Source organism: Parasteatoda tepidariorum, chromosome 1 (assembly GCF_982258835.1).
Source record: "Parasteatoda tepidariorum strain Cologne lab strain chromosome 1, Ptep-v5.0, whole genome shotgun sequence".
NCBI lineage: Eukaryota > Metazoa > Arthropoda > Arachnida > Araneae > Theridiidae > Parasteatoda > Parasteatoda tepidariorum.
Window position 1 is genome coordinate 3053820 of NC_141755.1, and position 58649 is coordinate 3112468.

Consider the following 58649-nt stretch of genomic DNA (forward strand, 5'->3'; position numbering starts at 1 on the left):
TGAATCCATTTCAAGGTTTCGAAGAATTTTTGCAACCGGCGAAATGTTCTCCCAAATTTTTACTCCCCTATTTTATTAAAATCGTCCAAAATAAACGTGTGATGGATTTCTTAAAAAACATTTGATTTCTGCATCTCCTATTTACATTATTTACCTTTTATGCTCAAAATAGTATATCCCTTTTGGCGTTCAGAATGACAAAAATCAATAGCATCGCCTGGTTTAGCTAACAAATCTATATAATGATTTATACAAATAGAGAAAACGCATTTCATTATTCCAGTATTTTATCTGATTTGGCGGAATACATTACAAGATAACCACACACATACCCCTCCCCGGAAGAATAGAGAAGCAATCTAGACCATCAAACAGACATATGTCAGTGAAGCAATTTATGACAGGATTTTTATTTTTCCTATTCGAGATAATAAAGTTTAGTCACGCGAAACCTTACTAGACCTGAAAACATAAAGGGTATTAAAATAAAATAGAAAATTTTATTAAAATCTCCAAAAAATTTAGAAATAACGTGTATAATTCATTATATATATATATATATATATATATATATATATATATATATATATATATATATATATATATATATATATATATATATATATATATATATATATATATATATATATATATATGGGGGTTATTCATAATTCCCTCCGGGATTTCGAAGCGTTATAGTAAAAAAAAGATGACGAATATGAAAAAAAGAAACATATAAATTATTCCGAAACTATTCAAGTTTTACTTACATACATTACAGGTGTTCTATGTGTGAACCCTTGGTCACACGGCAAAGGATATTTGCGCTCCGCAGTTGAATTTTTGTGCTCCGTAGTTAACTTTTAATTTAAATGAGCTTTTAAAATTGTATTACAAAGTGGTTATGAAGGGAGGTTTAACCAATCGTAGTACCAATTCGAGGATTCTAACAGACATCCATGTCAAGGCGAAAATCAAGAACAACAATAACATTAAAAAATAAAGAATAAATATGAATGAGTTTTCCTCTTCTGCAATTTCTGTCCTTAACCTATGGATAAAGTTGAATTTTTGTGCTCCGTAGTTAACTTTTAATTTAAATGAGCTTTTAAAATTGTATTGCAAAGTGGTTATGAAGGGAGGTTTAACCAATCGTAGTACCAATTCGAAGATTCTATCAGACATCCATGTCAAGGCGAAAATCAAGAACAACAATAACATTAAAAAATAAAGAATAAATATGAATGAGTATTCCTCTTCTGCAATTTCTGTCCTTAACCTATGGATAAAGTTGAATTTTTGTGCTCCGTAGTTAACTTTTAATTTAAATGAGCTTTTACAATTGTATTGCAAAGTGGTTATGAAGGGAGGTTTAACCAATCGTAGTACCAAATCGAGGATTCTAACAGACATCCATGTCAAGGCGAAAATCAAGAACAACAATAACATTAAAAAATAAAGAATAAATATGAATGAGTTTTCCTCTTCTGCAATTTCTGTCCTTAACATATGGATAAAGTTGAATTTTTGTGCTCCGTAGTTAACTTTTAATTTAAATGAGCTTTTAAAATTGTATTGCAAAGTGGTTATGAAGGGATGTTGAACCAACCGTAGTACCAATTCGAGGATTCTAACAGACATCCATGTCAAGGCGAAAATCAAGAACAACAATAACATTAAAAAATAAAGAATAAATATGAATGAGTTTTCCTCTTCTGCAATTTCTGTCCTTAACCTATGGATAAAGTTGAATTTTTGTGCTCCGTAGTTAACTTTTAATTTAAATGAGCTTTTACAATTGTATTGCAAAGTGGTTATGAAGGGAGGTTTAACCAATCGTAGTACCAAATCGAGGATTCTAACAGACATCCATGTCAAGGCGAAAATCAAGAACAACAATAACATTAAAAAATAAAGAATAAATATGAATGAGTTTTCCTCTTCTGCAATTTCTGTCCTTAACCTATGGATAAAGTTGAATTTTTGTGCTCCGTAGTTAACTTTTAATTTAAATGAGCTTTTAAAATTGTATTGCAAAGGGGTTATGAAGGGATGTTGAACCAATCGTAGTACCAATTCGAGGATTCTAACAGACATCCATGTCAAGGCGAAAATCAAGAACAACAATAACATTAAAAAATAAAGAATAAATAAGAATGAGTTTTCCTCTTCTGCAATTTCTGTCCTTAGCATATGGATAAAGTTGAATTTTTGTGCTCCGTAGTTAACTTTTAATTTAAATGAGCTTCTAAAATTGTATTGCAAAGTGGTTATGAAGGGACGTTGAACCAATCGTAGTACCAATTCGAGGATTCTAACAGACATCCATGTCAAGGCGAAAATCAAGAACAACAATAACATTAAAAAATAAAGAATAAATATGAATGAGTTTTCCTCTTCTGCAATTTCTGTCCTTAACCTATGGATAAAGTTGAATTTTTGTGCTCCGTAGTTAACTCTTAATTTAAATGAGCTTCTAAAATTGTATTGCAAAGTGGTTATGAAGGGAGGTTTAACCAATCGTAGTACCAATTCGAGGATTCTAACAGACATCCATGTCAAGGCGAAAATCAAGAACAACAATAACATTAAAAAATAAAGAATAAATATGAATGAGTTTTCCTGTTCTGCAATTTCTGTCCTTAACCTATGGATAAAGTTGAATTTTTGTGCTCCGTAGTTAACTCTTAATTTAAATGAGCTTTTACAATTGTATTGCAAAGTGGTTATGAAGGGAGGTTTAACCAATCGTAGTACCAAATCGAGGATTCTAACAGACATCCATGTCAAGGCGAAAATCAAGAACAACAATAACATTAAAAAATAAAGAATAAATATGAATGAGTTTTCCTCTTCTGCAATTTCTGTCCTTAACATATGGATAAAGTTGAATTTTTGTGCTCCGTAGTTAACTTTTAATTTAAATGAGCTTTTAAAATTGTATTGCAAAGTGGTTATGAAGGGAGGTTTAACCAATCGTAGTACCAATTCGAGGATTCTATCAGACATCCATGTCAAGGCGAAAATCAAGAACAACAATAACATTAAAAAATAAAGAATAAATATGAATGAGTATTCCTCTTCTGCAATTTCTGTCCTTAACCTATGGATAAAGTTGAATTTTTGTGCTCCGTAGTTAACTTTTAATTTAAATGAGCTTTTACAATTGTATTGCAAAGTGGTTATGAAGGGAGGTTTAACCAATCGTAGTACCAAATCGAGGATTCTAACAGACATCCATGTCAAGGTGAAAATCAAGAACAACAATAACATTAAAAAATAAAGAATAAATATGAATGAGTTTTCCTCTTCTGCAATTTCTGTCCTTAACATATGGATAAAGTTGAATTTTTGTGCTCCGTAGTTAACTTTTAATTTAAATGAGCTTTTAAAATTGTATTGCAAAGTGGTTATGAAGGGAGGTTTAACCAATCGTAGTACCAATTCGAGGATTCTATCAGACATCCATGTCAAGGCGAAAATCAAGAACAACAATAACATTAAAAAATAAAGAATAAATATGAATGAGTATTCCTCTTCTGCAATTTCTGTCCTTAACCTATGGATAAAGTTGAATTTTTGTGCTCCGTAGTTAACTTTTAATTTAAATGAGCTTTTACAATTGTATTGCAAAGTGGTTATGAAGGGAGGTTTAACCAATCGTAGTACCAAATCGAGGATTCTAACAGACATCCATGTCAAGGCGAAAATCAAGAACAACAATAACATTAAAAAATAAAGAATAAATATGAATGAGTTTTCCTCTTCTGCAATTTCTGTCCTTAACATATGGATAAAGTTGAATTTTTGTGCTCCGTAGTTAACTTTTAATTTAAATGAGCTTTTAAAATTGTATTGCAAAGTGGTTATGAAGGGATGTTGAACCAATCGTAGTACCAATTCGAGGATTCTAACAGACATCCATGTCAAGGCGAAAATCAAGAACAACAATAACATTAAAAAATAAAGAATAAATAAGAATGAGTTTTCCTCTTCTGCAATTTCTGTCCTTAGCATATGGATAAAGTTGAATTTTTGTGCTCCGTAGTTAACTTTTAATTTAAATGAGCTTCTAAAATTGTATTGCAAAGTGGTTATGAAGGGACGTTGAACCAATCGTAGTACCAATTCGAGGATTCTAACAGACATCCATGTCAAGGCGAAAATCAAGAACAACAATAACATTAAAAAATAAAGAATAAATATGAATGAGTTTTCCTCTTCTGCAATTTCTGTCCTTAACCTATGGATAAAGTTGAATTTTTGTGCTCCGTAGTTAACTCTTAATTTAAATGAGCTTCTAAAATTGTATTGCAAAGTGGTTATGAAGGGAGGTTTAACCAATCGTAGTACCAATTCGAGGATTCTAACAGACATCCATGTCAAGGCGAAAATCAAGAACAACAATAACATTAAAAAATAAAGAATAAATATGAATGAGTTTTCCTCTTCTGCAATTTCTGTCCTTAACCTATGGATAAAGTTGAATTTTTGTGCTCCGTAGTTAACTCTTAATTTAAATGAGCTTTTACAATTGTATTGCAAAGTGGTTATGAAGGGAGGTTTAACCAATCGTAGTACCAAATCGAGGATTCTAACAGACATCCATGTCAAGGCGAAAATCAAGAACAACAATAACATTAAAAAATAAAGAATAAATATGAATGAGTTTTCCTCTTCTGCAATTTCTGTCCTTAACATATGGATAAAGTTGAATTTTTGTGCTCCGTAGTTAACTTTTAATTTAAATGAGCTTTTAAAATTGTATTGCAAAGTGGTTATGAAGGGAGGTTTAACCAATCGTAGTACCAATTCGAGGATTCTATCAGACATCCATGTCAAGGCGAAAATCAAGAACAACAATAACATTAAAAAATAAAGAATAAATATGAATGAGTATTCCTCTTCTGCAATTTCTGTCCTTAACCTATGGATAAAGTTGAATTTTTGTGCTCCGTAGTTAACTTTTAATTTAAATGAGCTTTTACAATTGTATTGCAAAGTGGTTATGAAGGGAGGTTTAACCAATCGTAGTACCAAATCGAGGATTCTAACAGACATCCATGTCAAGGCGAAAATCAAGAACAACAATAACATTAAAAAATAAAGAATAAATATGAATGAGTTTTCCTCTTCTGCAATTTCTGTCCTTAACATATGGATAAAGTTGAATTTTTGTGCTCCGTAGTTAACTTTTAATTTAAATGAGCTTTTAAAATTGTATTGCAAAGTGGTTATGAAGGGAGGTTTAACCAATCGTAGTACCAATTCGAGGATTCTATCAGACATCCATGTCAAGGCGAAAATCAAGAACAACAATAACATTAAAAAATAAAGAATAAATATGAATGAGTATTCCTCTTCTGTAATTTCTGTCCTTAACCTATGGATAAAGTTGAATTTTTGTGCTCCGTAGTTAACTTTTAATTTAAATGAGCTTTTACAATTGTATTGCAAAGTGGTTATGAAGGGAGGTTTAACCAATCGTAGTACCAAATCGAGGATTCTAACAGACATCCATGTCAAGGCGAAAATCAAGAACAACAATAACATTAAAAAATAAAGAATAAATATGAATGAGTTTTCCTCTTCTGCAATTTCTGTCCTTAACATATGGATAAAGTTGAATTTTTGTGCTCCGTAGTTAACTTTTAATTTAAATGAGCTTTTAAAATTGTATTGCAAAGTGGTTATGAAGGGATGTTGAACCAATCGTAGTACCAATTCGAGGATTCTAACAGACATCCATGTCAAGGCGAAAATCAAGAACAACAATAACATTAAAAAATACAGAATAAATATGAATGAGTTTTCCTCTTCTGCAATTTCTGTCCTTAACATATGGATAAAGTTGAATTTTTGTGCTCCGTAGTTAACTTTTAATTTAAATGAGCTTTTAAAATTGTATTGCAAAGTGGTTATGAAGGGACGTTGAACCAATCGTAGTACCAATTCGAGGATTCTAACAGACATCCATGTCAAGGCGAAAATCAAGAACAGCAATAACATTAAAAAATAAAGAATAAATATGAATGAGTTTTCCTCTTCTGCAATTTCTGTCCTTAACATATGGATAAAGTTGAATTTTTGTGCTCCGTAGTTAACTTTTAATTTAAATGAGCTTCTAAAATTGTATTGCAAAGTGGTTATGAAGGGACGTTGAACCAATCGTAGTACCAATTCGAGGATTCTAACAGACATCCATGTCAAGGCGAAAATCAAGAACAACAATAACATTAAAAAATAAAGAATAAATAAGAATGAGTTTTCCTCTTCTGCAATTTCTGTCCTTAGCATATGGATAAAGTTGAATTTTTGTGCTCCGTAGTTAACTTTTAATTTAAATGAGCTTTTAAAATTGTATTGCAAAGTGGTTATGAAGGGACGTTGAACCAATCGTAGTACCAATTCGAGGATTCTAACAGACATCCATGTCAAGGCGAAAATCAAGAACAACAATAACATTTAAAAATAAAGAATAAATAAGAATGAGTTTTCCTCTTCTGCAATTTCTGTCCTTAACATATGGATAAAGTTGAATTTTTGTGCTCCGTAGTTAATTTTTAATTTAAATGAGCTTTTAAAATTGTATTGCAAAGTGGCCATGAAGGGACGTTGAACCAATCGTAGTACCAATTCGAGGATTCTAACAGACATCCATGTCAAGGCGAAAATCAAGAACAACAATAACATTAAAAAATAAAGAATAAATAAGAATGAGTTTTCCTCTTCTGCAATTTCTGTCCTTAACATATGGATAAAGTTGAATTTTTGTGCTCCGTAGTTAACTTTTAATTTAAATGAGCTTTTAAAATTGTATTGCAAAGTGGTTATGAAGGGACGTTGAACCAATCGTAGTACCAATTCGAGGATTCTAACAGACATCCATGTCAAGGCGAAAATCAAGAACAACAATAACATTAAAAAATAAAGAATAAATAAGAATGAGTTTTCCTCTTCTGCAATTTCTGTCCTTAACATATGGATAAAGTTGAATTTTTGTGCTCCGTAGTTAACTTTTAATTTAAATGAGCTTTTAAAATTGTATTGCAAAGTGGTTATGAAGGGACGTTGAACCAATCGTAGTACCAATTCGAGGATTCTAACAGACATCCATGTCAAAGCGAAAATCAAGAACAACAATAACATTAAAAAATTAAGAATAAATATGAATGAGTTTTCCTCTTCTGCAATTTCTGTCCTTAACATATGGATAAAGTTGAATTCTTGTGCTCCGTGATTAACTTTTAATTTAAATGAGCTTTTAAAATTGCATTGCAAAGTGGTTATGAAGGGACGTTTAACCAAACGTAGTACCAATTCGATGATTCTAACCGACATCCATGTCAAAGCGAAAATCAAGAACAACAATAACATTAAAAAATTAAAAATAAATATGAATGAGTTTTCCTCTTCTGCAATTTCTGTCCTTAACATATGGATAAAGTTGAATTTTTGTGCTCCGTAGATAACTTTTAATTTAAATGAGCTTTTAAAATTATATTGCAAAGTGGTTATGAAGGGAGTTTTAACCAATCGTAGTACCAATTCGAGGATTCTAACAGACATCCATGTCAAGGCGAAAATCAAGAACAACAATAACATTAAAAAATAAAGAATAAATATGAATGAGTTTTCCTCTTCTGCAATTTCTGTCCTTAACATATGGATAAAGTTGAATTTTTGTGCTCCGTAGTTAACTTTTAATTTAAATGAGCTTTTAAAATTGTATTGCAAAGTGGTTATGAAGGGAGTTTTAACCAATCGTAGTACCAATTCGAGGATTCTAACAGACATCCATGTCAAGGCGAAAATCAAGAACAACAATAACATTAAAAAATAAAGAATAAATATGAATGAGTTTTCCTCTTCTGCAATTTCTGTCCTTAACAAATGGATAAAGTTGAATTTTTGTGCTCCGTAGATAACTTTTAATTTAAATGAGCTTTTAAAATTGTATTGCAAAGTGGTTATGAAGGGAGTTTTAACCAATCGTAGTACCAATTCGAGGATTCTAACAGACATCCATGTCAAGGCGAAAATCAAAAACAACAATAACATTAAAAAATAAAGAAAAAATAATTAAAAAGGATCTAGAAGACCAAAATATTAAGATTACCAAAAATAAACAAACAAATAAATAAAAAATTGAAAAAAGAAAACAAATACACTTTCAAATAGTTAAATTTACTGATTTGAGTTTTACTAATTTCAGAATTTAGTTCAGATTTTTTATTTCTCAGTATTAAATAAATATTTGATATTCTTTGAGACACAATTATTGCCTGTAAAATTTCTCCAAATTAATTACAGGTTTAAATAACTCTTTCAGGTCAAGAGAAAAGTTTCACTATCTCTCCAGAAATCATTAATAAAAATTGTAGTTCATAACTAAAATTAAAAGTAATATTGTAAACCCATGAAAAACATAATTAATCAAATAATTCTAACTTGGAAATTTTCGATCGATTATTATTATTATTGTTATTCATTTACTTATTTTATATATTTATTTATTTATTTACTTATTTTTGTAAAAAGTGGGTCAAATCTGGTCTGGGATAGCAGGGCTGAAAAGGACCGCAAACAGGACAATTAAAAAACATATTTCTTATTCTCCAATAAGCAAACCTGTGAATAATAAGAATAATCTGAACTGTAATAATAGCCGGTTGGATTTTATGAAAGCTTATATAGCTATAATGGTTTATATGTTTTTATAATAGTTATTACAAACTCGTTTAATATTATAAATATCAAGTATATCATATAAAAATAGCGATTTGTCACATGACTCATTCGACAAAAGATACAAACAGAGCACTCAAAATCTCTTTTCTCATTGAATTGGATTGTTTTTTCACGCATCCCGGCAATTCATGTTCTTCTACTAGATGGTATCGACCACGAGTTTGACGGAAAGTATTCCCATCGTTGATGCATCCTCTCTGCCGTAGAGCTAACGATGAGAGGTTTATGTGGATTTCTTACCTCTGCCGCGCAAATATTTCGCTGATACCTAATTCAAAAATTTTCTTGTCTGAGTTGGGTCCTACAATTACGAATTACCTACAATTATCCTATGCGAATCCATGAATTTTCTTGTTTTCTGAGTAGGGCCCAAAATAATGGGGCAGTGGTGTTGAACATGGATAGAGCAGTAAATTCGGCGTGGATCGGCTGTTCAATGATGGTGATAAAATTAACTACTAAAAAAAGTTAAAATTTGATTTAGTATAGTTTTTATAAGTAGAAATGACCCTATATACATTGGAAACACTGAGTATGCTGTTCTTGCCTGAATATTGTGAATAAACAAGAGTGCAGCGTTATTACGTCATGAAATCTACCAATCATAGCGATGGAATAATTTTACCGGTACTTAAAAAGTAATTCTGGCAACATTTCAGCGATCCGTTTTTAGGAAAATTGTTATCCGAAATCATAATTGTACAAGAACAAAACTCAAAACACCTATATCTTTTTGAATTTACATAATAATAATAATAACATCATTTATATAATTACGAGGGTTTGCTTTAGCTATACTGAAATATCTCCGATAAATTCGTCTTAGTAATAACAAATTCAAGCAAAGTGAATTTAAATTGTCACTGGAACTAACCCATATTTTAATTCCTACATGACTATTAACGTCACAGTGCTAAATCATAATACGCATATTTTATTGTATTCCGGAACAAAATTATTTGCTCCGAACTACATGAGATTAATGTCCCTCTCTTGTAGATATTTTTTTGACAAATGTTACAAATGTTTTTTACGACACAGTTCTAATTTTTATGTTGCGTACCGGAAGCCGTATTTACAAAGTTATTAAGTAACAAAGTTATTTAATAAAGTCATCGAGTACCGACTGGTATGTGCGGTGGCCAGAGGGCTGACCTTAGGTCAGAAAAGTCATGGGTTCGAGTACGCTTTCGGGTATTCTCCCTCTATAGTCAATCTGTCCTTATGGTTTCGGAATGACGTTGACCACTTACAGGGTGCATGCTGTTAAAAAAGAGTTAAAAACGCAGACCGTTGAGTACTTCGATGGCATATATTGCTAAATGTGGAGGATATCATAAATAAAATAAAGTTTTAAAAAAATGTTTAAAAAAAGCTATTAAGTAAAAGCGTAACTTACTTAAGTTTTTTAAAGTAATGTGTAAAAAGTAAATAAAATCGGTTATTTAAACGGAACAATTATAAACCGCTCTTTCATATGCGATATTATCCAAAATTATTTATATTTTTTCTGATCAAATTTGCAATTTCAGAAACTTTCATCTAAAAATTTAGATTAGCCATTGTTATAAAAACAATGCCAGTAAGAATTATATTTATTTCACATTTTACTATTCGCCCTTTTAAAAAAAAATTCTTTCGCCGGAAGAAACGTCACGCCGGTCATTCACAGACGCACCTTAAATAGCCCCCTACTTCCGAAAACACCCACTACGCAGACTCAGTAGTGGCTATATAATAACAGAAAGCACCTGCCAACCACGTCCAGGTAGTAAGCAAAAAATAAAAAAACATGCGAGTTGAGAAAACGCAACAACTTCCCAACCGGCAGACGATCAGCGAGTGCAGACAAGTGAGGACGAAGCGATAGAGTAGTGTTTGTGTTTGACAACTGAACTTGAAAAAGAACTTATTTTATAATTTTTCTAAATTCAAGTAAATTTTAATTAATTTTTGGAAGAGGAATCAATATCATTTATTTATGTGTGGTGCAACTTTCAACTATAAACTTACATTCATTTAAGAATAATAAATGAATGTCAAGAAAAAACAACTTTATTGTGTTTTACGGAGCTTGGATAAACTGAAAGAAAGAAATTTCAAAAGAAAGTTTTCGTTCCTGAAAAAAGATACTGAAAGGAAAATTTGGTAACTGATTTTCATTTGTTTTTGGAAAATTTAATTATAATATGTCTGATTTATTATTGATTTCCCCAAAAAATGACAAATACATAATAGCTTCATAAAAAGTAAAAATAAATAAATAAATAAAAATAATAATAATAATACAATCTGATCCAAAATAAAGAGTATACCAACTTGATTACACGAAATTTAGAAGAAATCTAATCTCTCTTTTAAATATTGCGGTTAAGGAATTACGTTTTATAACAGAATGTTAGTGAAAATTGAGTTTGTACTATTCATTTTATAAACAGTATATGTATTTATTTTTTAATATTCGCTTTGTTTTGTTTATTATCACCATTAATCATTTGTATTTAATGTACACGTTTAAGTTTTTGTTTATTTTTTTTTTAAAAAATCTTTCAATCGCAAATGTTTACAAAGATATTTTAACTAGTATGGTACTAACATTCCTATATGTGGTTTGTTTCAACTTGAATTTTTTGTGTGTCTAATACTTTTGTTTTAAAATGAATTAATACTCAAGCTAGAATCATTACACTTTAAAACTGAGATGTTCTTACCTGCGACATCACGACTTAATAATCTGAATTCTTGAACAATCGAGAGAAAAAAAAAAGAGTTCCCTGTTCATAGAAATTTTCTAATTGTTCATCGTCTAATATTTTTATACTTATTTTCAGCAAAATGTATGCCTTTAACAGTCTGCATCGAAAAATAATTTTCTGAAATATAACAAAAGTTCTTCTTAATTAAAAAAAAAATAATGATCAACCCATGTCACTGATCTGTGCTCATGAAGAATAGACATGAAACTTCATTTCTCTGGACTCATTAAAAAGTTTGTAGATAACAACATAGAAATACGATCAATGAAAATATAAACGAAAAATTCGTATATTAGTTTAAAGGTGTTTAAAGTCAAATTTTCTGGAAAACTTGTCTCGTGGTCTATATGTCATTCTAAGTTAACACGAATCTCTCGCTAGCAATTGAAAAAGTTGTATCTCTTTTAAACGTATAGATTAAATCTACATATAGTTAACATTACATATAGTTAACGCTACAACATATAGATAACACTACAACTAAGCAATTTTAAGTTATTATACAAATATAAAAACACTTGTCATAATTTATGTTAAATGCGTTTTTTTTTTCATGCTATGTGAAATACGATAAAAGCAACTCGACTTGTTGAAAATGGAATTTTATGATCTATATTACTTAAAGCTTCTAACAAAATCTGTTCCTAAATAGTCATAGACTGATCTTTTTAGCTTTTTAGATTCATTTCTTATTCAAATCTTAGCAAAGTATATTAATGTAGAAATCAATTGGATATCAAAAACTTAAAGGCCACCCTATTTATTTTATTTTATCGCCGATTAACAAGCGATCTGTGCATTGATTTGCGATTCCATTTCACTCCATAACCGTTTGTTTTAGTACTCAACTCAGAAGACAAGGGAATGAATTATAGAATCACAGGAAATTTGGAAGGGGCCAGGTTTGAATTATTCAGTTACCGTGGTTTTCTTCACCACGGTTCGCAGTGAACTGATTGTAAAGGCAAGGTTTTCAGAGCATCACTGGCCCCCTATCACTGTACGAGTGGGTAAACACTTTAATCTGCCTGCGTAAGGACTGAGGGAGCGCGGTATCGGTCCTCATTAAACTGTCCTACCGTGAGGTGCTCGATTTCGCTCGCAGGTCGTCGGGCTACCCCAGCGAAGGAGCCATCATCTCATCAAGGATTAAAATTGTGATGGCATATTTTCAAATCATCCTCCAGGACGTTCCCCAGACCGTCGCCAATAGCCCATTGTGTAGTTATAGGGCGGCGACGTATGTGCAGGGAAAGAAAGAAATTATAAACGAAGCATAAGAAATTATAAAGAAAATTGTGTACGAAGAAACATTCTTAAAAAGAGTGTGAGAGAGCCAGAGAAATTGTTTCAAAGCCTGGTAGATATTGTATCACAATCAAAGAATCTTTATAAGTCATACAAAATCATTAACCCAAACTAGATCTCCTTAACGGCTCAAAGGTCTTTTTTTTTTAAAATAAATAAAAATGCTTAAATATTTATTTTTAAGTAAAACGCTGTTAATTTTTTTTAAGTTTCAAAAGGAGGGGAGAAGCATTAAAGGTGCTCGCATAAAGAGTAGAATTTAATTAGAACACAGGAATAAGAGAAAAATGTTTTTTTTTTTTTTGAAACAGCTTCCTAAGATATTTATTATTTAAAATTAAAAACAATTATTTTAGCGCTTTTAAATGAAAGATTATTAATTGGTTTTTTATTTTAAGTTTCAAAATAAAGAATTATAGAACCTTAATTTTCATTTTTCGCTCCGCGTTGATGATTCATCGGTTAAGAACCCGACCTGTGATTATCTTTAGAGTGTTGGCTTTTCAATATTTATAAACCAGTTATACTCTTAAATTAGACATATTTAGATACAATTGTGTGATTTTTACTCTCTTACTTTACTAGTGATTTAAATTTTCATTTCAAATGTTGTTCTGGGCAACACAAAAGTAAAATTCACTATTATATAGTTTATAGCACCGTTTATTGACGAGCATGTAGAATTGCTCTCTTTTTTACTTTGAACTAGGTGCAGAACAACCGCATCCGGCGTTTGGTTTAGATTTTGCTAATAAACCAATTAACAAGGCAGCGACCTGAATTATATCTTTTTCAACGTGATTTTTGTGATTTTTATGAAAAAGACGAGACACTAACAAGATTCAATAACAGAAATGAAACTTGACTTCTATGAAATTTTAGGTCTTAGAAACTACTTGACTGATTTGGTTCAAACTTTGCACTTTGTCATTTTAAATTAAATTGTTTTAAATTATATAAATATTTGTAGGCCTTACATATTAAAATTTTCGTCAGCTATTTATTAGCTCAATTGTAGAAAATTACTATTTAATTATTAAATAAAATAATGATTATTAAAAATTATTTTTTCGAACGATGCGTTTGCTCGCTCTCCCAACTTAACTAAGGACACCACAATTTTTAGATATCTCCCATAGTTTGAATGTTACAAATCTAAATCTGAGAAGTACGTTTTTCCGCAACTTAACAAATAACGAGCACTTAATAATTAGAATATTCGAGTCAACCCCTTTTAACACTTTTATTGCCGATCACGCGATATCGCATGACGAAATTCTCCCCAACTGTTTGTGTCAATAAAACAGATCACAAGATGCATATTATTATCCAACTGCTTTTTCAGAAAATAATATGTTTTCTCATGACAATAACACATTACTTATTTAAAAAAAAAACGAAAAAATACTGTAAAATTTACTGTAAAACTTATTGTAAAATTTAAAAACTAAAATGGTTGCTAAATTACGAATATTTAACTTTGATTTTATCTTTATTCAGGGTTCGCATGCACCTGGAAAAAATTAATAAGTGGTATCAATTTTGTTATAAAGAAGCTGAAAATTTCTTCTTTTTTTTTTTCATTATTAAAATGAAATTTCCTGTCTGCCACCTTCAGAATCTTTTGATATTTACTTAGAGAAAATAACAATTTCTGATAGCTACAAGCATAATAGTGTTTAAATATTATTTCCACTTTTTAATCTTTCCCATGTGAGTATGAACCCTGTTATAGATTACCACTCTTCAATGATTAATGTAACACCTGCACCTGTCTGGTAGCTAACGTGTTAAACCATTAAGATTTGGTTCTTAGTTCGTGAAAATCCACTCAAAACAACAGAAGTTATTTTTCCTTCCGAATATGATTTGATTTTGTCCGATTTTGTGCTCAGCGATTTTCTGGTGAGTGTCTCGTTTTTTTTTATAGTAAAAAGAAAGAAATAACAATAATTAAAAAGACACGATGCAACACATTTATAAATGGGGTAGTTATTCAGTTATTTGTTTTATTTGCAGCATCTAACACAAAGCTGGATATGCCACGCCGAACTCTGTGTAAAAATGAACAATTCTATGAACTCGAAGTAATACCGTTTAACGGCGTTATAATCATATATTCTCAAAATTTCACTTTGTGTTAACCCAAATTTTAACTTTTGAATTGGAATTTGTAAAATATGACGGGAAAATGATTAACATTGAATCTAAGAACGTAACTAGATTTCTAATGAATTACATAAATCCGAAACATTTCACAAACATCCGAAACTCTATTAACTCTACATTTTAATCATTTTCCTTTTAAATATCAGCAGGATTAATATGAAGCGTGAAGTCATGGACAATCCGGGCTCTCCTGTGGCACATATTTAAGGAGTCCTTAACATAAAGCTTATCACTCACTTTCAAATGAATTAAAGTTAATTCATTAATATTTTTCTTAGCATATTCTGCCTCTAATCTCTTCAATAACTTTTAAATATTTTTTAAAAACACGTTCCAAAATTGAAAATATCGAACAGAAATGGGTGCGCCATTTCATGTTATTAAATATTTATTGCTATCGCACCTCAGTTGTATTTCGAACATTTTATAAATAAAAATTTCGAATGATTGAAGACTGAAAATGTTACGTCTAGAAAACAAACAAAAATGAAAGTGAAGTAATACAAATTCCGATCCCACACAAAATGAAATGAAAATTATTCATCCGTACTCTATATGTCATCATCTTTTTCCGACATATCTAGCAAAAATAACCATATGCCGCTGATGAATTTGTTTCATTTTTATTTTATTTTATTTATTTTTGATTACCGAAAAACTGTGTCGACAAAACAGTTGTGATTTTTCTAAGAAGCAACCATCTAAATCAATATTTTGTTCATCGTATTCTACCTGATTGACTGATGATCGTTTTTTGCAATGAATTGAATAAATAGATAAATTGTTTTCAATAAATGGAAAATATTTTTAATATTTTTTTTAATTTAAAGTTTTAAACCCACAAAAATTGACAATAGTGCATCAGCATGGTTTAATAAATAAAAAAAGGAAAAGAAAAAAAAATTACAATTCAATATCTGAAATTTTAGAGTTAAAACTTTAATAGAAATGCTTTTTATTTATTTTCTTTTAAACTATTAGTGTCGGTTAGTATTGACCATTTTATTTCAAATTTAATATTTCCAAACTTAATCGGATGACATTTAACTCGAATCTTTATTGTTTAATACGAAGATTATATTTATTATACAATTTTTAATTTAAAATTTTTTTGATCGCAATTAAAATTATGTAAAAAAGCTTATCAAAAATTTCTTTCAGGAGGAAACTAACTTTGGGTAGAACAGTTAAATGACTGAGAGCAAGAAATTTTTGGATTGGTATGAATTCTTTTTCCATTCGCGCAAACAGAAATATGACAAAATTCATTCAATCATTTTTAGAGGTCGTCCAAAATGTATGGAAAAAGTCAAATATCAAAAATCTAAAAATAAAAGTATGAAATATTTTATTACTTTTAAGAGATGCTTTCACTGATACCAAATTTGCATATCATAATTAATGCCCCAAGGTTTATAGTGGGGCTACTTCAAAATTTTAAGTAGGAACCCCTAATTTTTATTGCCAATTTGTATTTTCCAGAAAAATGTCTCACATTTGACAAGCGGATTGCTGAATTTTGGTATATAGGTGACGCTGTCATTGAAAAACAAAGATTAAAAGTTGTTTGAAATAGAAATATTTCGAAAATGACACTTCACATCGCAAATGTGAAAAGAAACCTGATAGATACTTTGTAAAACCTCTCTAACACCGGTTTTGACCCTTTTCCTCCACCCCCAGGTGCTTGGACGACACTCGAAATGATTTGGCGTGATTCGTAAGACCAAGTTTCATAGGTATTTTATGCATCTTTTCAAAATGCATCGTATCAAAATATTTTTGTAATGTATTTTTAGATTTTTTATCCACTATCTATTTTATTGAGATATTTGATTGTTTCCTCACATTTTGGGTGTTATTTTGAAAAACGAGCCATTTTTTCTGTCCACATTTCGAATGAGTAAGCAATATTTTAAAAGGCTTCGGATAAGAGTAGGAGATTATGCTAATTTTTAATTCAAGCCTTTTGGCGCTTATAGCAATCAGGAGTAACTCAATTACTCTAAAAAAAAAGTTCATGGATGGTCTTTCCTGTGAATAAATGATTGCCATTGTTACTTTAAAAAAGTTTGAACACCATCTAAACAAAAGTGGTAAACATTTTATTTCCTAATATTTTGCACCGTGAATAATATCAATTGTTCTCCAGAACGTTCTGAAATACGTTTCAGCAAGAACTAAATATGGGGAAATCTCACTGTACCGAAAATAGGTTTGCTATCTATTTTGCTTCAATTATTTTATGGCAATTTAGATAATTACTATTGACAAAATATTTCATGTATGAGAGACGTTTTTCATTTTCGAATTTCTTGATTATTAATATTCAAAATATTACAATAACAATAAAACCGTGGTTCGCGGTTTTCCGCTGCGTATGACGCAATGCTGGCTAGTTCTTCAAAAAGTCCTCCACAAAGGCTTGTTTGTTCCAAAGCTTGATAAAGGAGTTTCCTTGTCTTCTGGATTGGGTTCAGCATGACAAGGCTATGGAATTGAACATAAATAGTGGTAAGCTCAATAATGGGTCGGCTGTTCAACCCCGGTTATTAAATGAAAGAACAATTTAAATGACTAATAACTTATAGCATTACAAAGTAAAGTATGTTACAGTTATAATAATTTACCTATTGTATTTTTAAAAATACAAAAATTTCTCAACATACATTAAAAATTCTTCCGATTTTAAAATGTAGCAACTGATTATGACTCTTCTGATTTTTAAAAGTAAGCGAACTGAACATTTATTTGATTTATGATGCCCATCCATTTTATCATCCCTGGCTGCAGCCACTTTTCAATAGTGATCCAGATTGTCATTCTCTACCAATGACTTTCCTTTAAATATTGAATCCATAATTGTGTTTGATTATTTATTTGTTGCATTTTAAACAACATTCGATCATCCAAACTGTTAAACTAAGCGAGTTTACTAAGCGAATTATATATTTCTAGAAAGGAAATCCTATTCTAGAAATATATAATTTAAATGGCAGCCTTTCTAACCGAGCGGTGTTTCCGTTTCATCAAACGTTTTAAAGGCATGGAGATAACGGGCTCGAACCTCACCGTAACCCAGAATGTCTATTCCCGCTGCCCTTCTTTAAGTTGTTCTGTCTGTTCTTCAACTAGATAAACGCTCATAAGCTGTTCTCTGTATTGAACACACAAGACTGTGTAACAAATAATTATTCCTTACACAGCAATAATGCATTATTAATGCATCCATTATATAAATTTCAATTCATATTGAAGCTGAGAAGGAATGTTTGTATATTTAATTAATTTTTCTTTCTGATAAAATAGGCTGTTCCATGACCCCACATTTTTAATCTCATTTTTGCGTCGGAATTTATTTCAGCATTATATTTTTATTTATGTATAGTGCACACAAAAAAAAAAAAACTTGACAATTTCATGACTTTCATTTCTGGTTTTATAATCGCATTGTTACATAATAAGATCCAATCCTAATCGTTGAACAGACTAACCTGAAAGATGATTTTTTATTTTGATTTTGATTTTTTATTGTACAAAATCAAACTCAAGAAGATTTTCTCTGAATAAATGCTACTTTTTTTCGACGAGTTTGTATCTCTCCCCTCCCCATCCCTCAAAATGTTAGGGGTTGTCGCCATCTGAAAAAGGGGGTCATCATCATTCAGGATGATAGAGAAAGATGGAAGAAAAAAAAGTGTTTTTGTGAAAGTGAAATAGTTTTTCGCACCTATCAAAAGGGATTTTCATTTAAGTAAATGACATCTAAGTGTTAAAATATACTCACTTAAATACCTAAAGTTGAAAAAATAAAACATTTAAAATTTTCAGTATTATCATGTCACCACTTTTTCCCCGTTCCCACCCTGTAATGTATGATGGGAAAGCGATCGATAATCTCTGACACTATTTACAAAAATCTAAGCATTTTTGAACAAAAACATGACGTTTCTAAGCATTTTTTTCACTTAGGATAAGTGAACTTAAGAATTAAATGAAGTTCTCTTATCCAAAGATAATTCAATACAAAAAAAATTATTATATTTATTATTTTTATTTAAGAATTATTATTTATTTAATTTCATGAAGGTCAAAAATGTGTTGAAATGACAAAATATACAAATATCTACATAATTTTAAAATTTCATCCACTCCCCTGAATCATATTTTCAAGATTGTGGCTACATCATTTTTCGTTGTTGGAAAAACCACTTCTCTGTAGCCAAACATAAACAATTACATTTATGTATACATAACATTTTTTAGCCGCATTTCGAGATTCGAAATTGTCAGAAAAAATTATAAGAATGTCGATTAAAATGTCTCGAATGTCATTAAAATTGACATTTAATCCAATCTGTGCAATTTTATCGCAATTCCGCAGGTATTAGTTAAGGGAAACTATATATCTAAATGAATTTTGTATAGTTAAAGTGAATGAAATGTTTATCAGGACTGCAGTTGAACTTGAATTTTTTCATAATGGAGACAAGTTGATTTAAATGAATTTTAGAAATATTAAAATCGGACACCTGCAAGTGACGTAGTGTGGGTATCGATGCTATTGCGCATGCTCACGGAGCTCAAGTGAAAACAGAATATTCCCTAGCTGAGTTTGAGATATTATTAAATTCCCTACCTGCCTCGATTGTCAATAAATTTTCTTCCCTAGCAGTAAGGAATCATAAAATATCACAAACTGATTTCTTTAAAATTCCGTTTTCCCTTGAGCTCCGTGAACATGCGCAAAGCACCCGAGAGGTCACATATCTGGGTATCAATGATCTTCTTCAAACCAATTATTAATGTTAATATTGAGTGAAAAATTCAGTTTCTCTCTTCACTCATATACATATATAATATTTTGCAATCACCATTCTCTACGTCATGGTTACTCAGTCACCGGTCAACAGATCAGTGCTGGTGAGCGGAAGGATATTTGTATCAGAATTATTTTAAATTTTATTTATATTTAAATAGGTTTAGGCTCAAAGCATTTTTCAGTGTAAAGATTAAGTGTCTTTCGTAATTGTAAAAATTTTACCGATACTAAGTTTCCAGATTCGCGATGAAACACTTAAATATTTTTCTGATCGTTCGAGTTAATTGGGTTGAAAAACACAGCTCTACGTTAACTCTACGTAAAAGAATGAAGCTACAATTTGAATGAAACTACTGCTATTGTTACTATTGAAACCACTATTATATATTATTATATTACATTACACTTTTGAACCAGTTACAATAGTAAAGGAGGATTTGCTCGCAATTGTTAACGTTACTTTTTTGAAAAGCTGTGAAGCTATGGTTAATAAAGACAATCTTTATTATTAATGTCTTTGTTTTTATTAAAATGTTTTCAAATATTTAGTTTATCAAAGCTTCAAACAGCAACTTTTTTCACCCATGCTAGGTTTTAATTATAGAAATATACAGTTCAAAATAATTTCTCTCAACTTTATTTTTTCACGAAAAATCTAGTCAAGCAATCCATGATGTTTGAACTGCTTGAAATTTTCATTATGAAGAATAGTCTAAAAATGATTGATTTGCCGTACATCCACTATAAGCTGTTCATACTACAGTGATTAGAAAAATAAAATGTGATTGATTATTTTAAATGTATCTTGTTAAGAACACGATTACAGACAAAGGTCAATTCTCTATAAAATCCGTTTTTTTCCGCTTAATTGCAAACAGCCTTCATGTTTCATTTACTTTGATGTGTAAAACCTGTCATTACCGGTCTTTAGATAAAGCAGGTTGCAATTTTAAATTGTTGTTTTCTCTTCCTTAGAAAGACCGTGCAATTTGTATTATGTTAAACTGCTTCTGAAACACTATTTCACCTCTATAGCTAAGATCACTTCGATTTTGCATATTTATATCATTTTTTTTGTCCATATTTAACATTATTTAACATTAACCCATTTGTCCATATTTAACATATTATATATATATATATATATATATATATATATATATATATATATAATATTATTTTAGAGAGAGAGAACGCGATTATAGAAAATTATCATATAGTTACTGAAGGATAACAGTCTTAATAAGGATACGCTAAGTAGGAATGACAAATTATGCATAAAAAATTTATAGAGCTGTTTTTCGATAAATAAATAATGGATAAGGTCTTGAGTCCACTTTCGATACAGCTGACAAACATGGATTTTTGAGTTGCGGTATGTTGCCACGAATACGCAAACAACACGATAACGTCAAATAAAGACGTCATTCTAGTAGAACAGGTGTTTAACTTTTATTTACAACTGAATATTTAGAAATAAGAATCTAATTTCGATGCCAGGTTTTACACAAACTACGAAAAAAAAAAATTCTTTTCTTAGCTGACTGATAATTTATCACTAACAAGGGAACACTCAGCATTTAAAAATAATTTTGCTAAATTATCTCTTCATAGTTTTCCCCGTTGATACCAAATTCCTAGATAAAAACAAACAGACTTGTTTCAGAAAAAAAAACAGAATTTGTGAAAAATGAATTTATATTTCTAAATACAATTTTATCGCTTTTATACGTTCCGTTTTATGTGATATAACGATAAACATATGACCTTAGAAATGTATGATTTCAGAAGCATCTTTCTGTTATTTGGAGCATCCGATTCTTCTCTCAACAAATCTTAAATCGAAACTATCTCAAAATATTTGATTACGGATGTTTCAAAAAGTTCCGCATACTTCAATTGCCTGATATCGGTGTATTTTATTTTATAATTTTCGTCAATTAAAACAATTTTGGAAAAGAGCATTCGATAAAACTTGTTTTAAAACAAATTTATCATTATTTTTTATTGTAATTTTGTCTCTTGCACGATCATCTGAGAAGTTGTACGAGATTGGATTCAGGATAAATATTTAAAAAGATAATTTTAAAATTGAAAATGTGTAAGTGAAGCATGACTTTGTTTGAAACGACAATACTTAGAAAAATTGTACAATTCTGTAACTTTTTTAATATATTTGGTAAAATAATTTTATTCAAAATATTAAAAATCGATAACAAAACATATCAATAACTAAGAGTAAGATAAATGTACAAAATAAGCGATAAAGTAAAAAGAATTATTCTTGTCCTATTTCATAAACAGTTTGTTTGTTTTTTATTGGGAAAAAAAATCGGCTTTCATTAATTGTGATGAATAAACTCCTTTATAATCTTAAACTTATCGGGTTTTACAGTATGCTAATGAATTTCTATTTATACATAAATAAACAAATATATAACTATACACAACATTGCAATGTTTGAAAATAATACATAAATAAACATAAAAATAATATTTTATTATTATTAAAAATAATAATTTATTAAAAATAATATTTAATATTAATGTTATTGTAAACATAAAAATAATATTTTATGTTTACAATTACTGACTATAACAAATTTTGAATAGATAATCGAAAAAATCATCCAACAAGGGATAGGGTGTACTTTCTTCGATGTAGACTAAAGCAAAAACAAGGTGAATAAATTACAACTGAAAGTGTATGGGCAGACTACAGTTTCAATTCTATAAACAGAAACCTTCCTCAGAGTCTAAACTTCAAATGATGCTGAAGAAGTGTTAATTTTTACTTTTCTAACTCCGTTTGACGTTAAGACTCTGAGAAAAATTCTTATTTATAGGACTGAAACTATTGTATGTCCATTCATTTACCTTCAGTTGTACATAATTTAACTTGTTTTCTGCTTTTAAAAAAAAAAAAAAAAACTTTTTTTTTCTTTCTCTTAGTTAGAATAAGTTTTTATGGCAGAAAGATGAACAGTGAAACTGCGTAATTGTATTATATAAATTTGACCCTGAATTCAACATTTCAGCATTGTAATGATGAGCAATTTATTCATTGTTACAGCAGGAAAAAAAGAACAGATTTTTACGTGAAAAAAAATCTATAACTTTCATATCATAGAATACACTCGGTTTGTTGAAAAAAGAAGATACGTAAAAACAGAAATGCAGCATTTATTTTGAAAAGAAACTTGAATTCAAAAACCACATGAAATTGCGTAATTCTCTTTTATTTTTTGTCTAAACAAAGTGACCTTCCGATACGCGTGAGTAAATTTCATAGTTTTATTCTTGTTTTACTTTGCATTTAAAAGTAGGTGTTTCGGACTGGGTTTGTGAAATAGAAGAAAATGTGTAGGTCATGGGTTGGAACCGAAAACCAACTTCGAAATGTGTGCCAAGTTACAAAATTAAATTATATAGAAATTTATAAATATCTGTTATTCAAAAGTGAAAACTTGATGTATTCGGAAATAATCAAAGTACAGTAATTGCAATATGAAACTGTGAATGGAATAAAATAATTTGCTTATTTCTAAATAAAATTTTTGTTGAGAAACAGTTAAAGTGTATCGAGATGAAAAAGAAAATGATTGAAAATAAAGAAGTGAGAACCTTGATTTTACGCGTTTACATATTTTGCACAAAAATGAAACTTTTGAATAGATCATTGAATGATTTATTTTATTAAATCAACTGAATCATATTTTGTAATAAGAAAATTTTAGATTCATACGAAACCAATTTATACAACCGATGAAATTTTCTTCAGTAGTGCCTGTCAAAAAATAACTTAAAAAACATAATAAGAACGACTCTGTTGGATATTGTCTAACTGTACATTTTGGATGCATAAGAAACCAAACTACACAAACTGTGAAATTTTTCGACAACTTTTCTTTTGTAATTCCTTAAAGAATGGCTCTCTAAGTTAACATTGTTTACATGTTATTAAAGGGTTCCACTTAAAAGGTACCTTTTTTGGTACTAGTTCTATTTTACGCATATAGAACTTGTTACAGGAAATTCCTCATTCTAACTTTTTTTTTTCACTTTTACGTGCTATTATTTTAATCTATATGCTATAAATATTTTATGGTACACAGGATTCTTTTTTTTACTTGTGTAATCTTATTGTCTTTATACCCTGTCCCATTATCTTATGCGATTTTATTGCTTTGATTCCTTTTGAACTAGTGCCTGAACCTTAAATTCAATTTAATTCAACTTAAATTCTTGTTGGTATAGTAAGTATTAAAATTTATAAATTTAAAACTAATATTTACCTATAATTTTTCGCAATTATTTTCAAACTTTTTTTAAAAAACAATGTACGCGTAATAATGACTCTATAAAGGAAATTAAATTTTTTGTAATGATAAAATAAATCCCTTTCTTCTCTCAGAATTATTTCGATATTATTTCGGCGTAGCTTATTTGATACCAACGACAACACAGGATTTCATTCTTCATTGAAGCTTTTTCTAATGAATTTTTACAAATTTTAATACTTTATTGTTATTTAAATTATTTGGTAAACTTTTCAAAACATTCTTCGGTTGAGTTTTTTTAACCTTTTTTTTTAATTCAAAATGTATTTTTTTAATAATTTAAAAAAGAAAAAAAAACTAGGCAATCATGTTTATTGGTTGGAGCTCCTAATGGCGCATATGCTTTTTTTTTTTTATGGAAAACGAAAATAAATTGGTTTTAAGAAATTATAGCTTGCAAAATATTTAATTCTGATATTTAGTTCAGAATATTTCACTTAAGCTATTGTTTTTACCATAACAACGTTGAGTTAAAATTATTTAAGTCTGTGATGGATGTTTTATAGTCAATATCCAACCTACAACAATTTTTGACAAAAATATTATACAGACTGCCCGTTTTTGGTAACTATTTAAGTAGCTAAGCTTAGCCAGATTGATCATTTAAAGCAAGCTTCCCACAGTAAGAAGTTTAATTTTATTCATGTAGTTCGTATGAGACAGTATGTAGAGAGAGAAAGAGATATCCAAGCTGACGTTACTTCACTTCCTTGTCTTCCCAAATCCATCAATGATCAATCTGTTACAGATGCCACCAATAGGAATATGTTACTATTGGGATAGGAATATAAATTGCTCAATAGAAATAGTGCAAGCGTAAATTGATTGAATGATAGTGGAACACTGATCTAGTTCAGCCTCTAACTTCGGCATCTCTGTTTTATTATAATCAGAATTTCCACAACGGCCATATTGTCTGTAAAATTCCTAAGTAACGGTCATAATAACTGTTGAAATTCAAATTGAAAACAAATAGAAAATGGCAATATTTAATTTTTTCTGAAGTTCGTTTTTATGTTACATGATCGTTTATTATAAAATAAATAAAATGTACTCTGAACGGCAGCTATAAAAGCAATTGTTTATTGCGTTTTATCTGTGCACTAATGGTATTTAAATAATATCGGGATTAAGATCCAAGCAGCCGGACTTAGTGAGTGAAAAACTGTGCATACGATAACCTACGTCACAACTCACATATCTGGAATGTTATTCACAGTAATAACTAAAAATTCATTTCTTGGGGAGGAAATCGGTTTTTATGAATAAGCTTTTTCGTGAAAATAGTTGAAGCTGTTGTTAATTTTTTTCATTTCATACTCAATTGTGGCTTTTCTTAATATTGTTGCTTTTGGAAATTTTCAGAATTAATTTTTAATTCTGTGGCTATTTTTATCGCCATTGACGAAATAACTACCAAAGACACCATTTAAGATCAAAACTGGCTGCCTAATTTTCACACGAAGAGAAACGTAAAACAAAACACTGCCTAACGAAGCGTTACGGACGAGGTTCATTCCCACTAAAGAACTCAGACGAAAATTGGTGGGACAAATCATTACACAAATGATTTTCACAATTTTTCAGGATAATGAGGTATGTAAAAGAAAAAAATACTCCCTCAGGTTTGAGAATAGTTGCTCAGATAACGGTATCCTAATCACTCAGTGGAATGTGGCGACGACGTGCTGGCGACAGAGTCTGACCAAATCAGTGACAAGATTCTTTAACTGAACCCCATTTCTCTTTAAAACATTCGAATTCCTCATTTCGAATATTATATCTGGGTGTGATGACTTCCTGGTGGTGACTGAGAAGTTGCTACGGTTGTTACCATAATGGTAAAGAAAAAAAGGAAGACGCCCTTAGGCCTCATTCACCTGTTGCAAAAGTAGAAGACATCCCAAGAATTCGTGTGGAATTGCCTAATCTTAGATATTTTTTCATACCTCCTCCTCCCACATCCTTCTTCCTTCGGAACTAAATCTTGTGGTTTACTCTAAATAGTATCTTTACCAGAGCTGTTGCCAAATTAATGTTAGTAAATGGCTTTTATATTAATAGCCACATTCTAACATTTTATCGTGTTTTGTATAAAATTTTTTAATAGCGCTTAGTTAAACAAATTAATAGTTTCCACTTAGCTGACAGCTATTTCCAATTTATTGTAGTTGTTAGACGATTAAATTGATTCCAAGACCTGGATAAAATTGTAAGACATCTAATATTTAAATTGGATGACCATCTGAACTCATAATACCTTCACCTAATACGACCATCTGAAAATCTGACCTATATGAAATTGTAATAATAAATTGCGAGGGAATGACGTCACACAAATAAAATTCATTATAAATTGTCTATTTTACGTTGTTTTGATGCACCTAATCACTGGGAATAGGTCTGCAGAACTTTTTTGTTCATATATTTTTACATAAAATAAGTAAATAATACATTGAATAAAATTAAGCAATTTTATTCACTTTTTTAAAAGAAGTGTTAAACACTAAAATACTTAGCATTATATTAAAATTTAAGCTCTTGCTTAAAACAGCACCCAGTGCATAGACCTTTTAGAGCCATTCAATGCTGGGGCTCTGTCAGTACCAATGATTTGGAATACAAAACAAAATAGCTAATTTTGCTCTTATATACTATAAGACAATATTTACGGTCGCCACCGGTATTAGGGCGACTCAATAAAACAAATGGCTCAATAAAATACTGCCTGTCTGTCGCCTCATGATGATCACTTCTTTCTTCAAAAATGCACAAGGGCGATTTATTATTATTCTTTTATATAAGTAAATATGGAGAGCCGTGGTGGGTCAGGAGATAGAGCGTTCGCCTTCTAATAAGGTGAACCCAATTCAAATACCAGCCATGGTTGGTCGATACGGATTCCGCACCCGGCTTACATCGACCAGTGTTGACGTTAAATATCCTCATTGGTAGACGGACGGATCATGGGTTAGAGTCCCCTTGCAGTCAGGCTAACAGTGGGAGGTGTTGATGGTTTTTCACATCATGTTACGCAAATGCGATTTACTCCACGAAGTCCTCCAAAACGTCCTCCACGAAGACTAATTTTTCCTACCGAGTTCTACCAAGTTCAGTAGTCGCAAATTACAAGTTTAGTAGTCGTAAATCCGAAATTGGGTTCGCTGTTCAACAACGGTTGTCAATTATAAAATGAAAAGTAAATGTGGAATTATTATGAATACTTTATTTTGCAATTGTTTCTAAAAATTTCCTCTATTTTAGAAATGGAATGTAATGCTTATCATATTTTGATAAATGCTTCGAAAGTAATGCCTTGCAATACAATATAAACAGTTTTTTTAATCTTTAAAAATTATCAATTTTTCAAAAGTTTCTTTTGTTAAAAATATAGAACTGGCTCCTAGCTAGTAGCAAATATTTTTTTTTTAATTTTACCCTATTATACAACCAATATTTACAAAGGCTTTAACAGTACAACTGAAAGTCTTATAGAGGCTACAGTGATAAATCGCATTAAAATTGAAAGTAATAAAAACGTGGTAGCATATGATTAAATTGAAAGGATGGTTTTTAATTTGTTATCGCAAAAAAATTTAAAAAGTCGAACCCGGAAAATATCAAACTAAGCTGGGAAATTGCAATACATTTTTGTCAAAAAAATTGCAACTTGAAAAAAATTTTGCTTATGCATAAAAAATATGCATATATTTGTTAAGACAAAAGTGTAAGTTATTGGAACGGTCAAGGATCACGCGACAAACCCTTGCTTGCTGCCACTCTTAACTTTTGTAATGATGTGCTGTAAATCTAACTACGAAAAATAAATAAGCGAAGGCATCAAGAAGCACTCTACATGCACATGAAGTTGAGTTTGAATAATGATGCTTTTATTTCAATGTCTTGCCAAAAATGAAATATGCAATAGCTGTAAACAAGTTTAATTTCTCCTCTCCTTGAATTTGAGAGGGGGGGGAAACAATGACTATCCTTTTCATTCTCGTCACTGCAAAATTTTCTTACAACAGCTTTTAAATCTCAATTCAAAATAACTCATTTGGAACTCATAAAATAACACTGAATATTCCGGACGAAAAGAGAACAGCGCAGAGACGAGTCAATATAAACCATCAAAAGGTTATCGCTCAAATGCGTGAAGAAAAAAAAAACATCTTTTTTCTCCACCGGTGTCATAACCTCTTAATCGCCCTTATTAGCAATGTCTTTAGAAATGACGTTTTTAAGAAAGTATTTCTGGCTCATTATACTACTTTAAGAATCATTCCACTTTTGCGGGTAGAATTTTATTGTGTTTTTATGCTCAACATCAGCTACTTCAAGGCTTTTATAAAAACAAAATTGTTTTGGTTTTTTTTTAAATTGAATTAATAACACTTGATAAAAAATTGAATGATAATCTTGCCAATAAAATAAGGAGCATATTGCTTAACAAATTAGGATTATTTATAAAACCAAGTTTTGCTTATTATTTTGTTCTCCTTTTTTTCAAGCAATTACACCCTCTCAGAAAAATGTTTTAAAAAGTACCAGTTTCATTTTTTATTAATGTTAAATGAATCTTAGCACACATTTTTATTGCATTTTTTTACCACTATTTCATAAAAATAGTCTGACATTTTCAAAGCTAAAGGTTTAAGTGGAGATCATTTTAATGCGAATTTCACAACCTATTACATAACCTCCGATGAACGACAGCTTATCCTAGTAACGGTTTTGATATCACGTCGTTAACCTTCGCATCTTTACGCAATTTTAAATTCAACTCAGAAGACAAGAAAACATCTGTGTCATGTTTTAAGAACTTGCATACAGGGAGAGCATTTTGAATAAACTTAACCCGCTACATGAAAAAGGAAAACCAACGGTACGATTTCCATGGGTTAATATATTAAATGTTTATTGCGATGATGTTTTAATGAAAATAGATTTTTAATGGATGCATGAAGTGTTATAGTGAAAGTAGATAGGTCATTTACCCATGGTCAATCAATCACCATTTCTTCAGTACTGCTGAGGATATCTTGAATAAAAACTGGGGATATCTTGAATACTACTGAGGTTATATCTTGAGTACTACTGGGGATATCTTGAGTACTACTGGGGATATCTTGAGTACTACTGGGATTATCTTGAGTACTACTGGGATTATCTTGAGTACTACTGGGATTATCTTGAGTACTACTGGGATTATCTTGAGTACTACTGGGGATATCTTGAGAACTACTGAGGATATATTAAATATTACTGAAGATATATTGAGTACTACTGAAAATGATAGATCTGAGTCCAGAGTTAGAGTGAGCTATAGGACGCTGATGGGAAATCTATGACTCTTAGTCAATTCTAGCAATTTATAAATACTTCTTTATTAAAATATAAAACTTCTTAATTATAGTATAAGCGAAAGCTCATATGCTTACTAACTTATAGGGTGTTCACACTTTGGGACAATGATCCCAAAGCGTACTTATATAAATAAGTAAGCAAAATGCGTAGGAGGATTCTTATAAATTAGTAACCAATATTTTATCAGATGTTTTTATAGTCCTTGAAAAAAATCGAAGAAAAAATTTCCTCACATTAACGAATTTACAAGCGAATTAAAGACGCATACGAGAAGACTAATAATGAAAAGATACAATTCAGAAGAGGAATTTTCTATTAATTTATTTTTGAAAACTTAAGTGACAAATGAAACAAAAACTATATCATGCCTTTAATAACAAATTGAAATGTTTTACGTGGACTAAGTAGAGTTTAATACTCGATATATTATTAAAATTTAGGTTTTAGCATGCATTTTAAAATGCAAGAAGAAAAATGTAATTATTTCAAAACCTAAATCCCATGAGCAATTGTTAAGTTTCCGCGTGCAATCACCTATCAATAAATTATCACTGTTTCAAAACCATTACTGAGAGAGAGAAAAAAATTTATGGCATTATGTTTAAAGAATAAGCGAGACTTAGATAAGATGTTTACGTATTTAGAAAATAAATTATCTTTTTGAAACGTCTTCATTATCATTTCTATACAACAAAGAATGTAGTAGATAAAGGTATATTCATTAAAAACATTTTTATTGAAGCTAAGTTTTATTTCAAGGTGTGTTTTTTCCCTTCACATTTGTTATTCTTTGCTGTCCTAAGAACATCGTTTTTTTCCTAGAAGAACAATAGTAAGACATAACAATTTTCTTTTATAAAACCGCCTAAATTGCTACGGGGTTTTCCGTCTGTTACAATTTTCCTTCGTTTTTCCTCAATCGTTTATTTTTGTGCGTATTAAATTATTAATATTGCTTGAAAGCTATAGTTTTTGTTTACAAAAAACATTAACATAAATTTTGAAAAAATTATTTTGATTTCAATGCTAAATTATTTTATAAATCAACATTCCAAACTTAAATTTTGTATGGGAATGTGAAATAAAATAATCCTTTACGTATTACTGGATTTCGCAACGATGCAGAAAACCTTATTTTGTTTGCTACCTTCTCGTTACTCGGACTCAAATTTAGTTATAAACACCCTTTTATTTCATACGTAAAATCGTTTAAATTTGGAGCCATGTAGCCACTTCTGGTTTTTATACCATGATAATACATTCATAAATTTTTTCGACGAAGTAATCTCATTTTTTTATATTGAAAACTGAAGCAGTAGTGACTCGACATTTTTGTTATTCTAAGAATAGTTTTTACTTCTTTTTTCAAAATATACAGGAAAAAATTTTTTTGTTTGGGTTAGTAGTGAAAAGGAATTATATTCTGTAAATCTGTAGTAATATAAATGTATGAAATATTAGACCTTTAAAAGTACGAAACTAAAAAGCAATTATATCCATTCAATCTTGTTAATGTGTCAAAAAGTTGTTAAAATATAAATAAAAAATGCTTCAAAAGTTATTCAAACATTCACATATAATTTTTATCATTCAATTTCCTCTTTAAAAAATATTTCAACCCGTATGCCTGTCAATTTCTGCATTGAAAAAATAACAGAATTTCGTACAGTAAACAAAAAATTATGTCTATGCATTCGACAAAAAATAATTTTTTGTTTCATTCTATTAAAATATGTTGCTTTGGTCGATATGATAAAAATACACTGCAAGAAGATAAATTTTGTTCTTGCGATGTAGGAATTCAAATCATTGCACATTTCATTCTTCAAACATACCTTTAGTATGTCGTAACACAAACAATATATTATTGCTTCAAACACGTGATATTGCTGCAGATATCTCATTGGACTGTTCCGCCCTAATGAATTCTGCTATAAAGATGCCCTACTGTTTTGTGTCTTCTATAGACTCTCGGTATAGTGAAGAGTTAATGTTAAATTAATAGGCGCAGAAATTTCATGAGTCAATGAAGGGGGGAAATAATCTATTCTCTTTGTTGCACTTTGTCTTAAAATGAGGGAGAGGGGTCGGACTAATCGTGCAAGAAGTCGATGAAATTCATGATGACTCATTCTAGGTGATGAATCAGGGGAAAAAATATATACCTGCCTAGTGTTAAATAAATTATTGTTATTTGTTAAAACTTACCTATCATAGCTATGACTCACCGTGCTGTTTTATTTCTAGAATAAAAGTAAGACATGGTGTGAATCGTAGTATTTGAAGAGTTTAGCTTAAGGACACTTAACGGTGCTCAGGGGAAATGAATTCTCTTAATTAATTGTATTCCGTTGTTCAGCTGAAGTAGTGAATGATATAACAACAGAAGTGAAAAATAAGTTTTATGAAACTCTTGTCAATTACCCATAAAAGGGATGAAATTTAATAAAATTTTCCTTCAACTGCGGATCATTTGAGAAATGTTCACTTTAATATCGCAGAACGATCTCTTTAAAAAACTTCGAAAATGTTCAGAATTCTGCTTTTAAGAATGCCTTATACGTGATTATAAAGTGGGAGTTACACAGTCTTTAACCCCTTGACGCAGATGGGACACCGGTGCCCTTTATATATATATATATATATATATATATATATATATATATATATATATATATATATATATATATATATATATATATATATATATATATATGTATTATACTATACTATACTATACTATACTATACATTATAGTAATTTTATAATTCATCTTCAAAAATTCCTCAATAATTAATTTTGTAAATTAAAGAAATTTCAATATGAATAATTGTTACTCTTCGATCAAAATAACTGCAAATACGTACAGATTTGAAATTTTATTGTTAGGAAGTGAGCCAGCCCTGTTGGGAAAATTTTACCTTTAAAGCAGAAATGGGCACCGGATGCAAAATATAATATTTTTTGTTATTTTGACATAAAAGAATACAAAATAACGAAAAAGGAATAACAAACATGTTTAATACAAATTCTGCCTCAAAGGTTTAAAAAAGGAGATTTTGTAATTTAAAAAATATGCTTTGATAAGTTTTCGTTTATTTGGGCAATGCTTAAATTTATGCCTTATGATTTTGTCAATACTTGAATAGAACTTCTTATGAACTTCTTAAGTTTGTTAATACCAAATCCGAGATCCAGTTTGCACAATCTTACTCGTTTCATGATGTACGTTTTAAATAGCAAAGGAAAAATATTTGTAAAAACGATATTGAATTAACATTCAAAGAAGGGAAAAGTTAGCTTTTTTTTCTTTTTACACACAAAGTGTAACACAATGACTCATTTTAATAAATATTTGTAATATATATTTTTAAAATACGTGTCAAAAATGTTGTAAGAAATACACACATAAGCGAACTCATAATATTAAAGGAAAGAAAAAACAAATTTAACGAATCTCTATTGAAGAAGGTGAGTCTGTAAACATGAAAACATGTTGGATTGCCAGAGGAAGCAAAAAAAGAGTTTAAAGACAATCATTAAAAGTACTTCCAAACTTCAACGGGTAATCAAAAAAGTTTTTATGCTTTCACTCTCGTGTTCTTCAATAGTGATTCGTTAGATTTTGTTTTAAAAAAAGTTTATATTTTCCTTGCTTAAATATCAACCTGTTATACACAATGTAGAAACTTCTTTGACTCCATTTTTGACAAGGATTACAAAAATATATATCAAAGAAATTCCTTCACTCAGCATATTATTGGTATAATTCTAAAAAATAATTTTCTATTGAATTCATACATCAATGCTCAAAATTATCAATATATTCAAGGTATTCAAATAGCCTAAATTTATTTGTGTATTCACAATGAATTCATAAGTAGTGGATTCCAAAGCGATAAAAATTCATTACTCTATTTTAAGATTCTTTCAATGGTTTCACTATTCAAATTCAGAATAATTTGTTCAAAAACTTTCATTCAGGATTAAAAATATTTTTTTGCAATTACTATTACTTAATTCAAACTAAACTTACATCGACCGAAATGTGTTCGGAAACAGTTTATTCAATAATTTACATTCTAGGAGTGGATGCTTATAGTTCACAATTAATTACACATTTCATAATTAATCAAACTTGAAAAATGATGTTAGTTGATTTTGTTGTCACGTATTTCGTTAATTAACTTCACATATCGACATTGATTGATAAACATGAATACTAAATTAGATATTGATCATGAATCGAATATTAAATTTCCGTTCTTACGTAGTAAGTAAATTTTTATCACATATTTCCTAATGGTATTGATTTTGTGTACATTTTGATGTAGAATTTTCTGTAAAAAGCGTCAGTAACAATTTTAATCTTCAAAATAAAAATTTAATATTCAGAACATATGTTGCAAATTTTACGAAATTGTTAAGGTATTGAAATTTATAGATGTATTTTTATAAAGTATTTTTCAAATATAATTTTATTTTTGAAACTATTAAATGATTTAATATTCTTAAAATCAAAATTTTTGAAGGGCAAAAAGAAAACGAAAAAAACTTTTTTTGTTTTCTGGCAGTTTTTAACTTCTAGCTTGTTTACTTTGTTAGTTAACTTAAACTGTTATTAACCCTTTGACGCAGAATTTTTATTAAACATATTTTTCATACTTCTTTAATTATTTTGTTTTAAGTTGAGACAAAATAAGTGAAAAACATGATATTAAACATTTTAATGATTTCTGGTTGTGAAATACAGCGTGAAACGGTTTTTTATTTTTTGCATTGAAGATAAAATCTCCCAAACACAATTCATTTCCAAAACAATTATTTTTTTAAAAAAATTGCATTTATTTAGATCTAAGTGAAAAAGTTCTTCATTATTGAAATTTCATTACATTTTAAAATCAATTATTAATAAATTTTTGAATATGGATGATAAAAAAATTTCTAACAACTTATTTTTAGTTTTATATTTTAGTGCGAATATAATTTTGATAATCAAACTGATTTTTTTTTCGTAACTAGTAGATTGTTTATTGTAATTAAAAATTACCAAAATGTATTTTTGCTTGCATTTAGAGAGTCAGAAAACATATATATCTATAATAGGGACACCTGTGTTCTCATTTGCGTAAAACGGTTAATAAAAATGACAATTCAATAAGTTGCACTTTTAAGACGAAAATATATCAAACCAAAATGGCAAACCTTTTGAGAAAAATAAGAAGTACATTATTGTTCTTTACCTGTTTCTCAGTTGAAAGTCTATAATTTATGTATTTTAACCTAACGAACGTTTCCTGATTTAAACTTTAATCACATAGTGTGGTTAGCATTTGATTCCAGCTATTCTGAAGAATTTAATTCAATTCCCCTACTTCAATTCCTCTCTTCAATGTAAAGAGAATTGATAAGAAATTTAAGCTTTAATGAAATCAATTAAAAGTGAACGATTTTAATAAAATGAATGCCTTTTTTGTCTGCTCTTGTTTTCATCTTGTTTAGGCAGTGGAAAAGATAATTCTTAAAAGTTGCAGAAAAAAACTAAAACCAAAAGGAAATTTTTAAAAAAATAAATTTTGCAATTACCAATATATTTATTTATTTTTATTATCCAATAATATTATGCTGAGCAGTAAAAAGAACGATTCGTCATGTTTTATTCCAAAAATTTTTGTATCATTATTTAAAGAAAATTTATTAAAGAAACATTATTTTTAACAAAAACATTACCACTAAACTGAATTATATTGGGTGCGAATTTTCTGAAAATATAGGGTTGCAAAAACCTCTATTTAAGACAATTTTGTTTTTATTAATGCTTGTGAGCACTATATGTATAACTCATGAAACCACAACAATAGCATTCGCGATAGCCTTCATAAATACTGTTGTTTTTAATGGCTTTTAAAAATAATCTTATTGCAATTATCTGCGTGAGAATATGACAACAGATCAAATTTCAACAAATGCTTGTGAATTCTATTTACAAACCGAATTCAAAACAACAACAAAATTGAAAAGACATTGAAATTTTTCCCACATTTGTTCTTTATTTTCTCACTTTTTTTCCCCCACCACCATGGGAAAAACCGTGTGCTTTGGAATTAAGAACTGCCAATCTCACCGCAACTAAAGTTATTTACCTGTAGGTAAAGTCACCCAAAATCGCCCTCTAATCTCTGATCTTAAGACCTCGCGAATCCATTTAAGACGTCAGGTTGTATAAACACGGAGAGCTCTTAAAAACCGACCATCCGGAATCCAGATCCCTATCTCTTAAGAAGTTATTTCTAACCTTAGGATTATTCTTGTTGAAACTTCACAAAAAATGGCGAAAAAAAAAACAAACTAACTTAAGGGTGACAAATGACATTGACAAAAACCACGTGTCATTCTTATATACAGGAAGTTAAATTCCCTAAGAATGGAAACTTCATTCCTGAATTGTAATCATTCAATGTCTGAATCTCACGTGCGCTTGACATTTATAAACAAATCGTGAGTTTGCCAAAAGGGTTTGGGAAGATGGTTCAGGTGGTACCACACCCACGAGAGAGCATCAAAATAATTGGTATGCAACGCGGGCATAATTTGTGCTAACTTTAAAATGAGAGTAATCCGTATGCAGATAAATTGACTTTTAAATATTTCGTATTTGTTTGACCTTTTCTGTTTTCACTTATTGTTTAGTGACTGAAATGAGCTTTCTTAAAGACAGACATTTAAAATGTGATGATTGATTGCAAGCTACCAGTGGTACTTTTTCAGTTAAAGTTTATTTTGACTGTTAATTAAAATTTATATTTTCGTACCAGCCGCAAATTATATAACAATGTTTTTCACAAATTCTATATTTCATTTAACTTAAAAACGTATACATTGATTGCGTCGTCACCTTAACTATAATTAATTAGAGAATTTTTTTTTAAATTTTATTGCTCGTTTAGATGAAAGATAACAAAAAAAAATTTTAAATATTGAACTTCCTATGCATTAAACTTCTCTTCCAATTTTTTTTTCTTTTTACGAACGAGTTAAATTTTCTATGGGTAAAATTTATTTTATATAATCTGACAAACAGAAAAATGAACTAGCTAAGAATAAAGAAATAGAAATAAAAACTTCCACCAATATATATATTCCAAGTGACGATTTCGTAAAAATGATTTTTAAAAAAATAGATTTGCGATCTTTTGCATACCATGCGCTAGTATTTTGATAAAGAATTTTGGATGCGCTACATATTTTTGAGAAATATTATACATTGTTGACTATTTTTTATGTATACTACAAATCCAGGGGCTTGAGCCGCGATGGCTCAGGGTTCGCCTTCCAGTGAGGTGAACCGGGGTTCGATCCCGGCAATGGCTGGTCGATACGAATTCCGCATCCGGCTTGCACCGACCACAGTGCTGACGTGAATGATCCTCAGTGGCGGACGGAGCATGGGTTAGAGTCCTCTTGCCGTCAGGCTAACCGTGGGATGTTCTCGTGGTCTTCCTCTCCATGTAACGCAAATGCCGGTTAGCTCCATCACAAAGTCCTCCACAAAGGCAAATTTCTCCCAATACTCGATCCAGGAGTTCCCTTGTCTTCTGAATTGGGTTCAAAATGACAAGGCTACGGAGTTGAACATTAGTAGTCGTAAACCCCTAAAATTGGGTCGGCTGTTCAACGACGGTTATAAAAAAAAAATTCTTAAAAATCAGGGGCTTCAAATGAATTTAACTGTGACTTTCCTTAATATACAAACAGACTGATACTCCACCTCTAATCATCCAATGTACTTTTTTCAGCGAACAAGCACTACTATTTACAGCAACAAAAATAAAATTCATCTTAAGAAATTAAAAATAAAACTATTATTTTTAAAAAACATTGTTTTTCAAGTGGTTTGAAAATAAGAAAATAATTACATTTTTGTTGCCACACCTAAAACTCAAAACGGTGGACGAATGACTCCTATTTAAGTAATAAACTTATAACATCAAAAAATATCATTGATAGAGAGATATATAATGCATTTCTTAATACTAGCCAATCTAAATTTTAGTCAATTTGTATGAGTTTTAAAGTTTCTTCTTTTTAATTTCGTACTACTTAAACTTGTATTTAGCTCTTAATAAATTATTATTCACCTACTTTAGCTCAGTTTTTAAATACTATACGAGTTTTGAGTATTGAGTATTGTTAAGTGCGTCGAGCTCTCTGCTTATATAGTATCTCAGTTTTCAAATACTCGCATGTGAAAAGGATGATACAAGACTGAACAAGATCCATAGCTTAAGTAACGGCAACCGTCAAGTTCTGTCTTCGTCCTACTTAGTTTAAAACGAGTAAAACTGTCTTACATTCTAGTTTTAGAGAAGAAGTACAAGCTTTCAATGTTAAGTATGATCACTTTAAAATGTTGTAATCTCTAAAAACACAATCAGGTGTTAACCCCATGATTTAGCCAAAACGCAACCTTTTGGTTGTCTTCAGCATATCGTAAACGGTTAAAAAGATAAAGTAAATATTTTTAAAATGGAATTCTGAAAGAAATCTGCGTTTTTTGTCATATAGGATATTGTGAAGTCATCTAAATGGCATCATAAAGCGGCTAATTACATTTGTTGTTGCTATACCTGTTTCATTGGTAAGGTAAAATAATGCATTTAAACTTTCAATAAAATGTTCATATTAAATTGCCAAACGTATCAAGCCACTGAGCTACGGCTGCTCAAAATGATTTTTTGTTGTAATTTGCAGCTTTTAGAGAAATTTATATCCATAGCCGTATTATGACAGATGAAAATATGTTTTGAAAGTATCCAATTTGACTGCTAAACTGAGAAAAAAATATGAGTAGCTTCATTTTATTAGCCAGGGATATTTAATAAAAGTGTCTATGCATTCATGCGTAGTAGTTCGGCTACTGAAAACGAATGGTAATGGTTTATTTTTAGTTACTTCAATGTATTGAATTTTTATTATCAATATTATTTTTTCGCATTCATTAACCATAACTCATTTTTCAGAAATTGAGTTCGTATTTTGTGGGTCAGTGCAAGAAACTTGACCACTTCTGTTTTCTGAAGTGTGGGCGAGATAACAAATGGCATAAAATGAAATAAATCTCCCTCGCGGTTTTGATAAAAAGCAGACTAATGACATAACGAAAAAAAATAAATAAAAAATGATGCTCTAATTTTTTTTAATATATTTTTGTTTTTGTTGTACTAATTTGCTGATATCTCGCACTTCATACATGGTTAAGCATATTAATGTTATATTTTGACTATTACTATTCGTGAACATCATATTCTTCAAAATAAGGAAATAGTTTTTTATTTATTTATATTTTAGTTATCCTAAAATCATTTTTCTTGTTCATCCCAATTTTATTTATGGGTTACTTTTCATAATTTAACTTGATTTTTAAACATATAATTTTTCCTATTATGAATTCATTTACCATGTTTTTATTGACTCACTTTCGTGTGAGTGAGATGGGTACGCATTCTCACTAGTTAGAGTGCTAGAATTTTAAATGAAACTTGGTGTAGTGTGACAAAACATATTTCTATCGTTTACTGACTGCTAGCTGTCAGAACTTTGTGGTTAACTGAATTTATAGCCAATTAAAACTCTGAGAATTCTCTGACTAGCTAAAGGGCTAAAATATGAACTGGAGCTTTGCGCCGATTCACTCAACAAGTTACATTTATTTCCAGAATGCTGCAAGAAATGAAAATTTTTTGTTTTTTACTGACCACCTATGGAGATTTTCTTTGGATTTCAATATCAAATTTTTAATGCTTCTCTTTAGCTATTTGCCGGATATTTTCTGCTGTGTCACGTGACACACAAATACTTTTATTTACTTATTTCTTTATGTAACATAACAAAATGGTTCATAACGCAGTTTTTCATTGTTATCGATGCGTTTTTACTGGGCAGAAAATCACATTGTAGAATCCACATTTCCTACACCCATTTCCGTATTTTTTTAGTTGTCATCAGCATAAAATTAATAAAGTCATAATGGTATTGTTTACTGTAAAATATTTTTGTATCATTTAACTGTATTTACCTGTAATATTTATTTTTCTTATTCTACTCTTCTAAGATTCTTTTTCTACTCTTTTTTAATTTTGATTGTTTTCTAGATTAAGAGTTCAACACTAAAAAGTTTTTTTTTACGTTACTCTATATTACCTTATTGCGCTACATTTTAACATAAATTTATTTAAATCGGTGTCTAACTGTTTTGCAATTATTATTTTTAGGAGCAAATAAATTAATAAACTGCAATAAATGACAAATAAAGTGATTCGTTTCATTTTTATAAACTTAACGATCAGCCTCATGTACACATTGTATTTAATTTATGAGCCTGTTGGATAGAAAATATTAAATTAAGGTTGTGTTCTTACTCCATTATATAACTCCATAATATGTGTTCTTACTCCATTTATGTAAAATATAAAAAATTTAATGAATGAAAATATAAAGCTTAAATTTTATTTTCAGTAGAATATACAACTTTAATAAACGTATATATAAAGCCTGGGTTTGATCTTTTGTCCGAGTGATCGCAGAGCATAGTGAAACACCTGTTGATTTTAAATGATCACGTACCAAACTGGCAAAAAGATTCCTTCTCTATTAGTTAACCACTTTATGCCAGTGCTCCGTCAAAGTGGTCAGATTCCACAGGTTCCGTCGAACCAACAGTATCACATTAGTCAGTTTAAAAAGGTAATTAAATAAAAAAAGGAAAGTAAAAAAAATGTGGATCCTCTCTTTGTTTGTGAATAAGATAAATGCAAAGTACTTCACAACTTTCCATTTTTCTTATGTTTATGTGGACAAACACCCGCTAGTTTTCTTGACGTGCATTACCTAAACAGCCTTGGATGAGACACGCACAGACGACATTCTAAACCACACAACTACCTTTGCAATTGGGGAAGACAATCGGATTTGAAAAATGGACAAAAAACGAGAACATCTGTCGCCAAATGAATCTGTTAACGCAATCACCGGTAGATGACTCATGTTTTATCTTTTTTTCACGGTCCGCAGCTTCAATTTAACAGCACAGGTTTTCTCCTTTTCTGCACAGGTAACTAGTCTCCCATGATAGAGGGCGAAGGTCAGAAAATCATTCTTGTCAAAATACTAGTGAAATATTAATCCAAATGTATTTATTTAATCATCAGAAAAAAAAAAAAAATCTGATACTTCTTTGAGGAGAGGATTGAGAATATTTGTTTTAAAATTGTAAATTGTAATTTTTTTTTGTCATTAACTAATTCACTCGCTTAGTTAACTAATAGAGAATGTCTAGCAAACATTTTAATGAGTTTTACAGCCGGCGTTAAACAGCCGATCCAAGTCTGAGTTTACGGCTGTTAATGTTCAACTCCGTAGCCTTGCTATTTCGAACCCAGCCTAGAAGACGAGGGAACTCTTAGATCAAGCATTGGGATAAACTAGCCTTCGTGGAGGTCTTTTGGATGATTCTAGTCCGCATTTGCTGGAGAGGAAGAAAAAAAAAACATGAAAACCTCCCATGGTCAGCCCGACGGCAAGGAGATTATAACCAGTGATTCGTCTACCGTTGAGGATACTTTTCGTCAGCACTGTTATCGATGTGATCCGGACACAGAATTCTAACCAACCAGACACCACTGGGATTCGAACCTAGGCCTCCTCATTGGGAAGCGAACGCTCTATACCACCAAGGCTAGTTTTAATAAATTTGAGATGATCAACTTATTAAATGAAACTATTAGGTAACGCTTACAATCAAGCTTTTCTAATTTGAAACTTCGCTTGCGTACGCGCAACTTGTGATCCAAGATTTTTCGGAGAAACAACCCATAAGAAAACCATTCATTTTTTTCCCTTCTTTTCATGAATGTCCGATTTTATTTCAGATAGAACCAGTTTAATCTCTCATTTCCATATTTCAGTCATAAGATTAAATTTATTGCTGAAATTAGATCAACCTGTTCCTATTTTACACGATTGCGCCAACTGACATGATGAATTAACTATTTTGAGAAAAGTCATGATAAAACGTGTCATTTTACGGAATGAGCTTCAATGATTTCTAAAAGAAATAATATGTTGACTGCAACGTGTAGAAGGAGGTTCTGAACATCCATTCAATCAACGACTAAGCTAATATTACATTTCAAATAATATTATCATTTTAACAAAACATTGGAATTTTAATTTATTTTCGTCAATCAGCAGAGATGCAAACAAAAACATTTTCAAATATTCGTCAACCGAACTAAAAATATAAGTTGATCATTTTATGTATTCATGAAATGTAAATTATAAAATTACTAGCGGATCCCCAGCCCCTGCTCACTACGCTCGCGAATCAACAGAACTGCTTATAATAGTTCCTTTTGGATTGTTTAGCAATTCAAATAAGTCTTTAATTTCTAAAACTTTCATTCGATTTATATACATTTCAATGCTACTTAGAAATAACATTTGAAAAATTAATTCATAGAATTTCCCCTAAACCCTTTGACCCTTTTTTGAAACATATTTTTCATACTTTTTTTATTATTTCGTATTAATTTAGATCAGAATAATTACAAAATAGTATATTTAGCATTTTAATAATTTATAATTATGAAATACAACCGGTATTTTTATTTTTGCGTTAAATTAAAATCTCCCAAACTTGGTTCTTACTAGCAATAATTTTCCAAACTTGCATTTATTTGCAGTTATTTTGATTTAAGAGAAACAGTTATTCATCATTGAAATTTCTTAAAATTACAAAATCAATTATTGTTCAATTTTTGAATATGAATGAAAAGCAAGCTACTTTTTTTGAATTTTATACTTTAGTGCAAATATAAATCTGATAATCTAACAGATTTTCCTAGTATCCATTAACCTGCCTTTTTTTACAATTAACAAATACCGAACTATATTTTTGCTTGCAATTAGAACGTCAGAAAAAAATACAGAAAAAGGATACAGGGGGTTCCATCTGCGTCAAAAAGATATGCACACATATAAATTTCAGTGTTTGTAGAACCAATTTTTAAACCTTTTACTTTAATTATAAAGATCCTAAAATACATTAAAAAAACCAAAGAAAAAGATTAGAAAATGAAAAAGAAATAAAGCAAAGAATTTAAAAAAAATTAAGGTTGAATCAAAGAGCCGATGATCTCCGTTGATAAAACTCTCTTCATCATTATAACTAAAATAGAGCTCTAAAGTAATATTGAATCCGTGTAAATTAATAAGCATAAAAACAAAATGATGGAACAGTTTCTTTATATGAACAGTTTGATTCCTAAAAAGACCTTAATTTAAGTTTCGTGTGCAGATATTTTGACTGAAATGGCTCTACGTTTATTTAATAACTACTTTTTGAAGGCCTGCATTTTCCCTTATAATAAAGGATTAAAAACAGACTATTTCGAATGTTTTTTTTTTAATCTCTGGGGTATCTTTTTATACATGCGTGCCGCTGAACATTCAAACTTAATTTAGATCACTTTGCGGTTTTCATCACCGTAACGCTTTAGTGAGGAGGAGCGATAGTATTTAAAATTTAGTACAATTCGTGAAAATTTCTAACAAAGTTCGTCCATGACCTCTTTACTCATCCAGGCCACCGTGAAAATTGTTTTGGAATTTTTGAATGAAATAAAATTTTATTGTAGCCGTGGTTTTCGTGTATACATACCAACACTTTAAGTTAAATCACACGATCAAGCAAAATCTCAATTTGTTAAACTTCACAACTGAAGTTTTTTCTTACAATTAAATTACTCCGAATTTTATGAAATGCACGTTAAATGCTGTGGACCACACCAAGTGCCTTATTGGAATATTCTGAAAGGCCATATACTGTTTCAGTTGCAATGATGATAAATAAAAAATTTATATATCGACGTGAGTATTTATATTTTCAATTGGAAGTGTATCCCATAGTCCACTTTATTGTGGATGTCATAGAACATTTTATATTCATATATCCTAATTTATTGTGAAAAATAACCGTTTATTAATGCCAGTGATTTTTCATTTATTTATTATTTTTTTTGTTAGTATTATTTTTTTGTGAGAATTATAAAGTTAAAATGTTTATTTCCATGTTTAATAAATTATGTGCTGATTATTTTTTCGTAATGTAATAATCTCAAACACAATTTGTTTTTATGACATTGATTATGAACCTAAGCATAGGCAAACAATTATAATCATTCTCTCAAGTGTTTAGTTTGTTTGTTTGTTTTTTTGTTTTTTTACCGTTTCACAATATCACGTAATACTTATTTTTTATATAAAAAAAAATAATGATTTTAAAAAGATGGTTTTTTTTAAATATTTTTATAAACTCGCTATCGTGTCTGTGCGGGTTAATTCTTGCTATCGAAATATCGACCCTTTTTTAACTAGCTAGAACTCTCCAACCTTTTTATCGCCGTGTCAACGTTTGATAATTTTACCTTCGATAATTTGAGTTTGATACAACGTTTGAAAAATTCAGAATAAAGCAGTGATTTTGATAATTTTCATCACGGTGGAAAAATGTCGTCAAACAGGCGATACTAAAGTTTAATAACTTTTGAAATATTTAAGTTATTTGTATGTTCTAATGCCCAGATAATTCTTCACGGCAAGATAATATATATAGCTGAAAATCGTCACATTGCTTCAGGTGTAAGGCACTTAAACTATGGCTTTTTTATTTTCCTTAGTAACAGAGCTTCGAAAAACAGCTTTAAAAGAAATAAAAGCTAGCATTATAATTGCTGCCAACTACAACTAATAAAGAAATCTCCTAGAAAGTGAGCAAGTCGTAAAATGCCACTGGATTGTAAATTATTTTCCCGTATTTGATCTGACACAAAAATTATTTCCTTTTTCTTAGTCTACTTGGAAAAATTAGATTTTAAAATTTTTATATTATTATTTTCTTAATAGTTTAAAATAAACTTTTCCAGCTCTTTAACGAGGAGAAAATAATTGATATCGATTTTCATTTAGAATACATTTTAAAAGTTTTAAATTTACCTCTCTTATTTCAACAGAACAGAATAAATTGAAACAAATTCTAAAATTGCAATTTTACAAACGACTGCATGCGATAAAAGAAACAAAAACGAATCATAAAAGCTCATTTTGTACGTATGTTGGCAAGAACACAACTGAGAAGGGGAGAAGGTATTTATTCTTCATAAATCATGGTAGAACATATTTGCATATTATCAATCCCACACAATATATCATAAATCTAGAGAAAAGCTTGTTGAATGGAATTGAGAACTGCCTTTATGTTCTCTAAAGGTATTCATGACCTTCAAGTCTTTGTAAAGCTTTTAACCACATTTAACCTTCCCTGAGTTTGCATTGAAATTGAAATGAACTTATTCTTAATACCATATTAAAATTTTGCTATTTTTATAAATAACAATGCAGGCAAACAATAAAAAAAACAATTCATAATTTGTTTTGTTTTCCATTAAATACCTTGTGTTTAATTTTAATTAGTTTATTAATTAAATTCATTCTTAAAACATTATGTTTGAGTCGGTGTATGTTTGCAAGCATGGTGATTATTACTTTTTTGTAATTACTTTTTTTTAATATCCATCTTAAAAGGTTTCCCAAGTTCAAATTCCAGCTGTGGCTGTTTGATACGAATTCTACTCCCAGATCGCTTCGACCACAGTAGTAATGTAAAATATCCTCAGTTGGATCATGGGTTAGAATCACCTTGCCGGCAGCCTAACCGTGTTAGATTTTGTTGTTTTCCTCTCCATGTAACGCAAATGCGGGTTAGTTCCATCAAAAAGCCCCACGAGGAAAGCAAATTTCTCTCACTACTTGATCCAGGAGTTCCCTTGTCTTCTGGATTGGGTTCAAAATTACAAAGCTGCGGAGTTCAACATTGATTGTCGTAAATTCCAAATTGGGTCGGCTGTTCAACGTCGGTTATAAAATAATAGTACAAACATTTTTGTGAATTTCAAAAATTGTTAAGGGGGGCCAACTAGCCTTCTAATCGATGGAAACTTTGAAGATTTTTTTTTTCTTCTTTAAAGTGATACATTTTCATTAAGAAAAAAGTTGACAGCATCACTAAGTAAAGTACAATAATGTCCTCTCGGCGAGGATTTTCAGCTTCCTTTCATCAAAAATATTACTTTCTCTGAGTTTTAGAGAGCTCTCCACTGACACAATAGTTTAATATTGTTTTGAGACAATTTTATGGGCAGCCGGTAATTTTTCCTTTTTCTTAATTTGCATATATACATTCTCGGGTTAAAAACAATCCCGCCAGCTTCAGGCTTTGCCATCCAAAAGTGAGCTCATGGTTACTGATTATATTTATGACTGTCATAGACTTCAAAGTTGCTCAAAATGTTGCTAATTAAGCGAAATCAGTAGCAATTAAAAGCAATCGCAATTTGCGTTAACAATAACAGCTAATAGTGAACTAAGGTTTAAAAATAATATTATGGTTAATTTTAATCTTGATTAAAAGTAACTGAGTCCTTGTAAATTATATTTTGCCCACTCTGATAGACTTAGGATTATCATGAACAATGAGTTAATTCTATGAAACGGAGCTTATGGAGCACACTCCAAATTTTTTCAAACTTTTGAGTGTAGTTTATTGTTTAAAGGTTAACGGTTGTTAATCGTTCAACTGTTGATTTTTTTATTGATTCAATTCATTATTCTTTATTTTATAATGATTCTTTTATCAATAATTTAAATATTTCTTTCAGAAAATTAAACTACAATAAGTTGAAAACTTAGAGAAAATTAAAATACAATTCACGATTTTTACAAAATTAGGGAGCGTTCCTTCTCAACGTATTTCGATCATTCTACGTGCAGTTGGTGCACTTAAAGAAAGATCGATCGCTCTTTAAATTCGCCAATCAAGTTCTCAATTTTTAAATTTATAATTTATGTGAACTTTTATTTTGAAGAAATAGAGAAAAAAAATATATTGTCAGTGTGACGTTGGAAAGTATTTTGTATTAAAATTAAAAATTTGCCTGCAAAACAAGTGAGTTCTATACAGAATTGTTTATTTATAACAAAAAGAGAATAAAAGAATATCTCAATACTTCTCTTAAGACGAAAACCGATTAAACTTTTCAATTTGTTTTCGAACGAAATCGTCATAACAGTTTGGTCCAAAAGCTCCGAGTCTGGGAATTGTCCCAATGTTTATGTTTATCATTAACAATAGTACCATTATTAACATTATTTTTCTTCATTTCAGATTGTTTTAAAAAATGTACAGTCTTATCCTAAGAACGTTGCTCTTTGTTGGAACTGTTTGGTGTCAGTCCTCCGTCATGATGCCAAGAACATCTACAGCTCATTCACTGTTTCCAGCCATGGCACCCACAACACAGCTCAAAGTGGGATGCCCAAGAAAAGAAGATATCCACCCCTGTGAGTGCCTAGAAGTGCCAAAATCAGATTCTGCCAGTGGTGAAATGGAAATTGAAACAGTGGCTTTCTGCAAGACGATACGGAATGCGCAAGTCTTGCAGAATGCCATGAAGGGAATGCAAGGTCATATTATTGATTTCATGGTCCTGGATAGCTGCAAGCTGCCTCCTTTTCCTAACGGGCTTTTTTACAACGTTGGCATCAAGTGGATGGAGATACTGAATTCGACAGTTCAACTAAAACAACCTTTCTTCCAGTGTGCGAGTAACTGCTGGTGAAAAGGCAATTTGAAGTAGCTTTTTTTTTTTTAAATTACTGTTTTCATTTGTGAATTTCGTTCATAGATGTTGAATGACTTTTTTCCCGCCATTTGTGAATTGAGTTAAAAAAGTTAATTTTTTAAACTGTTATTGAAAAATTGAAAACATATTATTCATCATTGTGTTACTGCAAGTCAACTTGGTGTTTGAGATCAAATGCCGAAAGTTCACCTTGAAAACGCAGTTTGAATGATCCAAACTTTTCCTGAAAATTCTAATGTGGTTTTTATTTGAAGGTTATGTCAAGAAAAACTTGCAACAACCACATTTTTTTGATTTTTCATCTATGTAACTTGGCGGACATTCGGAGATCTTTTTAAAATTAACTTCATTAAGTAAGAACACATAAATGAAAGTGAATAAAAAATTTGTGTGAATCATCGAATGTATTTTATAGTTGCTTTTAAATTTCAAAGAGTTTTATATTTAATGTATATTCATTAAGTCTCATTTGAAACTATTATATGTTAAAATATTTGTCTCTTTTACAGAGAGAGATTTTTTAATCATTTATTAATAACTTATACATAATTAATTTTAAAAGTATTTATTAGTGTCCTATATATTGCAATGACAATTGAACAGAGTCAAAACATATACCATCGCAGGTAGGAAAAAAAACACACGTTTGAGCTTATGCCTGCAAAATGTCATCCAGTTTCATAGGCCAAGTGTTGCAGGGGTTTTGCTGGTAGCAATTCTGCTTCTGTAAATACTAATGAGTATTCATACTTTATTGTCCTGTTTCTGTAAGAACCTCAGTACGAATTGCATTTTCTGACTTTTGAAACCAGTATTAGAATTCTTCTGTAGTTAAATAGGTTAGAGTTCAAATTTAGGCAACCAGGTTCAACTATCAAATGTAACTTCTATAGTATGCCTTTTAAATTTAACAATGAACTAGAATTTCGTTTTCACTTTAAAACCTGGCAAAATTCCCTTTTTAAATTCTCTGCACAGTCTCTAAAGTGCCCAGAAACATTCTGAGACATTTTAGAAAGGACGAAAATCAGTTTTTACCATTTGTAAATAATGTAATAATTGTTTAAAAAATAGATAAAAAGAAAAAGGATAAGAATTATCTAAAACCAATATTTAAACTAAAGCATTTGTAGAAAATAGTTTGCATGAATTAGTCTTGAACTCAAATTCTTGGCATTTATGAAGCGTGACTCTTTATTGGTATAAAACATAGACATGTTACATTTTTAAAAATTATATAAGATTCCTAATTGTTATCTCTAGAATAATTAAATTGCACCTATAGCTCAACTCATTTGTTGTTGGACGGTAGGAGGTATTCAAACCTTGTTGCGCTTTAGATAATATATAGTCATTAAATTAATACTTTTTTCAAATAGAGGGGGAAATATTAATTTTTAAATCTTAGCACTGTTTTTAAATATTTTCAGTGAATTATTAGTTTGTTGCAAAATCAAACTTGTTTCCTTAACTTTTCAGCGTTACCATAAAAATTTTTTGTAGTTTACATAAAATAAATTATAAATTTTAGTATAACTACTCTTTATGAGGAAGAAAAGCAAAGATTTTAAGTATTTTGTTTTCAATAAAACTGCGGTAACAAAATTTGAAATGAAACTTTGGGTCATTGGGCAACATGTTTTTACGAGTTGGAACATGTTCTTCAAAAATCCAAAGTTGCAGCATGTTCTCATGGACGAACTAAAAATGAAAGGTTGAATTTAAAGGTTACAATTTGATGAAGTGTTTGGATTCATGGTTCATTTATAAGCCAGCGTTAACTCAGAATCAAAGATATAACTAAAAAAACGATGTTGAAAATTAGATTTATTATTAAACTTAATTTCAACATTTCATTATTTGATCTTTTGTTAAAAAGCTGATTGCAAAGTTTCGCAGTTGTCTAATGACAGCTCATTGCAGGTGTGTTTCTACGTGACAAGTATAGTATACAATGGATTTATCTATGATCGTGTGCTGACTTTGCGAGTGACTCACGTGGTGCGAATTTCAAATGATCGAATCTGCTATATTCAGAAATTTTTACTTTCTATAAGACTTCTCTGAAAGTACTCTATATATTGGATTGCGATTTTTCTTACTGAATATCTTCTATTAAATAACATATAAACTAGTAATAGATATTCTTTAAAACACATGTATCAGATTTTCTCATATCAGATCCAAGGAATAGGATGTATAGGAGAGTTTAGTGTAAGAAGGTATAACTTATAAAGACTATACAAAAGAGAAGTCAGGGGTCTGTTTAGAAGAAATTTGGGTCCGTTAACGGACCCTTCACAAAATATCTTTTCATCCTTCACAAAATATTTTAACTTAAATTATTTTGTGAAGGGTCTGTTTTTATCTTTTAATCGGACCCTTCACAAATTTGTTTATCTTCATTATTGTTCTGTTAATCGAATAAACCCTTCCCAGAAGTGGGGGGAGGGGGGAGAGACAGAAGTAAAAGAACTAAATTTTGTCTTAGGCAGACGCTTCATCCATTATTCGTCCGAAATGAATATTCTTCGTTCAGCAGTATAGGCTAAATACCAAATATTTGTATGCTGCATCACTAATTTAGTTGCTGCAATTGCTATTTATTTTTTAAATTTTAATTTTTTTAATTATAATTTTACAGTGTTGAGCATAATCCTGTATGTCTTTACAATTTAAAAACTCATTGAAAAAGTTTTTTGCAATAGCGGACCCTATTTGCACAAATTCACAAAAGCGGACCCTGGTTGAAAGAACGTTTATTTTATATTCACAAATTACGAGTCATTTTTTCACAATTTTACAAAAACGGACCTTTCACAAAATATCTGGACAGACCCCTGGAAGTATTTCTCAAGGAATTCATGTCTAGCATTTTTTTATATTTATTTATTACTTTATCTTTTATTTTATTCTAAATTTTGGAAAGATTTTGTGAGACTACGAGAATACTCACGAAAACCCACTAAAACAAACTTACTTCATATTCTAATAAATAGTAATTGAGAGTACAAAGGAGAGTAAAAAACCATTAACCACATTTGAACTATATTAAATCATATCGTAAAATATTATAACTTTAAAACTATTGTCCTTGTAAACTAATAAATCAAAATTCACGAAAAAAGCCAAGAAAGTTTACTATTGCTTTCAGCGCAACTGAAGCTATATTAAAAATGTTCTTTTTTAAAAATGCTTTAAAAAAGCATGTTTTTATATATTTCTTTTTTAAATAAGGTGACATGACGTACTCAAGTCTTGAAGACAGTCCTCAAAATTTCATGGTCCTCATAACTTTCCAACTCATTGAAGACAGAAAATGTCCCCAAATTATAACAAAGCAAAAAACACCAGGCTAAAACTAACAGATAAAAACGCCATACTCCTCTTTAAATAAGTTTAGCAAAAAAATGTTTTTTTTTTTTTATAATCGTGTACTCTTTCGTTTTACTAGTGTTTAAATGCAGAATATTTGTTGAATTGTGTTTAATAATAGTTTAAAAGTGCTTAGTAATGAAATCAAGTTTGATGGTTCTGCACCTGATATAAGTTATCAATTAAAACAAAATCTTTATTGCATACATAAAGTAATATTTTCCATTTATATGTGGGTGTCCACAAATCGCAAAATTTTCGAGGACGCTCAGCTGATTCGTCCTCAAATCCTGGTTTATAAATTTCACTTTTAAGACATCTTTCATTTTTCTATGTATTTTTATGGATTTAAGATATTGTTCAATCATAAAGCTTTCTTAGCTTTCAATGCTATATCTGATCTATTTAATCTAGGCCAATTGTCTATCGGCTTATGGACTGTAAAAATGTATAATGTCGAAGAAAAATTTATAAATCTTTAAAAAAAATTCAACATTTTTCACATATTTGCAGCATTTAAATTTATTCAAAGTTTTAATACATTAATGTATTCACCAATCCTTAAATATCATACTATACGAGTATGCCTGCATTTAATATAAAATAGTGTAATATACCTTAAAAAAAACTCAATATTTTTTTAATAACTCGTTTAGACGTAAGTTATTAATGTATTGTGTTAGCTATTAATTGTTATTTGAATTAAAGAGGTACTAAATAATAGCATTCTGCTTTGTTTTTTACTTGTTCTAAATATAAGGTATTATCAACTTAAAAATATACAGAACTTAACAAAATCCCTTAACCTACAATTAAAACTTCAATCTTTACTAAAATATCAATAAAACATATAATATCAAAAATGTCAATATTTTTGTGACAAATACTTGCACACCAACTTTATTACTCGCCTGTGTTTTTAGTTATTATGAGATTGTTGTGATATTAGTTTGTTGATTTGTAAATAAAAATCATTTCATATAATCCTTGCTGTTCTTATTTTTGTAACGTACTGACAAATGAAAATAAATCAAGAATCTTTGAAACTGATCGAAATAAATGAAAATGGTGAAAGAAAAGGAAAATGGAAATTTTAATCGCATCTTTAGAAATTGTAGCTAAAGAAATTCTAGTTTCGTACACCGAATTAAAAGGTAGAAAAAAAACACCAAAATTAATTTTGATTTAGTATTCGGATTTTTATGTGTAACAGTCCTAATCGTCCAAGAGTTGGACCTTAGATACATTATTTAAATATTAGTGAAATACGCTGTGTGTGTTTTAAGTTGCAAAATCGGGTGCAAAAATGTATTTCCTCTGACTAAACGATTTTTAATTACACAATTTGATGATTGTAGAAAATCTTTTGAAAATTTGGAAAATTTTTTACATTATTTTGATTGAATTAATTTGAATTATGAAACCAAAATTTTAACGAAATTAGTCAAATTTGAATAAAATATTTATGACTTTTTATACAAATATTTTAGTTATGATGCTTCTTAAGTAATGAAAACCTAATTTACTAGGTATATCTTTTTTTTAAAATTTTGTTTGTTAGAGAAAGCTTTGCTATGTATACATCATAAATTTTAATATGATCTTTATTAACTTATTAAATCCCGTAAAATTTATAATTCTAGATTTTAGCCTCAAAACCATTGTAGTTATGAAGTTCGACTCCATTAAGCTAAACATTTCTTTTTGTTCCATTAATTCTTTTTTTTTCCCTTCCGTTACCTTACAAGGCCTGCAATCTGGAAGAATCTTTAAAACCATCAAGGAAAAAGCTTGCCATATTTTTCTTTCACTTGCCTTAATGTTACAAAAAATGCATTATTCTTCGATGTGAAATTTTGCATCGCAGTTCGGCAACGCAAGCGAATGAAATATCGTCAATGCTAGAAAGTTCTGTCTTCTTGAGCTCTTGCATAATTTCATCATTAAAGAACGTGTGCGTGCTAAATGCTCTCGATTAAAAAAAGATGAATAGGAATATAAGAACATCGTTTACATCTGTTGTTTCGAAAAAAAGAACGATCATTTTGGGCTTCTTTTTTTTTTTTTAAACTGTGTTTCTTTTAGATTTTGAGTGAAGAGTTTTTACCTTATTTTCTACAGTATTAAGTAAAACAGAGACTCATTTATTTTCCTAGTTTCTTTTGGATCAAACGCGCGTTTATTTTGAAAAATTTAGTGAATTTTGTAAATCGATAAATGAAATGGCGGTATAGTAAAATGAGGGTATAAAAAAAATTGTTTGTAGCTCAAAATCAAAACGCAAGAATAAAGTCCTTGTGATAATAAAGAAACAACGACTAAAAAGATCAAAAATGATAATGCTATTATTTTATGACATTCATAATTTATAATAAATTTTAAATAATCATTAATAACAACACAGAATTATTAATTTTCTGACCCACCTTTGCTGCTCGTTTATTTAGAAGAAATTTAAAGTTTTCAAAATCTGTAAACGAAACTGCGGTATTAAAGAAAAATAAAAAGATAATAAATGTTATGAGCTCAAAATCCAAACGCAAAAATAACGTAAGTTTGTTAAAGAAACTTAAGTTTTATTTATAAATATATTATAGTAGTGATTACAGTATTTATTTATAAATATATATTTTTTCAACAGTTATGTGTTTAGTCTATTTATACTCATTTATTTCTGCAATTATTTGTGGATCCATCTTATTTCAATGTTAGGATCAAGTGGGAGTTTATTTAGAATTTTGATGATCGATTTTTAAAAAAAATGGCGGCATAGTAAAACGGGGAGAAAAAAAATGTTTGAGGCTCAAAATTTAAAATTTATTTAAAATTTAAATCGTAACTATGATTAAAAAAACTATAAGACTAAAAAAATACATAAATTATTATTATAATTTGTCTTAATTATTTTATTATTAAAATCAACTGCATATTAAACCTGAATAGTCGAAAAAAATTTAAAAGTTGTGAATAAGAAACTTATGCAGATTATGTATGTAGAGTGCGAAAAAATCTGATTTTTTGAATAACATTTGATCTAATGGTCGGATTTTCATGTACTGGTAGCACTCAATCTTAAGCGGACGCTATATCGCTGGAGAAACGCTTCATAACAAATTCTATTTCATCTACTACGAAAGAAATTTAAAATATAGAAGAGAAAAAAAGTGAGTTCAGGTAAACGAAGAATAAACCATGAAGTATCAAATAGTGATTTTTTTCTTCATAATATCAACATACAAGCAAATTATGGCCGGATTAATTTCCTGCTGCATAATTCTGAGCAATTTTTTTTCATAATTTGTTTGCATTTTGATATTTTGACAAAAGTGCGAAAGAAACGCTTCATGGCTAATTCTACTTTACCTACTACATTAGTAATTAAAAATATAGGAAAAAAGTGAGTTCAGGTAAACGAAGAATTAACCATGAAGTATCAAATAGTGATTTTTTTTTCTTCTTCATAATATCAAAAGCAAATTATGGTCGGATTAATTTCCTACTACATAATCCTAAGTAATCTGGCCATAATTTGTTTGTATTTTGAGATTTTAACAAAAGATATTTTTTCATTTGAAATTTCATGCTTTACTGACCCTTTTTTAACTCGCTTTTTTCCATTCTACAAATTATACAAATAAAAAAGAAAGTTGGTCTAGATAAAACAAAGTTAGCCTTAAAGTGGATCTGATCAGCTTTGCAGCCAAATGAAATGTCAACGCTGGAATTTTACGCACTGAAATTTCTTATTTTTTGATAAATTTGTGTCCAGATATTTTTATTTGTCTATATATTTAAAATCGATCCATAATCTATTTTTGTTAATATTTTTTTTCTTCAAAATTCAAGTTTGTTCAAAACTTTTCGCACTTTCTGCTTCCTTCTCGATTCTTCACAGTTTTTGCTTTCAATAATGACTATATACCCATTTTGCAAGAAAAGTAGGGAGAATTATTTTATCTCTCGATTTTTACTTTTGAGCTCGCTATTTTTTCTTGATGTTGTAAGTAATAAACGGGATGAAGTATAGCCATCATTTCGTGTAAGTTGGTTACAATAGGTAATTTTCAACTGATTTAGCCAAAAAGCAATTATTTTGAGGTTTGGATAATTGTTACCAAACAAAATTAATGGAAGTATTTATTTTCGTAACCTAAGTATTGAAAATAAAAGTTCAAGTAGTTATAAAGAGCGGGTGGTAGAAACCACATTTTGATAAATAATTGAACATTTTTTTAATATAATTAATGTTTTTACAGACAAGTCATGCATATTTATTGTTAATTGTTCACTTCTATTTGAATGTCATTTTTACTTTTTTACTAGGTGATTGTTAAAAGGAAGTTTGACCCATCATACCAAATCAAGGATTTTGATAAATATTCCTGCCACAGATAAAATAAAGAAAATGCAAAAGAGGAAAAAAATAAAGATAACTTAATAAAATATTTTTTTTAAAAAAAGGGGATCAGGAAATAAACAGAAAGCGAATAAAATATTTAACTTCAGTTTATTCGGTTGACTCTGAATTACAATCAAATTAAGAATAATGGCAGCTCCGGCAAATAAAAGCTAAAAAAAAAAACAAAGATGATTTATTTATAAACCCTATTTATTAAAGGATAAAGAACAAGAAAGATGGTATATGTATAATATCATTCATAAAGGCTGCAATTTTTGTCCTCTGGAGCAACTGTAAAAAATATCTCCTTCACAAAAACTTAATATGTCATGATTGGTGTGATGGTTAATACATTATGTCCTCTATGCGATGAAAAACAGTTAGTGCTATGACTAGGAATCATGCTGAGTATCAAATTATCAAGCTGATCTTGGAGTAGATTACTCCACTCGCAGCAAGCAATGTTCTCCGAAGCACTCCGGTACAGAAATAGAAGGTAGTTGACGGGCTGCAACTCATCAGCCAAACATATTCAACACATGCTCAATCGGGTTCAAATCAGATTAGAATACTAGTAATTCTACACGAGTGAAATATTCAGATTGAAGGAGTTTATGTTATTTGTTCAGTGAGGATGAGCGTTGTCATCCGTAAACACAATTCTGCACCCATGACATCCTAAGCACGCGTACATATTGTTCCAAAATGATATCCTGATAAATTTGGCTTGTCATAGCACTGATCTGAACATGTAGATCTGTTCTAAAGCCAAGTATAATTCCATCCCAAGCGAGCAATTCTGCATCACAGTAACGGCGTCGATGTCCTGTAGGTACCTGGCTTTCTTCATATGAAAGTCCGACGTGAATCGAACTGCAAGCTAAACCTGGACTTGTCCATCACACAAGCCTTCTGTGATATCCACATTGCATGCTCTCTACTCCAGTCTAATTAGTGGCACCAGTGAGCTGCCGTGAACGTGACATATCTGACAGGTCTGTGAGCAAATAGCTCAATGTTTCTCAAACGCCCATACACGGTTTGCCTTGAAACTGTTACAGCCACAACTCCAGATACTGACGAGACAAATCAGATGCTGTGCTCATCTTTCACAGTTACTACCAAATACCAGTTTTGGGTGTCGGGATAGCTTGGTTGGTAGGGCGCTGGACTAGTGTTCATGAGAACGAGAGTTCGAATTCAGTCAGCCAGCCGAAGAATCCTCGTATAGGTGCACGTTAAATCTATCGTGGTCACAAGTTCTCCAAGTTCCCATAAGAAATTAATACCTTTGGGGGTACTGACCTAGGGGTTCCTTTGTCTTCTGGATTGGATTCAAAATCATTAGTCGTAGACTCAACATTGGGTCGGCTGCTCAACGACGGTTTTAAAACTAAAATAAAAAATACCGGTCTTCATTCGGCGTTGTAACTCGTGTGCAACTGAACGTCTACTGATATTTCCATCATGAAATCATTGCCAAAGCCTAGAGATGACACTTTAAGCGATTCTAAGTTCCTTGGATATTTCCATCTGAGAACGTCCACATTCCAGGTGACCAATAATTTTACCACGTAAAAAATCATCCACATGCGTTCGCTGCATCTTAACTATTCAGATTCAATAATGACGATGAGCGTCTTCATAACGCTTCTGAACAATTTTACTTCTTAGCCACCATTCCTTTTACACCCTTCTGTTACATTCTCGCCATTTTACATACTATCGGTGTCATCTGGTGGCTTACTATAATTTGCATATTATTCTTGAAGATGCGTGGGATAATTCTGGGAAAAATTGTTAGTTTAGAGTTCAACTTCCATCCGATTCTGAATTATCCATAATTTGTGGACACGAATGTAGATCAGTAACTTAACTGTTATATATGGAGCTATATAGATATGCCAGAATAGTCTAATGGGCGTCTCAAGTATCCAATTTTTGAGGGGGGGGGGGAGAAAAATTATATTACACAGACAGTCATAATAGTTCTTTGAATTTTGCACATAAAAAATCTTATATCTGCTAATTATCTTCAAAAAAATTAACTATTGAATCGTAAAAATTTTTGAATCGTAGAATTTTTGAATTGATGAATCGTGAATTTTTTTTTTTTATATGTCTGAAATATTGGGGGTGAATTTTAGGGATTTCGAATTATTGGTAGAGACTCACTTATCCACCGTCCTCCTCAACAATGGCGCCCATGAATTAGACTGTTACAAAAGCACTCTGTTGCTGTTAGGTTGGCATGCCCGTAGCCAGGGGGGGACCGTCGGGACAAATCCCCCCCCCGAAATTCTGGGATTCAAACATTTTAGTCTTTCTTTGAGCCCCCCAGTAAAAAGAAAAACAAAAACTGTCGAATCAAACCTTTTCATAGTACACCACCTTCGCTAGTGCATCATCTTCGCTTGACATTGTGGCTCATCTCTCCTTCGGTTAGACTTCTCCCCCGAAATCAATTGTTTTTCAGCATATTAATTTATGCAATTTCCGAATCTACGCAGATTTCATTGACAACGAAAACCTCATGGGAGAAATGAAAGTATGGGCATCAAAGTGGAACCTGCGTGAACCCCTTAGTAGATCAGATACGGCACTTTTAGCAATGGAAGAATGTGACAGTATCTTTTCCCCAAACATTTATTGCTTGTTATCAATATTGGCTACGTTGCCAATCACCAAAGCAACTGCAGAAAGAACTTTTTCTACTCTTAAACGCGTTAAAACAGCAACAAGAAATGCTACTAAAGAAGAAAGGCTAACAGGGCTAACTTTATTAAGCATATTTCGGGATATTCCGGTTTGTCCTAAAAAAGTAATCGAAAAATTTTCTTCAAATCCCCGTCGCATGTCTTTCTAAACTTTGTTTAAAAATTGATTATAATTATTATGTAATATTAATTGAAAAATAATTATTATGTAATATTTTTTAATTACTAGTTTAACTTTTGCAAACAACAGAATAAACAATATTTGTTACAATGTTTTCCCCCTACTTTGCATGTCTGAAACTGTCCTTGCTTCTTACCATGTCCCCCCCCCCGAAAAAATATCCTGGCTACGGCCTTGGGTAACGCAATCTTTAATGTAAAAAATTGTTGAAGATATCAGCTACTCTTTGTAGTCCTGGTTATGTCCAGACAAAGCCAATTTATGAAAAGAGATATTTGCTTGCTTTAAATTAAAATATAAATAAAATGTGTTGTCACGTTTAAAAATTTTCTCTTACTTTGGGTATAGCTTTAAAAAATTCAAAAGAATTTGAAACATAAACTACAATATTTGCATAAGTTAGAAACGATATTTTAAGTAATAAACAGAGTATGAGAAAAATATTCTTTCATTTAAAAATAATTGTTGGGTTGTATTGTATTATCACAATACCGAACTTTACAACATAAAATTAGCACATCGTATGTACAGAACTAATGATAGTTCTTCTTTTCTACAAGAAGACATCCTAAATAAGTAAAAACAATTTTTCTCAACACTAAAATACCAATTATTTTATATTCCTAAATATGATTCCTCGTAATCTTTTGCCGCCAAGGCAACTATAACGTTTCTTGATGTCAAAATTTATTATAGGTTATGTAATGT

At 30.0% G+C, this 58649-nt stretch overlaps 1 protein-coding gene across 4 annotated transcripts; it reads left to right on the plus strand.

Moving 5' to 3' along the window:
• Positions 1–10460: 10460 nt before the first annotated feature.
• LOC122270573 (uncharacterized) lies at positions 10461–49135 on the plus strand. 4 transcript variants are annotated; one of them, XM_087158433.1, is made up of 3 exons: positions 10581–10899; positions 16146–16204; positions 46792–47667. In XM_087158433.1, exon 3 carries the CDS (start codon positions 46805–46807, stop codon positions 47243–47245), a length of 441 nt encoding a protein of 146 aa, XP_087014559.1. In that variant the 5' UTR covers positions 10581–10899; positions 16146–16204; positions 46792–46804; the 3' UTR covers positions 47246–47667. The 4 variants fall into 4 exon arrangements, with proteins under 4 accessions (XP_087014557.1, XP_087014559.1, XP_087014558.1 ...); XM_087158431.1 differs by lacking the exon at positions 16146–16204 and having other exon boundaries at positions 10461–10899; positions 46792–49135; XM_087158432.1 differs by lacking the exons at positions 10581–10899; positions 16146–16204 and adding an exon at positions 30199–30345.
• The last annotated feature ends 9514 nt before the right edge of the window (positions 49136–58649 follow it).

Bases quoted from the DNA above. Each gene is read 5' to 3' on its own strand.
- LOC122270573 (XM_087158431.1), top strand. From the start codon at position 46,805: ATGTACAGTCTTATCCTAAGAACGTTGCTCTTTGTTGGAACTGTTTGG.